This window comes from Bos mutus, chromosome 1 (assembly GCF_027580195.1).
Source record: "Bos mutus isolate GX-2022 chromosome 1, NWIPB_WYAK_1.1, whole genome shotgun sequence".
NCBI classification, from domain to species: domain Eukaryota; kingdom Metazoa; phylum Chordata; class Mammalia; order Artiodactyla; family Bovidae; genus Bos; species Bos mutus.
The window spans coordinates 155,929,606-155,998,435 of record NC_091617.1 but is presented as its reverse complement, the minus strand read 5'-3'; the positions used below and the strand labels follow the sequence as shown (position 1 = coordinate 155,998,435).

The 68,830-nt window shown below is 48.8% G+C and overlaps 2 protein-coding genes across 4 annotated transcripts; both read right to left on the bottom strand.

Annotated features, from left to right (window-relative positions):
• Window positions 1-15,477: 15,477 nt before the first annotated feature.
• UBE2G2 (ubiquitin conjugating enzyme E2 G2) lies at window positions 15,478-42,046 on the bottom strand. Of its 3 annotated transcripts, none has more exons than XM_014479196.2 (6): window positions 41,666-42,036; window positions 33,333-33,368; window positions 33,193-33,238; window positions 22,666-22,784; window positions 20,395-20,519; window positions 15,478-17,213 (listed from the first exon to the last, which is right to left on the bottom strand). In XM_014479196.2, the coding sequence occupies exons 1-6, from the start codon at window positions 41,706-41,708 to the stop codon at window positions 16,896-16,898; spliced, it is 687 nt and encodes a 228-aa protein (XP_014334682.1). In that variant the 5' UTR covers window positions 41,709-42,036; the 3' UTR covers window positions 15,478-16,895. The 3 variants fall into 3 exon arrangements, with proteins under 3 accessions (XP_014334682.1, XP_070234366.1, XP_005899032.1); XM_005898970.3 differs by having other exon boundaries at window positions 16,973-17,213; window positions 20,379-20,519; window positions 41,666-42,013; XM_070378265.1 differs by lacking the exons at window positions 33,193-33,238; window positions 33,333-33,368 and having other exon boundaries at window positions 41,666-42,046.
• A 2,482-nt stretch (window positions 42,047-44,528) lies between these two features.
• On the bottom strand, window positions 44,529-54,117 carry SUMO3 (small ubiquitin like modifier 3). The gene is made up of 4 exons (XM_070378273.1): window positions 53,960-54,117; window positions 49,320-49,448; window positions 47,145-47,216; window positions 44,529-45,839 (listed from the first exon to the last, which is right to left on the bottom strand). Exons 1-4 carry the CDS (start codon window positions 53,978-53,980, stop codon window positions 45,747-45,749), a joined length of 315 nt encoding a protein of 104 aa, XP_070234374.1. The 5' UTR covers window positions 53,981-54,117; the 3' UTR covers window positions 44,529-45,746.
• Between the last annotated feature and the right edge of the window lie 14,713 nt (window positions 54,118-68,830).

The following is a 68,830-nucleotide window of genomic DNA, read 5'->3' as shown; positions in this document are numbered from 1 at the left end:
AACTGTGACATCCAACAGGACAAACCCGAAGGGGGCCCAGGCGGACACACCCTGGTGTGAGAACCAAAGACGGTGGTCGAGCCTGGAAGCCATCAGGAGGAGGAGAGTTCGGGACAGCAATTCCAGCCTCGAGGGCTCCTCACTGGACACAGAGGCCAACAGGTAGTGGGACGATGCCTCTAGTGTGTTTCCCATGGGAGCGCAATGTCTCAGGGACACGGGCAAAACCAACAGGCTCGGACGAAAGAAAAGAGGATGCAGCGCCCACAGAAAGTTCTCAAGGCAATTGTCAACAGGGGGACGAGGCCCACAGGCAGGGGGAAGAAAACAAACAGTGAGCAACTCCACATAATATACCGCTTGCCTCCTTCAAAAGTTGGCTTAAAACTCAACATTCAGAAAACCAAGATCATGGCATCTGGTCCCATCACTTCATGGCAAATAGATGGAGAAACAATGGAAACAGTGACAGACTGTATTTTGGGGGCTTCAAAAATCACTGCAGATGGTGATTGCAGCTATGAAATTAAAAGATGCTTTTTATCATTTTAATTTTTTAAACCTATTATATTTTGCCTATATTTATTCCTTTGTTTCCCTTTCCTACTGTTCTTTTCCCCTTGCAGTTAATCTTTAATGTATATAAACCTTCTTCATCTACCTCTATTTAACTTTCCATATCTATTCTTTCTTTCTTTTTTTTTCCTCTGAACATATTTGTTAGTTTTGTTTTCATTGCTTTATTCCACAATTGGCATCTTGCTTTAGTTTTGCTTTCCAGTTTGTGCTTTAGTTAGTCTTGTTCTTAACTGGTAAATATAATTTTTGATATCTTGTTTTCCAGGTCAATCTACTGTACTTTATTTCTGTTGGACTGTTTTGACTTTGCTCATGGGTGTATATGTATATGTGAATATTCCTTTAATTATTATTTGCCTGATTTTGTAACTGTCATTTGTCTGGGGTTCATCTTTGGTTTCTCGTTTGGGGATATTTTAACCGCTTTAAACTCTGCCTCTAATGTGGGAGACGGGGGTTCGATCCCTGGGTCGGAAAGATCCCTTGGAAAAGGAAATGGCAACCCACTCCAGTATTCTTGTCTGGAGAATCTCATGGATGGAGGAGCCTGGTAGGCTACAGTCCATGGAGTCGCAAAGAGTCGAACACGACTGAGTGACTTCACTTTCACTTTGGTGATATTTGTTTTAATCTCACTTAATGCCATAACAAACCACTTATGGAATCTTTGTTCCTGACCAGAGATCAAGCCCTGAGCCCTTGGAGTGGGAGCACTGACTCCAAGACTCTAGACTACTAGAGAACTAACCCTCAGTTCAGTTCAGTTCAGTCGCTCAGTCGCGTCTGACACTTTGCGACCCCATGAATCGCAGCACGCCAGGCCTCCCTGTCCATCACCAACTCCCGGAGTTCATTCAAACTCACGTCCATCGAGTCAGTGATGCCATACAGCACGTCTCATCCTCTGTCGTCCCCTTCTCCTCCTGCCCCCAATCCCTCCCAGCATCAGAGTCTTTTCCAAAGAGTTAACTCTTCACATGAGGTGGCCAAAGTACTGGAGTTTCAGCTTTAGCATCATTCCTTCCAAAGAAATCCCAGGACTGATCTCCTTTAGAATGGACTGGCTGGATCTCCTTGCAGTCCAAGGGACTCTCAGGAGTCTTCTCCAACACCACAGTTCAAAAGCATCAATTCTTTGGTGCTCAGTTTTCTTCACAGTCCAACTCTCACATCCATACATGACCACTGGAAAAACCATAGCCTTGACTAGATGGACCTTTGTTGGCATTGTTCCATGTCAGTTCTAACTGTTTAAATAAGCTGACAATATCAGCCTTGACCTGCATCTGTTGTTCCATGTCAGTTCTAACTTTCTCAACAGATTTCTCAAGAGCAGGTCAGGTGGTCTGGTATTCCCATCTCTTTCAAATTTTCCACAGTTTCTTGTGATCCACACAGTCAAAGGCTTTGGCATAGTCAATAAATAGATGTTTTTCTGGAACTCTCTTGCTTTTTCAAATCCAGCAGATGTTTTTGATCTCTGGTTCCTCTGCCTTTTCTAAAACTCATCTGGAAGTTCACGGTTCTTTTTGCCAAGGCCTGGCTTGGAGAATTTTGAGCATACAGCAGATGAGTTGTAGTAGTTTGAGCATTCTTTGGCATTGCCTTTCTTTGGGATTGGAATGAAAACTGACCTTTTCCAGTCCTGTGGCCACTGCTGAGTTTTCCAAATTTGCTGGCATATTGAGTGCAGCACTTACACAGCATCATCTTTCAGGATTTGGAATAGCTCAACTGGAATTCCATCACCTTAAGGCCCACTTGACTTCACATTCCAGGATGTCTGGCTCTAGGTAAGTGATCACACCATCGTGATTATCTGGGTCATGAAGATCTTTTTGTACAGTTCTTCTGTGTATTCTTGCCACCTCTTCTTAATATCTTCTGCTTCTGTTAGGTCCATACCATTTCTGTCCTTTATTGAGCTCATCTTTGCATGAAATGTTTCCTTTGGTATCTCTAATTTTCTTGAAGAGATCTCTAGTCTTTCCCATTCTGTTGTTTTCCTCTATTTCTTTGCATTGATCACTGAGGAAGCCTTTCTTATCTCTTCTTGCTATTCTTTTGGAACTCTGCATTCAGATGCTTCTATCTTTCCTTTTCTCCTTTGCTTTTGGCTTCTCTCCTTTTTTTCACAGCTATTTGTAAGGCCTCCCCAGACAGCCATTTTTCTTTTTTGCATTTCTTTTCCATGGGGATGGTCTTGATCCCTGTCTCCTGTACAATGTCACGAACCTCAGTCCATAGTTCATCAGGCACTCTATCTATCAGATCTAGGCCCTTAAATCTATTTCTCACTTCCACTGTATAATCATAAGGGATTTGATTTAGATCATACCTGAATGGTCTAGTGGTTTTCCCTTCTTTCTTCAATTAAAGTCTGAATTTGGCAATAAGGAGCTCATGATCTGAGCCACAGTCAGCTCCCAGTCTTGTTTTTACTGACTGTATAGAGCCTCTCCATCTTTGGCTGCAAAGAATATAATTAATCTGATTTCGGTGTTGACCATCTGGTGATGTCCATGTATAGAGTCTTCTCTTGTGTTGTTGGAAAAGGGTGTTTGCTATGACCAGTGCGTTCTCTTGGCAAAACTCTATTAGCCTTTGCCCTGCTTCATTCTGTATTCCAAGGCCAAATTTGCCTGTTACTCCAGGTGTTTCTTGACTTCCTACTTTTTAAATTCCAGTCCCCTATAATGAAAAGGACATCTTTTTTGGGTGTTAGTTCTAAAAGGTCTTGTAGGTCTTCATAGAACCATTCAACTTCAGTTTCTTCAGCGTTACTGGTTGGGGCATAGACTTGGATTACTGTGATATTGAATGGCTTGCCTTGGAAACAAACAGAGATCATTCTGTCGTTTTTGAGATTGCATCCAAGTACTGCATTATGGACTCTTTTGTTGACCATGATGGCTACTCCATTTCTTCTAAGGGATTCCTGCCTGCAGTAGTAGATATAATGGTCATCTGAGTTAAATTCACCCATTCCAGTCCATTTTAGTTCGCTGATTCCTAGAATGTCGACGTTCACTCTTGCAATCTCCTGTTTGACCACTTCCAATTTGCCTTGATTCATGGACCTGACATTCCAGGTTCCTATGCAACATTGCTCTTTATAGCATCGGACCTTGCTTCTATCACCAGTCACATCCACAGCTGGGTATTATTTTTGCTTTGGCTCCATCTCTTCATTCTTTATGGAGTTATTTCTCTACTGATCTCCAGTAGCATATTGGGCACCTACTGACCTGGGGAGTTCCTCTTTCAGTATCCTATCATTTGTCTTATCATACTATTCATGGGGTTCTCAAGGCAAGAATACTGAAGTGGTTTGCCATTCCCTTCTCCAGTGGACCACATTCTGTCCAAGGAGTGGTGGCTGCATGGGCTCAGGAGGGCCTAGAGGAGCTACTCCACGTTCAAGGTCAGGAAGGACGGCGGTGAGGAGATACCCCTCGTCCAAGTTAAGGAGCAGCGGCTGCGCTTTACTGGAGCAGCGGTGAAGAGATACCCCACATCCAAGTTAAGAGAAACCCAAGTAAGATGGTTGGTGTTGCGAGAGGGCATCAGAGGGCAGACACACTGAAACCATACTCACAGAAAACTAGTCAATCTAATCACACTAGGACCACAGCCTTGTCTAACTCAATGAAACTAAGCCATGCCCTGTGGGGCCACCCAAAAAGGGCGGGTCATGGTGGAACTAACCCTAGAAAGTATCAAATAGTGAGAACTCACACAAAGGAAACCACCTGAATACAAGACCCAGCATCACGCAACCACCAGTAGCACCCTGTGCAGGACGCCTCATCTAAACAACAAACAAAAAAAATACAAACCCCATCATCAGCAGACAGGATCGCCACCTCACTCAGCCTTGCCCAGAGGAAAAACAAACAAAGAAACAAACAAAAACTCAGCACAGATCTCACCCTATAAGAAGCTTACACAAACCACTGGACCAACCTTAGAGGGCAGAAACCAAAAGGAAGAAAGAATTCAACCTTGAAGCCTAGGAAAAGGAGACCTCAAACACATTAAGTTTAAAAAAAAATAATGAAAAGGCAGAGAAACACTACACAAATGAAGGAACAAACTAGAAACACAGAAGTTCAAATAAATGAAGAGGAAACAGGCAAACTCCCTGAAAAAGAATTCAGCATAATGATAGTAAAGATGATCAAAATCCTTGAAAACAAAATGGAGAAAATGCAAGAATCAATTAACAAAGACATAGAAGAATTAAAGAATAAACATACAGAGACAAACACCAGAATTACTGAAATTAAAAATACTCTAGAAGGAATCAATAGCAGAATATCTGAAGCAGAAGAAGGAATCAGTGAGCTGGAAGATGAAATGGTGGAAATAACTTCTGAAGAGTAGAATAAAGTAAAAAGAATGAAAAGAACTGAGGATAGTCCCAGAAGAAACATACTAGACACACACTCATCAAACTAACAAAGACTAATCACAAAGAATATGAAAAGCAGCAAGGGAGAAGCAACAAGTAAGATACAAGGGAAACCCCATACGCTTAACAGTTGATCTTTCAGCAGAAACTCTGCAGGCCAGAAGGGAATGGCAGGATAAAAGTACTGAAAAGGAAAAATCTACAATCAAGATTACTATACTTGGCAAGGATCTCATTCAAAATTGATGGAGAAATAAAAAGCTTTTCAGACAAGCAAAAGTTAAGAGAATTCAGTACCACCAAACCAGCTTTACAACAAATGTTAAAGGGACTTATATAGTCAAGAAATACAACAGAAGAAAAAAGATCTACAAAATCAACCCCAAACAATTAAGAAAATGGCAACAGGAACATATATATCAATAATTACTTTAAATGTAAATGAATTAAATGCTCCAACCAAAAGACTGAATGGATACAAAAACAAGAGCCATATATATGCTGTCTACAAGAAACCCACTTCAGACCTAAAGATTTATATAGACTGAAAGTGAGAGGATGGAAAAATATACTCCAGGCAAATGGGAAGCAAAAGAAAGCTGGAATAGCAATCCTCATATCAGACAAAACAGACCTTAAAATAAAGAAGATTACAAGGGCTAAGGAAGGACACTACATAATGATCAAGGGATAAAGCCAAGAGGAAGACATAACAATTGTAAATATCTATGCACCCAACACAGGAGCTCCTCAATACATAAGACAAACAATAACAGACATAAAAGGAGAAATTGACAGTAACACAATAATAGTAGGAGACTTTAACACCCCACTCACACCAATGGACAGATCATCAAAACAGAAAATTAATAAGGAAACACAAGTCTTAAATGATACATTAGATAGATGGATTTCATTGATATCTTCAGGACATTCCATCCAAATGCGGAAGAATACACCTTCTTCTCAAGTGCACAAGGAACATTCTCCAGGATAGACCACATCTTGGGTCACAAATCAAACCTCAGTAAATTTAAGAAAATTGAAATCATATCAAGCATTTCTCCAACCACAAAGCTATGAGACTAGATACCAATTACAAGAAAAAAACTGTAAGAAACACAAACACATGGAGATTAAACAACACGTTTCTAAATAACCAACAGGTTATTGAAGAAATCGAAAGGGAAATCAAAACATTTCTAGAAACAAATGACAATGAAAACACAACAACTCAAAACCTATGGGATACAGCAAAAGCAGTTCTAAGAGGGAAGTTTATAGCAATACAATCCTGCCTCAAGAAACAAGAAAAGCATTGAATAGACAACCTAACTTTACACCTAAAACAATTGGAAAAAGGAGAACAAAAAAAAAAAAAACAAAATTAGTAGAAGGGATGAAATCATAAAGATCCAAGCAGAAATAAATGAAAAAGAAACAATAGTAAAGATTAATAAAACTAAAAGCTAATTCTTTCAGAAGATAAACAAAACTGACAAACCTTTAGCCAGACTCATCAAGAAAAAAAGAGAGAAGAATCGAATCAACAAAATTAGAAATGAAAAAGAGGTTACAACAGACAATGCAGAAATACAAAGGATTATAAAAGACTATTATGAGCAACTATATGGCAGTAAAATGGATAACCTGGAATAAATGGATAAATTCTTAGAAAAGTTCAATCTTCCAAGACTGAACCAGAAAGAAACAGAAATTATGAACAACCCAATTACAAGCACTGAAATTGAAGCTGTGATCAAACATCTCCCAAAAAACAAAAGCCCAGGACCAGATGGCTTCAGAAGAGAATTTTATCAAACATTTAGAGAAGAGCTAATGCCTATCCTTCTAAAACTCTTTCAAAAAAAATTGCAGAGGAAGGAACACTTCCAAACTCATTCTACAAGGCCACCATCACCCTGATACCAAAACTAGACAAAGATAACACAAAAAAAGAAAACTACAGGTTAATACCACTGATGAACACAGACGCAAAATTCCTCAACAAAATTTTAGCAAACAGAATTCAGCAACACTTCAAAAAGCTCATACACCATGATCAAGTTGGGTTTGTTCCAGGAATGCAAGGATTCTTCAATATATGCAAATCAATCAATGTGATATACCATATTAACAAATTGAAAGATAAAAACCATATCATAATCACAATAGATGCAGAAAGAGCCTTTGACAAAATTCAGCACCCATTTATGATTAAAACTCTTCAAAAAATGGGCATAGAAAGAACCTACCTCAACATAGTAAAGGTCATATATGATAAGCCTATAGCAAACATTCTCAATGGTGAAAAACTGAAAGCATTACGCCTAAGATCAGGAACAAGACAAGAGTGTCCACTTTCACCACTATTATTCAACATAGTTTTGGAAGTCCTAGCTAGAGCAATCAGAGAAGAAAAAGAAATAAAAGGAATCCAAATCAGAAAAGAAGAAGTAAAGCTCTCACTGTTTGCAGATGACATGATACTGTACATAGAAAACCCTAAAGATAGTATCAGAAAATTACTAGAGCTAATCAGTGAATTTAGCAAAGTTGCAGGATACAAAGTCAATACACAGTAATCACTTGTATTTCTATATATTAACTGAAAAATCAGAAAGAGAAATTAAGGAATCAATCCTATTCACCATTGCAACAAAAATAATTAAATATATAGGAATAAACTTACATAAGGAGACAAAAGAACTGTATACAGAAAATTATAAGACACTAATGAAAGAAATCAAAGATGACATAAACATATGGAGAGATATTCCATGTTCCAAATGACTATACTACCAAATGCAATCTGTAGATTCTAGATGATCCCTATCAAATTACTAGTGGCATTTTTCACAGATCTAGAACAAAAAATTTCACATTTCATATGGAAAGACAAAATACTCCGAATAGCCAAAGCAGTCTTGAGAAAGAAGAATGGAGCTGGAGGAATCAACCTTCCTGACTTGAGATTATACTACAAAGCTACAGTCATCAAGACAGGATGGTACTGGCACAAAAACAGAAATATAGACCAATGGAACAAGATAGATACTCAGAAATAAACCCATGCAACTATGGGTACCTTATTTTTTATAAAGGAGGCAAGAATATACAATGGGGCAAAGGCAGCCTCTTCAATAAATGGTGTTGGGAAAACTGGACAGCTACATGTAAAAGAATGAAATTAGAACACTTCCTAACACCATATACAAAGATAAACTCAAAATGGATTAAAGACCTAAATGGAAGACCAGAAACTATAAAACTCTTAGAGAAAAACATAGGCAGAACACTTGATGGCATAAATCAAAGCAAGATCCTCTATGACCCACCTCCTAGAGTAACAGAAATAAAAACACAAGTAAACAAGTGGGACTGGCTTAAACTTATAAGCTTTTGCGCATCAAATGAAACTATGAGCAAGGTGAAAAGACAACCCTCAAAATGGGAGAAAATAATAGCAAATGAAACAACTGACAAAGGATTAATTTTCAAAATATATAAGCAGCTCATACAACTCAATGCCAGAAAAACAAACAACCCAATCAAAGAGTGGGGAAAAGAGCTAAACAGACATTTCTCCAAAAAAGACACACAGATGGCTAACAAACTCATGAAAAGATGCTCAACATCGCTCATTATTAGAGAAATGCAAATCAAAACTATAATGAGATATCACCTCACACCGGTCAGAATGGTCATCATCAAAAAGTCTTCAAACAGTAAATGCTGGAGAGTGTGTGAAGAAAAGGGAATGCTGTTGCAGTGTTGATGGGAATGTAAATTGATATAGCCACTATGAAGACAGTATGGAGATTCCTTAAAAAACTAGGAATAAAACCACCATATGACCCAGCAGTCCCACTCCTAGGTATATACCCTGAGGAAACCAAAATTTAAAAAGACACATGCCGGGAGCCGGCATATTGCATATTGAGTGCATATTGCATATTGCGTATTGAGTGCAGCACTTTCCACAGCATCATCTTTCAGGATCTGGAATAGCTCAACTGGAATTCTATCACTGCCGGGAGCCAGCGTGAGGAACTCCGCCCATGACAAAGGTCGTGAGGAAGGAGGCTCGGCATACGCAAAGGCGGGATCGAGCTTCAGGAGTCCCCCTGGAAATTCTCGAGCATCTAGCCCCAAAACCAGAGTCTGCCTACTTTCTGCTTTGTGCTTTCAGCTACACCTCTGACTTTACGGGGGGCTGTCCCCCACTACCTCTCTCTGAAAAAAGAGTTAGCTTACAGCTCCAGTTAATAATTCCTGGGTGTGACAGTGTTTCAACCTACAAACTCCTTTGGAAGTCCTCTAGCCTGCCTGAATAGGTTTTTCCGGCCACGTGTAATTGTTCAGAGCCTCCCAACTGTGAGAGGCAGGAGATGTTCTAAACCGTCTAAATACAGATTCCTTTGAGCTGTTAAAAGATTGATTAGAAATTGTATTGGTGAAGGGATTTTCACTTGTTGGGCCAATGTTTGCTGCTAAGTTTCCATATCCTTACCTGCTGTGTCCCTGGCAGTGTATTGATTAATATAATTGGTGTAAGTAGTAGCTTTAATGTTTGTAACCTGGGACCCTTGAGTTAATTCTTTTTCTTGTTATAGCCCACCACACCTTTGCTCTGTAGGAATGCAACTTTATCTAATGCTTTTGGAGGGTGGCTCCTGACCAATCACCTTCAGAGAAAAATAAGTTTTCTGAAGAAAGGGTCTTAAAATGTTAACAGGCCTCCGGGCCAGAAGATGATGCAAATCACCTAAGCTTTTGCATATGATAAGTTTGCAGGAAGAAAGCCTGGCTTGCTGCAAGACTCTACCCCTTCCCCCATTATCCTCTATGCATAACTTAAGGTATAAAAACTACTTTGGAAAATAAAGTGCGGGCCTTGTTCACCGAAACTTGGTCTCACCATGTCGTTCTTTCTCTTACCTTCTGGCTGAATTATTCAGCCTCTTTTCTCCACTGAATTTCCTCACTGAGCTATCCTTATTTCAGCCTCTTTTCTCCATTGAATTTCCTCACTGAGCTATCCTCATTCTATTACTCTTTATATCCTTAATTAACGTTTAATTAAGCAATTGTTTCCTGATCTTCGCCTACGCCGTCTCTCCTTCGAATACCCTGGATCAGCCGGGGCTGGTCCCTGGGACACATGTATCCCATTGTTCATTGCAGCACTATTTACAATAGCTAGAACTTGGAAGCAACCTAGCTGTCCATCAACAGATGAATGGATAAAGAAGTTGTGGTACATACACACAATAGAAGATTACTCAGCCATAAAAAGGAATGCATTTGAGTCAGTTCTGAGGTGGATGAACCTAGAACCTATTATACAGAGTAGAGTCAGAAAGAGAAAGATAAATATCATATTCTAACATATATACAGAATCTAGAAGAATGGTACCGAAGAACTTATTTACAGGGCAGCAGTGGAGAAACAAGCCATAGAGAATAGACTTATGGACATGGGGAGAGGGTGAGATGTATGCAAAGAGTAACATGGAAATTTACATTACCATATGTAAAATAGATAACCAAAAGGAATTTGCTGTATGGCTCAGGAAACTCAAACAGGGGCTCTGTATCAACCTAGAGGGATGGGATGGGGCAGGAGACGGGAGGGAGGTTCAAAAGGGAGGGGATATATGTATACCTATGGCTGGTTCGTGTTGAAGTTTGACAGAAAACAACAAAATTCTGTAAAGCAATTATCCTTCAATTAAAAAAAAAAAAAAAAAACGCTTGCTCCTTGGAAGAAAAGCTATGACCAACCTAGACAGCATATTAAAAAGCAGAGACATTACTTTGTCAACAAAGTCTATCTAGTCAAAGCTATGGTTTTTCCAGTAGTCTTGTATGGATGTTAGAGTTGGACTATAAAGAAAGCTGAGCGCTGAAGAATTGATGCTTTTGAACTGTGGTGTTGGAGAAGACTCTTGAGAGTCCCTTGGACTGCAAGGAGATCCAACCAGTCCATCCTAAAGGAGATCAGTCCTGAATATTCATTGGAAGGACTGATGCTGAAGCTGAAACTCCAATACTTTGGCCACTTGATGCGAAGAACTGACTTCTTGGAAAAGACCCTGATGCTGGGAAAGATTGAAGGCAGGAGAAGGGGACAACAGAGGATGAGATGGTTGGATGGCATCACCAACTGGATGGAAATGAGTAAGCTCCAGGAGTTGGTGATGGACAGGGAAGCCTGGCGTACTGCAATCCATGGGGTTTGAACACAAACCCCCGTTGGACACAACTGAGCAACTGAACTGAACTACCTCCTTCAAAGCCTTTGAATAACTGACTCCTGAAAGCGAAAGCCAGAACATCATCTGGGTGATCCCCGTGGGCATGTTACTCAGTGACAAATGGGGGGTCTTGAACGGCTATAGGATTCTGGGTGTCCCTTAAATATTAACTTTTGTTGTTGTTCTGTCACCAAGTCAAGTCCAACTCTTTGCGACCCCAAGGACTTTAGCATACCAGGCTCCCCTGTCCTTCACTATCTCCCGGAGCTTGCTCAAACTCATGTCCCTTGAATCTGTGATGCCATCCAACCATCTCATCCTCTGTCATCCCTTTCTCCTCTTGTCCCCAATCTTTCCCAGCATCAGGGTCTTTTGTATCTGGTGATCAAAGTATTGACACTTCAGCTTCAGCAACAGTCCTTCCAATGAAGATTTACAAAGTCAGGTGTATCTATTATAACCCCTAGAGCAATCACTAAAAGATAACATAAATCTTTACACAAATCACACAATACACATATTTCAAAAGCTAATAAACTAAATGGAATACTGAAAAAAGTTCAAATAACCCCAAACAGGGCAGGAAAACAGAAACAAATACCCCAGCCAGAGGAGCAGACAGAAAGCAGATAAAGCTGTAGACAGATCCAAGCACCTCAGTGATTTTATTAAATGGAAATACACTAAGTATTAGAAGAGAGATCATTAGAAATAATAATTAGAAGAGAGACTGTCACATTGGATAAAGATAATAAAAACATAAAAACAAGATCCCAGGATGTGCTATCTATAAGAAATTCAGTTTTCAAAAGTCATTTTGAGTCAACTTCACTTTTATCTAAAACAATTTGGGGTGGGGGCGCTGTGCTGGGTCTTGCTGTGGCACTCAGGCTTCTCCAGTTGCCGTGCGCTGCTTCAGACCGTGTGGGCTCAGCAGTTGTAGTTTCTCTAAGGCATATGGGATCTTAGTTCCCCGACCAGGGATCAAACCTGAGTTCCCTGCACTGGAATGCAGATTCTTAACCACTGGACTGCCAGGGAAGACCAAAGAAATCCATTTTACATACAACACTATATATAGCTTACACATTAACAACAACAACAAAATCCCCAAAGAAAACAGCAGGTCCAAGTAGTTTAACAGGTGAGTTCTAACCAACTTCCCAGAAACAGGTGATCCAGTGGAGATTCTTCAAACGATCCTTGAGGCCTTGACTCTGACACTGGTGCCAAAACCAAGACACTGGGAGAAGCCCGCCCCACGGCCTCATGAGCGCTGCCAGGCTGGCGGAGCAGATAATTTCAGGAAGAACTGCACCACATGCTGACAGGATTACCCACAAACACCGGATGGTGTAATTACAGAAAATCCGGAAATGCAACTCCCTTGAGGGATTAACAGGGAAAGGGTGCTCGTGGGTGCAGGCAGGTGGCAGGGCGGGGCAGGCATCCTCAGAGTGAGTGAAGTCTAAGCAGCGTCCTGAAGATGACCCAGAGTGGAGGGGGGGCCGCGTCTCAGCATGGGGTCAAGGGGGTGATGCCAGGCTCTCCCGAGACGCCCTGTCCTCCACTGACCAGGAGCCCTTGGGCTTCACAGCACAGGAGCAGCAGGACTTGGCCTGTGCTTCAAAAGGCGAGGGATCTGGAGGCAATTACTATCTCCCGGCAATGACTGGCTGGCACCCTTCGTGTGTCCCCTCAGCCCTGGGCAGCAGTGATGAACACCCAGCCAGCACCTCACTTGGCTCGCCCACACGGATTCCGCGTCCACAGCGGACAGAGCTGATGTGATGGGGTGGCCTGGCTGAAGGCAGGAAGAGGAGACAAAGATGCAGATGTGGGTGGGAGGGCAGGCCCTCTCCCAAGTGGTTCCAAAGACCCAGGGCCCTGGCTCGAGAATGCGTCCACTCCCTCGACCACCTGTGGGCCCCAGTGCAGAAGGCTGGCCCCGAGGGCTCCCTGCGGGCCTAGCGTGCCGGGTGCTCTAAGCCTGGGGCCTGGTCTACCGCCTCCTTCCTCCAATATCCTGGCTCAGGCCCTGCTTTCGGGGGCATCTGTGCCCTCCAGTTTGCGGCCTGGTTTGGCTGAGGGAAGGCCCAGTGTTTCCCCATGATCTGGGGAAGTGTGGACAGAAGGGGATTCACCCCACCCTCCCCCGACGCGGGGCTCTGGTTGGCTGCGGCTGGTCCCGGCCGGCAGTGATCACAACCCGGTGATCTCAGCTCCATGCAGTAGGCCTGGGACGCCCTCCCTCCCTTGTCCCTGCGGCCCAGGCCCAATGGTCCTTGTCAGCCCTCTGGGCACTGGGCAGTGCCCAGGGGGTGCAGGGGGTGGGGGACGTGAAGGCCGAGGTCCATGCCCCCCTTGTCCCACAGGGCCGGACCTCAGGTGGTCTCCTCCTTCCTGGATACTGGAGGATCTGGTGGGTGGGGGCTGGCGCTCACCCTCCATGAGCCCTCCAAGGCTTCTTGCCCCGAGGAGCCCATGTGTGCACACGTGTGTGTAGGGGGGCACCAACCCCGAGCAGGCAGGGCCGGGCTGGGTGAGGTGGCGCCCGGGGTCTGCAGGTGGGACTCCCTCTCATGCCGTCACCCGGCAAAGCTGCCCCAGGAGAACCCCGCGAGAATCCCCGAGACTGCTCTGCCCCGAAGCTCCAAGTGTTTCATGTGGTTCCAACTCATCAAGTACATCACCCAGAATTTCAAAGAGCCACCAGGAAGGCAATTCTCCGTCTCTCCTTTCCCTCCAAGCTGGTTCCAACGTCAGGCCCTCTGCCAGGAGGGTAAGCCCACACCCGCACGCACATGCTCAGGCCAACTTGAAAGGAATGTGTCACCAGCACTCCCTGGAGCCAGCCCAAGCCACACGGACGTCCAGTCGCTCACACACAGCTTGGCTGAGCCCCGTGGGGTGGGGACAGGCTGTGGGCACGCACCCCTGCAGCGTGTGGGGCCCACGATCTGGTCTGGCTGCCCCAAGGCACCCCTGCCTGGCAGCTCCCAGTCTGAGGTCCCCACTCCCCAGGCCCGGGTGCCCCTGCTGTGCTGCCGCTGGGGCCCCGCGGGAGCTGCTCCAACAGGGCCTTCCCCGGCCGCAATGGCAGCAACCTGTGCAAAGGGACGGAGGTGGTCAGGTCTCACCCCTGACCTCTGCTCCCCTCCCCAAGCTGAGGGCCCCCATCCCCACCACCCCACCCACCCTGCTCCCTGCGCCCCTCTGAAGGTGGAGCTGAGCTTCCCTCATCTTGGATCCTGATCAGAGGTGCAAGCCCTGAGACCCCTGGGGACTCATGGGAGAATGTTTAAGCAGGACCAGCTGAAGCTGCTCACTTTGGAGCCCCTACAAAATCCCTCCAGCATGGGATCCACCACGACAGATGGGTGCAGGGTGCCAGCCAGGGGGGCTGCACCCCTGCTGCTCTGGGGTCTTGGTGCCAGGCAGAGGGTACCCACAGGACCAGCCCCTGATAAACTCCCTCAGCGCTTGTCTCCCAAAAGCTCCCTGCTGGTGGATCAAGTGCACCCCGTGTGACCTGGCCAGGAGCGTCCCGGGAAGCCTGTGTCTGGTGCCTCCCTGACCTTTCCCCAGGCCATGTTTGTGGAGGCGCTGGAGCCCCTGGGCTTTTCGCTGTAAAAGCTAGCAGCTGTGAGGCCTCCCGAGCACCCCCTGAACCCAGGGTGGCATCAGGGACCCCACCTCACCATCCTGTCAGAGATCAAAATAGTGCAAAGCGGGACGGAAGCCCCTTAGCAAAGGGCAGAATGAGCGCTGCTGGGAGAGGGGCCGAGCCCCAACCATACACACGTGCAGCCAGGGAGGAAGGGGCAGAAGGACGTCACAGGGCCACACGGGAACAGTATGGCGGGTCAGCAACTGGCCTCTGCACCAACACAGCCCGAGGCCAGACTCGTGTCAGCAGCTGTGATGAGACCTGCAGCCGTGACAGGTGTGAGATGTGAGGACAGAACGGTAGCACCGTCTCGGTGCCCGCTGGTCTCCCCTTACCTGATGAGGTTGGTGAAAACATCCACAGACCCTGACACAGACACCGGGAACTGAGGGGAGACCAGAAGGCGGGAGGAACAGGAAGCCAGAGGAACTCGCGGAAGCTCAGGCATCCTGGGGAGATGGGGCAGTGGGGGTCCCAGTGCCCATGCTCCGCAGGGGCCGTCCTGCTGTTCCCATACAATTACAGCACACAACAAAGAAGAACACTGATCAGAATAGGGGGAAAATAGAGCTTTATTTTTACCGTAGACTCTGTCACAGAATAAGGACACCACGGGACTCTCTCGTTTCATTTAATACAAATGAATAGAGACATTCTGCAGAGGGACCGCCTCTGCACCGCCTCCGGGCTCACTGCCCTGTGGCCACTGCGCCCCGCAGTGCCCACCCCTCACACCCAGCCCACAGCCGCTTTCTGCTCTCCATGAAAGCGCTGCAGCCCCATGCGGGCCTGTGAGCACCACCAGGTGCGACACCTCCATTCCCACCCGTTTCCCAGGACCAGTCCTCAGACTGAACTTCAACCTGTAAATGACCCCTTTCTGAGGAGGAGGACTCGGGTTCCCACAGAAGCCTCTTAGCCAGAACTGCTGAACATTAAGCATCAGTGAGCTTGCAGGAAGCAGAGCCCTGCCCACAGCACGTTGAGCAAGGCGAAGGACAGCACAATGTCAAGTGTCCTGTAAGTCTTGCAGATTGTCCCTTATTTCAAAAATAAAACTCCTATTTAAATTGAACCTGTTTGCAACAGGCCAAATGTGTGATTCTGCACGCAACAGATCTGTTATTGCTTGAAACGTAACCCCCAGGGCTGAGCTGCCCACGCCGGGGCACGCAGACCGTCTCGAAATCACGAACCACAGCTGAGCGCCCGCCCATGACAGGGACCCGGGACCCGCAGCACGCTTCTCAGGCGCCGATCAGGTCCAGGTAAGGCACGCTCTGTGCTCTGCGCTGAGGGGAGCCGTTCCCTTCCTTCCCCTCCCAAGCTGCAAAGAATGGTTTTGTCCCAACAGTCATACTTGCTGCCACAGCCACTGTGTACACACGCTCAGAACCTCCTAGCCTTCAGACTGGAAAAGAAAACCTCCTGCACACCCAAAAGGTGTCTTAGCTTCACATCCTCGCACTCCAGGAAACGTACTAGTATCCGAGACTCAAGGGTGAGCTGCAGTGAACACCAGCAGGGAAGACGCTGGGCCTGACAGCCAGCACAAGACTTTTCTATGCACCCCCTTTTCATTAATCCACATTTTTAAAAAGTATTTATTTCCTGACAGTATTTCTAAATGTGACTATTTGTAACATACAACAAATGAAAAATATGACTAGACTGCAAGAACAAAAACCTGCTTGTGAAACAAGGTACTGAAACAAAGCCGTGTGCTCCTTGCTGGGGCAAGGGGACCAAGAGGGGCCCCGGAGACAGCCGCTGTAGCCCTCCGCCTGGGCAACAAAGCCCCAGATCTTCAGGAGGAGAGTCACTGGCTCTAGTCACGGGGCTGGCACGTCCCCTCACCACTCCCACTCCAGGAAGTGCTGGGTGCACAGGCGCGTCAGCGCGAGAGGCAATGGTGACAGCGCATCCGGTCCCCAAGCCCCTCGCGGGACGCCCCAGCTGCGCCTGGCTGCCATCATCCTACGGAAGCCCGCATTTCAGAAGAAAAGCCTGCCTGGGGTGGAAAAGGTATAAAAAACACAGATGCTGTGGTTCTGCAAGCTCGCCTTTTTTGGTACCAGCACAGAGTGTCCGTCCCAGAGGAAACCCCGCGAACCGCCTGGCAGTGCGTCTGCGCGCGGCAGTGCGTCTGCGCGCAGCTGTGCATGGGCGCGGGAGGCTCAGAGCCCCAGCGACTTCTGCACAATCTGCTTGGCGACCTTGTAGAACTGCTCCCGGTCGTCCCGCCACATCTTGGAGGCGTCCACGTTGGCGCCGCTCTCGTCATTGGGCTCTGAAAGAGGGAGAATCTCCAGGTGAAAGGGGCTCGGCCAGGAAGGGCCTGGCACGACCCCCTATATCCCGTAAGGGCACTGGCATCTCCCCACGGAGGGGACCAGGCAGACCAGAAGCTGTGGGAGGCTGTCAGCTCTCTGGGGAGAAGAGCCCCTCCTGAGGGGCCAGGCTGAAGAGTGGTGTGAGCCGCCCTCGGGCTTCTCCAACCCAGAGCAACGGCTTCACCTTAACACCAGCTGGCTGGCCGAGCAGCTGCGGGGCCCAGCCTCTCCACTCCATGGAAGCACTCCCCCCACGACCAGGGTTTCAGCCCACTCCTCCCTCGGCTCCTCTGAGGCCCCCGTGTCCCGCCTACGGGAGTCCCTCCAAGCTGCGTCCCCTCCTGCCTCCTCCAGAGACAGCCCCGCACCTCACCTCCATGGCCAGGTCTTGGAGAGCACCCATCAAGGGTGGACACTCACACCCAAACTCTGCTCTTCCCCAAATCCTGCTCCCTCTGGACTCCCGTCCCAAAGACAACACCCCTCCACCCGCCATCAGGGCAGGAGCAGGAGCCCCCTCACACCACGCAGTGAGCATCCAGGGTCTTCCCAGCCTTGCCCGCCTCTCGGCTGGGACCTTCCCCACCAGCTTCAAGCACCTGGGCTGCAAGGACGATCCTTCCTGGGTGCTGCTGTATGGTCTAACAGCCCAGGAGTGCCAGGCTCTGGGACAGCACCTGTCCACAGGGCAACCTCCCCAAGCTGGGCTCCAGCCACACCCAGTCCTGCCACCAAGAGGCTCAGCACTCGCCCCAAATGCCCCACCCCCCTCACCTTTTAACTCCTCTGTGTTCTAAGCTGACCTCAGGGAGTGGCCCAAGCGCCCCATGTCCTCATCTCGGATTGACTGCTGTGGCTGCACCACTGGTGGGTGTGAAAGAGCCCTAGACTGTGGGGCCTTAAGGCTGGGGTCAGTGTCGCCTGAGCTTTACACCCAGGATACGGTGTCTGTAATACAGCAGGACTCCCAGGTCAGAGCACAGGTAACCATGGCCAATGACATGGCAGACAGACACAAGACCATCTCTACGTCCACAGTTATGAAAAGTAAGCTTATGCTTGGAGAAGAAGCTTATGCTTCTCTGCATAAAAAAGCAGAGAAGACTATACATCAACTACTCAGGGAGGAGGTTCATGACACTGTACAGGAGGCAGTGATCAAAACCACCCCCCAAAAGAAGAAAGGCAAAAAGGAGGCCTTACAAATAGCTGAGAAAAGAACAGAAGTGAAAGGCAAAGGAGAAAAGGAAAGATATACCCATCTGAATGCAGAGTTCCAAAGAGTAACAGGGAGAGATAAGAAAGCCTTTCTAAGTGAACAACGTAAAGAAGTAGAGGAAAACAACAGAATGGGAAAGACTAGAGATCTCTTCAAAGAAAATCAGATACCAAGAGAACATTTCCCACAAAGATGGGCACAATAAAGGACAAAATGGTAGGGAAGCAGAAGATATTCTGAAGAGGTGGCAAGAACACACAAAAGAACTATACAAAAAAGATCTCCATGACCCAGTTATCCACGATGGTGTGATCACTCAGCTAGAGCCGGACATCTTGGAGTGTGAAGTCAAGTGGACCTTAGGATCACTATGAACAAAGCTAGTGGAGGTACTGGAATGTTGTGCTCAATATGCCTGCAAATATGGAAAACTCAGCAGTGGCCACGGGACTGGAAAAGATTAGTTTTCATTCCAATCCCAAAGAAGGACAAAGCCAAAGAATGTTCAAACTACTGCACAACTGCACTCATTTCACATGCTAACAAAGTAATGCTCAAAATTCTCCAAGCCAGGCTTCAACAGTACATGAACCAAGAACTTCCAGATGTTCAAGCTGGATTTAGAAAGAGCAGAGGAACCAGAGATCAAATTGCCAATATCCACTGGATCATAGAAAAAGCAAGAGAATTCTAGAAAAACTTCACTGACTATGCTAAAGCCTTTAATTGTATGGATCACAACAAACTGGAAAATTTTGAAAGAGATGGGAATACCAGACCACCTTACTTGCCTCCTGAGAAACTTCTCTGCAGGTTAAGAAGCAACACTTAGAACCGGACATGAAACAACAGACTGGTTCCAAATTGGGAAAGGAGTACATCAAGGCTATATATTGTCACCCTGCTTATTTAACTTATATGCAGAATATATCATACAAAATGCCAGGCTTGATGAAGCACAAGCTGGAATCAAGACTGCCAGGAAAAATATCAATAATCTCAGATATGCAGATGACACCACCCTTATGGCAGAAAGCGAAGAAAAACTAAAGAGCCTCTTGATGAAAGTGTAAGAGGAGAATGAAAAAGCTGGCTTAAAACTGAACATTAAAAAAACTAAGATCATGGCATCTGGCCCCATCACTTCATGGCAAATAGTTGAGGAAAAATTGGAAACAGTGACAGACTTTATTTTCTTGGGCTCCAAAATCACTGCAGATGGTGACTGCATCCATGAAATTAAAAGACACCTGCTCCTTGGATGAAAAGCTATGACAAACCTAGACAGTGTATTAAAAAGTAGAGACATTACATTGCCAGCAAAGGTCCGTATAGTCAAAGCTATGGTTTTTCCAGTACTCATGTATGGATATGAGAGTTGGACCATAAAGAAGGCTGAATGCCGAAGAAATTGATGCTTTTGAGCTGTGGTGTTGGAGAAGACTCTTGAGAGTCCCCTGGACTGCAAGGAGATGAAACCAGTCAATCCTAAAGGAAATCAATCCTGAATATACATTAGAAGGATTAATGCTGAAGCTGAAGCCCCAATACTTTGGCCACCTGATGCAAAGAGTTGACACATTAGAAAAGACCCTGATGCTGGGAAAGGTTGAAGGCAGGAGAAGGGGACGACAGAGGATGAGATGGTAGGATGGCATCATAGACTCAATAAACATGAGTTTGAGCAAGCTCCGGGAGCTGGTGATGGACAGGGCAGCCTGGCGTGCTGTAGTCCATGGGGTCGGAAAGAGTCGGACAAGACTGAGCGACTGAACACCACCACTCAGGAAGGACCAGCGAGCTGCAAGACAAGGGTTAGTGAAGAAAGAGAAGCAGGCCCCAGTGTCAAGTCTCTTCTCTGGACCAGAACTGCTTCTGTCCTGGGGCGGCGGGGCGGTGTTACCTGCCAGCATGCTCACCACCGACAGGAGGATCTTCTCCACGCTCTGCACGGGGCTCCAGCGCTCGGCGCTGCTCTCGTAGCCCATGGGGTCGTCGCCAGGAGCGTGCAGGATGGAGATGCAGACTCTGCCATCTGGGTAGACTGCAGGGCAGGACACACACGGTTAGCCAAGGGAACGCTGGTGACTGGGCACCCGGTCGGACCACGGAGAAGAGGTGTGAGCAGTGGCCACTGAGGGGAGCTGTCTGCACCCCGACACAACCGTGGCCTGGATACCACACTAACATCCACACACTGCCCACAGGCCCAGCAGGCCTCCAGGGCACCGCTCAATCACGAACACGGTGCTGGGCCAGCCTGCACAGCCCTAGTCCCCGTGGGGTGGCCCCATTTTCATACGGATTTTACAGGTATTACATCCAAGGGAATAAATGAAAGGCCATTTGGTCGTCAGATATTCTGCCCACGTGTCTCATGTAGTTAGGATCTTCACAACACTCTCATTATGAGCTTCTCAGATACTCCTCATTCTGCCATTAAGCCCCTGAAGTGGACTGTGTAAAACACAGGTTCCTGTGACTAGGATAAAAGCTACAGGAATTACTTAACTATCCAGAAAAACATAGGTACTGAGATTTCTCCTGGTAACTTATTCTAACAGAAAATGACCGCCTGAATTCTCTGGAAATCAGCTGTGCTTGAATTGAAACCCATCTTCCATCAACAGCACCCCTAACCAGACCCTCGGGATGCACCTGCCACTTCCCTTTCACAGCTCTCAGGTGAATCGGTACAGGCTCAGATACCCAGGGATCACTCGTCAGCCTGTAAGGCTGCTAAGTGGTAACAGTAACAGGCAGTTTTAAATAAACTGGCTGACTTCACCTCCACCATCTTGTCACCCTCTAGCAGAGGGAGCAGCTCTAAACAGCCTTTCCTCCACACCTCGCCCCTGCACCCCAACATCCAGCTCCAGCGGCTGCTGCGCTCTCACTGAAGGGTTAGAAGACCACGTGCCATCTGTCCTGGACACTGGGATGTCCGTCTGAGGTCCACACACACAGGACCCAGGCAGCAGCCAGGACACTTTGAACAGCTCTCCCTGCCACGGACAGAGAGGACATGTCCAGTTTTCAACTTCAGCGTCACTTCCTCATGGAAGTGGTAGGACCATGTGACGGCACTGCTGCCCCAGAAGCATCAGGAAGTAGCTGTGTCCCTGCCCCACCCCACTGCAGCCATTACTGTGACCTCCTAAAACCCACCCCCCCCCACCCAGGGGCCCACCCCCACCCACAGGGCTTCGTCACCAGCACCCACCGCTGGTGCCAGGCTGACAGTCTCTCTCCTCCAGCCACGGCAAAGCCCCAGCCTGTGCACTCACTCTGCCCTCTGCACTGCACACCGTGGCCCTTCTGAGACCACGCTGGTCATGCCGGCCTCTCCACCCCCTCACACCCTCTCCCAGCCTATCAGGGACCTCCACTGCTCCTCAGACAAACATCAGAATCCTTAATGCTGACTGAGAGGCCCGCCCTGGTTTGCCCCTGCACCCCCAACACGGGGCCTCTGTACAGGCCAGATCCCCTCCCTGCCCCACACAGACCCTGGCCACCCCTGCTGCTCCTCCCACAAGAGGGGGGCTCTACACCCCCATCGCAGGTGCCCTCCTGGCCCCCATGGGGCTTCTCATCTGTACAACCCCGTGATCAGCGCCCATCGCTGCCCTCAGATGGGAGCTCCTGACCGTCAAGCCCCTACCTCTGACTATTTGCTCACTGTGGCACCCCAGCAACCCACGGCGAATCTGCCTCAGTGTTTATGGACTGACCAACCTTCATGATGCTGTCACACAGTTCTCTCAAAAACAACTAACAAAATAAAAGTGGCACACATACTCACTCCCTGTAAGGCTAAATTTTAAAACCGTACTGATTATCTGAACATCAAATATAATATTATCAGACTATTAGCACTCCCATAACTCAACAACTTTATTGGCCACATATGTCTTTAAACTACCTCACAGGTGTCATTTTAAAGAATGTATTTATCTTCAATGTAATCTTATTTTTAATTACGCACAATCGTCTTCACAGTTGCATTTTACTGTTAACCACCTTGAACTTGCTGACTTCTTCAGTTGCCGCTACTGACCACAGTGACTGTCTAACGGTGTATTATGGGAAATTCCACACACACGGCAGAACCGCAGCACGCGACGCACGCCTGCCTATGCGCACCTCCAGGCGCCCCTGGGCCAGCACACTCCTTCAGGAGCACTTACTGTTGGGGTGAAACATCTCGCAGGTAAATCTCATCTTTGGGGGACTTAACGGGTAATCAAGTGGGAAACTCAGGATGGCAGGAAACACCCCAAACTCAAAACAGGTGTCTTCTGGGCCCCTGGAAGATATAAAAGAAAAACAGAAACAGGTAGATTTTCTTCAAAGTCTATCATGTTTTAGACATAAGTACTGCTGCTATTGCTGCTAAGTCGCTTCAGTCGTGTCCGACTCTGTGTGACCCCATAGACGGCAGCCCACCAGGCTCCCCTGTCCCTGGGATTCTCCAGGCAAGAACACTGGAGTGGTTGCCATTTCCTTCTCCAATGCATGAAAGTGAAAAGTGAAAGTGAAGTCGCTCAGTCGTGTCCGACTCTTCTCGACCCCATGGATTGCAGCCTACCAGGCTCCTCCATCCATGGGATTTCCCAGGCAAGAGTACTGGAGTGGAGTGCCATAGACATAAGTACAAGATACTTCTACTGCTTTACAAATAAATGCAGGTGAAAAGATGATCTAAATAACATGATGAATTGCCTCTGGATGGGAAGCACTGTGTCGCTGTCTCCTTCCAATCCGGCTTAAACCATGAAGGGCGGGCCAGGCAGAGTTTCACATTAGCAAGGGTGAGAGTGAGGCCGCAGCGCCTGCCAGAGGAACGGGATCAGAGAAGAGAGCCGGAGCCGGCATGCGGGCGCCCAGGATCCCGTACACGCACCAAGGCACGTGTTAGAGCAGGCTCCACTGTACTGAACGAACAAGCGGCCACCAGCTGGTATCTCGAAGGCTAGTTGTAGCTTTTGAAAGTGCCTGAGAAGTGACTCTGTAACCTCCAAGGGGCAGACCCAGAGCACACAGGGATGGCTGACTGATGAGGCTCGAGCGCACGTGTGTGAGCCGCGAGCCCTGACCTGCAGGCCTGGGCTCGCTCCACATTCTGGGCCGAAAGTCACCCGAGTCCTCGCTGTCACCAGGCACGCGCCTGCCTGCCTGGGTTCACGTCCTCCTCGTGCGGAAAATGGCAGAAACGGGCCAAACCACTTTCAAAGTCCTGTCAAATTTTAAAAACACTATTCTGAACAATAGACAAGATGCAAGGCCAGCAGAGAGAGCGGCGAGCCACCCTGCTCACAGTGTGACGGGGGGAACCTCCTCCCCTCACAGATACAAATGTCTCATAAAACAGGCCCGACACTTAGACCAGCTTTCCTAAGCAAACGTTTATAAGGAGGCAGAACTGACGAATAACAGCTACACACGTTGACACAGGGCAACACTTTGGGAAGAGCAGTCAGTCCAACAAGGAGAAGGGATCCTGTTCTCTTCACAGGAGCGGAGAGGGCCTGAGGCCAATGTAACCCCCGAGCCCCGAAGACAGCAGGGGACAGAGAGCCTGTGCCACAGCAGAGGTTCCCTGTGCAGACACCTGACTTCTCCCTGGTGAAGGCGCCCAGCGCAGCAGAGCTGGCACTGTGCCACTGTTGGGGGTGCAGGTGGAAATGGTCAAAACGAGATCAAGGCAACAAGGGTTTGGTGGAGCCATTTTTTCTCAACGGAAGACACACACGTGGATTCTGAAAACTGTGTCCCTGCTACTCTGGGGGAGACCAGAGGGAAAAGCTGGTCAGTGTGGTGCATGAGTGTCCAAGACAGCGGTACCAGAGTCTGGGACAGGACGGCCACACAGGGGGCGAGTGTGGGGGGCTCCCCGACAGCTGTCCCAAGCCTTCCCCTCTGAAGGGGTCTGCACCCTGCCCACTTCTCCAGCAGAGGATGAACACCACTGCGGGGCTCCCCACGCATCCTCCCAGGGGAGGTGCCAAGAAGGCTAGGGTCCCCCCACCTCGGGCCGGGTCCCAGATCAGGTGGCTGACGGGGTGCGGCGCAGAGCACAGCCCAGGCTGCTGACCCAGGAGCCTGCAGAGCAGGCCACGGGCATGCCAGGAAGGCTCGCAGCGCCTCACTGTCCCTGGCAGCTCTGAGCCAGAACAGAAAAGAATGTCTAGGTAGGTCGTGTTTTTGGACTGAGCCAACTAGTATTTGCTCAAGACTTTGATAACAGGTCTTTGTTTCTCATAACAGGGCTTTCTTTAAAATAAAACAAAACCCACTGTGTCGTCCACAGCTTCAGAAGCAAGATCAAACATTTCCTAAAGTGCTCCCACATCTGAAATATCAAAGCTACTTTCAAATACTCTGGCTCGCTACTGGTTGAAATGGGGGCTTCCTCTCTTCCAGGACACCCAGTGCCTTGGCCCAGCACGCGGGTGTGCCCACATGAGTGGTGGCACGCCAGCTGACTTCACGGAAAATGCTATCGAGTAAATTCCTGAACTTAGATGGGAGACATAATTAGTGTTGTTTTTGGACAGCTTTCTCGCCACACTTTAGGACAGCCTTGCTCCTCTTCCACTAAAGAGGGCCTCACCTCAAAACCATATTTATCTGAGGCAAACAAACTCTTCAAAGCCTATGAGTTATTTTCTACTGTAATTGACTAAAATGATGGCCTCAATTACTGCAGAGCTCTGAGAGATGTATTTTATTTCCTTTCTGAGACCAGCATTCAGAGCAGAGCAGAATGGCCTTGGTCTCCTCTGAAAAAGCAGCAGTCCACTCTGCTCTCCCGGCTATAGGGGAGCGAGAGGCTGGGGCCGGCACCGTGAGCACAGCACCTACGTCCCCGCCCAACCAGGCCCAGCAAGGCTCGGTCCTCTTGTAGGACAGTGGTTGCGGTCACTTGTAGAGCCAATAAACACTGGAGACACCCGGGGTTAATCTTCCAACATCACCCTTAAGTGAAGAACTGTGCTTTGCTTCTCATCTCTAAAACTGTAACACAAGAGATAACGCACGAAGCCCACGGCTGCATTCCGAAGGCGATGGGGAGGCCAGGGCACTCCACTGTGGAACCTGGGTGTGTCTGGGCTCGGTGAGCCATCTGCCCGCCAGGCATGTTCCAGGACCGCAGCCTGCCCGTCACTCCAGCTGCAGCAGGTGTGGAAGAAGCTGTGTTCATGCTGTTCTCTTTTTCAAGTTTGTCACAGCACACAGACAAGATGTCTCAAATGTACACACAAGGCTTGAAGTAATGGACAGACTGTAAACCCATTCACTAGCACGCCCTTGAACTGGATCACCTAGGAACAATTACTCTCCAAAGCCAGGACCATAAAAAGCATAAAAAAAGCATATGAAAGCATAAAAAAGAAGGGCACACGGCTTCACTGACACTCTCAGTCAGGGGAGCACACCGCCCTTGCCCACACACTGCAGAACCACAGGGAGCACCCAGCTGGCGGGCAGGCGGGCAGCTGCAAGGGGTGCCAGATCAGGGGCTCTGCTCTCAGTCAAAGCTTCATGCCAAAGCCCCTGCCTCCCCTGCCCACATGGGCTGCATACACAGCCCCCAGGAGCCAGGACTCCAGCTCTGGGGTGCCCTGCTGTGCTTCAAGACCCCCAAGTCACTGAAGGCACGCTTGCTGCATGAGGGCCACCTAGCCAGCAACGGGGCTGCAGAAGCTGCCAGGAAGGTCCTGCTGACAGGACTTACATCTGTGGGACAGACAGGACAGGCCACAGGGAGCTGTTGTCCTGGGGGCCAGTGGGAGCCTGGTGGTCTTAGCTGGACTGAGTGTCTACAGCCACCTGGGACCAGCCCTCCTCAGCACTGTCTCTGGGACGGGCCCAGACAGCCGCGAGCCTCTGTCATGTTCTCAGCACCCCAGGTCCTGACGTAGAGAACCAGTGCTGGTCACTCTGAGAAAGAAAAGCACCAGGCTTCCATTTCAGGAAAGCACGGCAGTAACAAATACAGTTTCCTTCCACAGAATTATTTTCATGATTAAATCTCTCTAAAGGTAGCCTACAGTTATCCCCTAACTTTTGCCTGTAACAGAAATTTCTGAAAACTTTACATCAAATAGATTTGAACTATATTTAAAGCTCACAAAATAAGTCCATCAATTACAAGAACGTCATAGCGAATGATGACATGGACAACAGCATCGACAATGTAAACTCTGACTCTAGAGAAAACAGGTATGTTAGAAAACACGCAAACACAGCAGCATAGAGAATAAATGCAAATGCTCCCCTTCCTGACCCACCTGAGGCGGCCACTGCCGAGTCTGCTTACCCTCCGGGATTCCCTCCACACGCATCCACTCGCACCTTCACCCACAAAACGGGGTCACTTCGTTAACAAGTATCATGGCACCACCGAGAGGAGTTTTTTAAGACCTGAATAAGTGGAGAGACATTCCACGTGCGTGGACTGGAGCACTCAAGATGGTTAAACAGTCAACACGCCTCCAACTGATCTAAAGACTGAGCACGATCCCGATCAAATCCCAACGGCTTCTTCACAGTAGCTGACAAGCGGATCCCCAGCTTCCAGTGGAAACACAAGGGGCCCAGAACAGGTAAAACACCTTGAAAAGGGAGAACAGAACACTGCCCAAGTTCCAAACATACTATCAAACTGCAGTGACGGAGAATGTGCGGCACTCACGGAGGGTTAGACACAGGTCAACAGGACAGAATTCAGAACCTTCACACCAAGGGTCAACTCATTCTGACAAAGGTCCAAAGTGATTCAATACAGGAAAGATTTTCTTTTCAACAAATGGTGCAAGACAAAGGGACTGCTGCTGCTGCTAAGTCGCGTCAGTCGTGTCCGACTCTGTGCGACCCCATAGACAGGAGCCCACCAGGCTCCCCCGTCCTGGGATTCTCCAGGCAAGAACACTGGAGTGGGTTGCCATTTCCTTCTCCAATGCAGGAAAGTGAAACGTGAAAGTGAAGTCGCTCAGTCGTGTCCGACCCTCAGCGACCCCATGGATTGCAGCCCACCAGGCTCCTCCGTCTATGGGATTTTCCAGGCAAGAGTACTGGAGTGGGGTGCCATCACCTTTTCTGACAAAGGGACAGTCACATGCAAAAGATATGAAGCTGCCCCCTACCCAATGCTATACCCCCAAATTATCCAAAACAGGCCCCAAAATCTAAATTTAAATACTTTAAATATAAAACTTCTAAAGGAAAACATGAGAGAAAATCTTTGTTATCTTGGATATATGACACCAAAAGCATAATTTATACACAGAAAAACTGCTAAACTGCACTTTCAGTTCAGATCAGCCCCTCAGTCGTGTGCGACCCCATGAAACTGCACTTTATCAGCAATAAAAACCTTTGAGTTTCAAAAGACTCTCTTAAGAAATTGAAAAGAAGGGACTTCCCTGGTGGTCCAGTGGTTAAGACTCCCAATGCAGGGGGCACAGGTTTGACCCTTGGTTGGGGAGCTAAGATCCCAAATCCCATATGCCACACAGCATGGCCTAAAAAATTAAAAAATGGAAAGAAAATATGCAGACTAGGAAAAATATCTGAAAATTACACATCTGATAAAGGACTTGCATCCAAAATATATAAAGAATTCTTAGGACTAAATAAAAGACAACCCAATTAAAACTGGGCAAAACTTTCTAAGTTCACCAAGAAAGACATCTGAATGGCTCTTTAGTCCATGTAAAGATGCTCAACAGCCTCGGTCACCAGGGCAACGCAGACCAAACCCACACTGAGACCCACCTCACATACACCAGGACAGCTGGCATCAGACAGCACAGAGAGGGTGAGGAAGTGAAGAAGTGAACACTCAGCACTCAGGTGGGAACGTGAAACCGTGGCTCCGCAAGTCTACTCCTGGGCACTCAGCCCAGGGGACGGGACACCTGTCTGCACACTTAGACCCGAAGTTCACAGCTGCACCGTCACAACGGCCCAAGAGGGAAACAGCCAAACAGCTGCCGGGGGGTGGGCAGATCCTTGCAGGAGATAAAGCACACAGGCAGGAGCCGCTGCCCCAGGCCGCACCGAGGAACCTCGAAGGCACCACGCCCAGAGAAGGAGCCAGAGGCCCTATCCTGACTCCACCTGTGGAAAAGTCCAGAAAAGGCCAGTCAACAGTCAGAGAGCAGATCGATGGTGCCAGCGGCTGAGGGTGGTAGTGGGGACTGAGTGCACACAGGCATGAGCACTTTTCTGGAAATGCTCTAAAAATGACTGCAAAACTCTCCTTATTTAATGTACTAAAAAATCACTGACTTGGCACACTCGATCCAAGTAAAACTCTGCATGTAGATCCTTTCTCAATAAAGCTGCTCAATGTACCCAGCCACACCAGGGTCTCTCAACCTCAACACCACTGCCACCTCGGGCATCCTGGGCACTGTGGGGCACTCAGCACTCTCCCACCCAGGACAGGGCAAGAGCTTCCCCTGCCACCTGGGGGTGTCAGCCACAGTGTCTCCAGACATGGCCCAACATCCCACAGGAGAGGCCCTACTCAGGGACAACACTGGTCTAGACCTGCCTTCCAACATCTGCATGAACCGTGGCCGTGCCGTCGGCATCCTGCTGACTGGACGTCCGTAACTTGGGCGGGACAATGACGTTTCCACATTTTTTTTTATGACTGCAGTGAATGTTGCAATGAACGTCCTCACACACAGGTCTTTATAACACCTCTTTTTTTTGTTTGTTTGTTTTTCAGGTTTTGTTTTTGGCTACGCTGGGTCTTTGTCACTGTGTGGGCTTTCTCTAGCTGCAGAGAGGGGGGCTCCTCTCTAGATGCAGTGCACGAGCTTCTCATCGTGGTGGCTTCTCTTGTTGAGGAGCACGGGCGCTAGGCCCGCAGGCTTCAGCAGTTGTGGCTCGAGGGCCCTACAGCACGCGGGCTCCGATAGGTGTGGCGCAAGGGCTTAGCTGTCCTGCAGCCTATGGGATCCTTCCGGATCAGGGATGGAGCCCATGTCCTCTGCACTGGCAGGCAGGTTCTCATCCACTGGACCACCATAAGTCCTTTATAACACTTCGATGAAGGACCCCCAGGCAGCAAACTGCTGGGCCAGAGGACACGCAGTACAAATTATTCACATGTGCTGTAACAGCTCAGGTTCATCTGAGCAGCCACAGCACTAACGGGAGCCAGCTTCCGTACTCGTCATGAAAGCCTGGTACAGAGGGCGGCACCATGCCAGTGGCCTTGGCACTCAGCATGGGCCAAGCACAGCCTAGGAAGGGCCTCAATCAGGGAAGTCTAGCCACAGCGGGTGTGAACCAGCTGGGACCCAAGTGTGCCGGCAGACACGGGGATGGAGTCAGCCAAGGGCCCAGCCATTCAGGAAGGGGGGCAGGTCTGCTCGTTTCACCACAGCCTCAGGGCCCTGACCTGGAGATGGGACAGCAGCTCGACCATGGCAGCTGCTTTAAGAAGCCTGAGGTAGGACAGAAACCGGGCAGCGAGACTCCAAGGACTCCACGCCTTGTCCTGACATGGAAGATAAACTACCACCCTGAATGGCAGGGCTCCTCCTATCCTGCAAAAGCGCGTGTCCACCGCCCCCGACCACTGCCACACCGCAGCAAGGGCCACTGAGGTTGCACAGGCCAGAGACCCTGGAGCTGGACAAGGTGGAGGTGAAGCCATTTGTCGACAAAGCTTTTGATCCAGAGAGGCAGAGTGACTGCCCAAAACCATAAAGCCACTCAGACACACACAGCCCAGGGACCCACAGCCCTCAGCAGGACTGACCGAAAGCCCCAGTCCTTTCCCCCTGGGCCATGGGCTCAAAATCTACCTTAAGCTGGGCTGAGAGTCACTGGAGTTCCTGTCTCCTTTAGTCCAAGAACAGGCTGTGGCGACTTCATTACTGTTCCTTAATTTGCTGCGTTTCCCATCCTAGGCCCTTAACCTTGCTTTTTCAGGGCAGAGCTGTGGGGTTACCCGGGACACATCTGTATTCTCAGACGAGGCCCCCATATGACTGGCTCTCGGTATTTGCTGCTGGGACATCTGAACAGACGTTTTCCTCGCTGCACAGCTGAGGCCTCGTAGGTAAGCACTACAGCAAAGCCAACAGCACCGGGCTCCCAGAAATAGGCACAGCGCTTTTTAGAAGCACAAGGGAATGGAGGGAACTCAGGAAACAATCAAAGAATAAAAAGAGGAAAGAGAAAACCTATCACACCAAGGAGCAAAACTCAGTCAGCCGTCTGCCAGAACAGCGGAGTGAGACAAATCAATGGGAGGACAGTTAATTCCTTAATAGATGTTTTCAGCACATTTGTAAACGGCCTCTTGTTTGTGGAAGGATCTGGAACGGGACCAAAACCCACAATCTCAGCAGATCCCAGGGCCGGGGAATTCCACACTAACGCAAAAGCCTATTCAAACACAAAAGTGCTCTACCTAAAAGCAGTTCTAATCACTTTTTAAGATAAGTTTTCAAAATATTGGTTTAATTTTATACTATTTACCTATAATTAGTAATATTTACTCTAACAGATTCATAACAGTAAATCCTTTAAAAAACACCACACACACTGGAAGGCTCGAGTGTCCCAGAAGGGCTTCTCATGTCCTGTTAAATGCGCCTCGGCCACGGCTTGGGAAGGCTGAAGGGCCATCAGGGGTTCGCTGACCCCTGTGCACCCACAGACCGGCTACCCTGGGCAGGACAGAAAGAATGCACGTGACCTGACAGATGGAAAGGACGTATTACAGACCAAGCTCACGGGATTCAATCTCTTGTTTCCCCAAAGATAAAAAGCTACCACTGACCTGAGTGCCTCAAACGCAGACAAGCTGACCAGGAGACGTACCCTCCAGTTTGGACCTGCTTTAGGGGGTGAAGGACAGTACCTGCTAGATACAAACGCAGACTGTGAAGTCATCCTCCTGCCAAAAGCACTTCCACACAGGAAAGAAATGGGCATCATAGGCCCAAGCCACTGGCTGTAACAAACGATGAGGCAATGCTAGGTGTGACATATTTTCTTTGGATAGTGTTTACTGGTGATTTTTAAAACAATTTGCTTACCAAAAAACCTCACTTTCACACCAATTTTCACGTATTAATCTAAGCTCCACAGACAACATTCAGCAGCAGTTTGTCTCAGACTAAACCTGATATGCTGCTGCTGCTAAGTCGCTTCAGTCGTGTCCGACTCTGTGCGACCGCATAGACGGGAGCCCACTAGGCTCCTGTCCCTGGGATTCTCCAGGCAAGAATAATGGAGAGCGTTGCCATTTCCTTCTCCAATGCATGAAACTGAAAAGTGAAAGAGAAGTCGCTCAGTTGTGCCTGACTCTTAGCAACCCCATGGACTGCAGCCCACCAGGCTCCTCCATCCATGGGATTTTCCAGGCAAGAGTACTGGAGTGGGCTGCCATTGCCTTCTCCGAAACCTGATATGAGCACTGAGCAAATGCAGAGCATCTGCTGATGCTAACAGTACACTGCATGCCCAGGTGCACACCTGCTCCAGCAAACCTCACACACCTCCCAGGCCTGCCCCGCCAGAGCATGCCTCGACCCAACAAAATCCCACCTGAAGAAAACTTGCTAGCTAACCGAAAGGCCTCATTTTACTAACAAGAACACTGAAACTGAGTTTAATTTCAACTTCCTTAAATTCTACCTAACCACATTTTGTTTAAAATACCACCTAAGAACGGTCAAGAATCACACACCTAAGGTCGAAAGAAAACAAGGGCCTGGGTCACAGGGCCAAAGAACACTCTGGAGTCAAAAGTCCACTGCTCTTTCCAAGAAGCGACACTTAACAGTGAAATATGACATCCAGGCAGGACCTTTCTAGAATGAAGTCAGGAACCACATTGCTCACCTTGGAACTAAGCCATGTCTCTAAGCCAGGGACAAGGGAAGGCCAGACACGGTACACAGCAGAGCAGCAGCAGGGGACCGGAAGGACTGGGAAGGCGAGGAGAAGGGGACGGGAGAAGTGGGGGACGAGGAGCGGGGAGACGAATCCAGGCTGCACCCACAGGCCTGGGGCCGCGCCGCACCGAGGAGCCCTCCCCACCGCCAGGGCCCCAGGCTCTCAAGGACTCTTCAAAGCCGGAGCCCATTCTGTTTGAGGCTAACCCAGAGTCCAAACTTCATCATTCTGAAACTCTACAAATACTTAACTAAGCCTTTCACTGGCTTTAAGGAAACACTCGTTCCCTTTGGATGAATGTTCCTGCTGTTTGTATTTTTTTCTTTTCAAACTTTTTATTTTATATTTGGGTACAACTGATTAACAATATGACAGTTTCAAGTGGACAGCAAGGGGACTCAGTCATACATACACAGGTATCCATTCTCTCCCAAACTCCCCTCCCGTCCAGGTTGCCACATACCACTGAGCAGAGTTCCAGTGCTACAGAGCAGGCCCCCGTTGGTTAACTATTTTAAATACAGCACTGTGTACACAACCATCCCAAACTCCCTAACTATCCCTTCCCCCATCCATCCCCCCAGGCAATCACAAATTTCTTCCCTTCTGTTTTGTAAATTAGTTCAAATGTTCAGACAGAGAAAAACTCAACAGAAGAGGTGCACTTGGCCTTTCTCTCTCTCCGTTGACGCCTCCAAGCAGTCACACTGCTGAACGTGACTCACAGTTCTGATTTCCAGTAAAGGCTTAAAACCAAACAACACATATGATGAACTCACATGATCAATGCCTCCCATTCAAAAAAATTCTCTTCATTCATGGGGCCTGCAGGCAAAGAAGAAATTCCACAACTTTAATTCTGTAGGAAACTTTGGCAGTTAGGAGTAAATGATAAAGACTGAACTTCACAGAACCTTACCTGCCACAATTCCTTCTGGAGGATTCAGCGTTAATTCTGTAAGATAAAAGGTAAAGCCATTATGAAAAAGAATGCATATTACCCTGCATTTTAACAAAAAACTGTAAAACATATAAAGCTATTCATACATGACATGGCATACATACTAGCAAATGGAAATTTTGCTTGTCCCAAGTGAATGCCGGCTGCACTGACACTTCAGATCAAGACTGTGTGAACAGTTCTTTCTGCCAGCAAAAAGGAAACTTTCAGAACTGCCAACACTTTCACTTTACAATGAAAAAACAAACAAACAAACTGGCTTAACTTTCCAAAATACTCCTGCTGGTTATTCTGACTTAAGCTCATAAATCAAACATGATATATTAAATCCCAACTGAATGGGAATTCCTGTCATGTTGACAGTGGTCATCAAAATGATAATGCTGACTAAGGACCTGCAGTCTCCTGAGTCTTCCCTGGGAGAGGACCCCGCGGGGCCCCATCGAGCTCAGCACCTGCTGGGGTGGTGACCCAACCACTCTGCTCCTACAGAGGAGCCCGTGAGCATGAAGCCCCAAGAAACCCTGGCACCTTGCTGAACTCTGTGGGCCACTGAAGCCGGGGAGAGTCAGGGTGCAACTGCACGGCAGACTTGAACCACAGGGAGGATGCATGCTGCTGAGCTGGAAAATCCCGCCAGAGAAAAAGGTTTCAGAAGGATGTAAATAGTCTAGTTCTGAAACATCAAGTTAAAGATGCTTACAAGTCATCTAAATGCAGTCTGTCAAGGGGGAAACTGGACCTGTGACTAGAGCCCTAAAGAGCAGTCCAGGCTGGACACATAAATCAGGGGTCGTGAACACAGGATGGCGCCTGAAAACAGGAATGGAGTAAAATTAAATAAAACGTAAAATGCATGTGCCCACAGACTCGTACGGGAATGTTCCCGGCATAGGAATATCATAACAGCCTCACATAGGAAACAACCCAAATGTCTATCTATGGTAAATGAACAAGGTACGATCCATCTACACCAGGGACACTGCTCAGCCACAGACACATATTCTTGCCTGGGAAATCCCATGGACAGAGGAGCCTGGTGGGCTACAGTCCATGGGGTGGCAAAAGAGTTAGACATGACTTAGCAACTAAACAACAATAAACATAAACTCAGGTATGTGTGCACACGGGCACCCAGAGACACGCTGCAGAATTTTTTTTTAATTGTTGATGTCATGACTTCAAGACTAGCGTTAGAATCTAGGTAGCAACCAAGATGCTTCTGTGCAGAGGAACTTGTAACAAATTATAACAACACCCAACTATGAATCCACTTCTAGAAAAATCTGAGGAAGTAGCAGGTGAGAAGTCACTGGATGTGACTAAGCAGTTTTAGACAGTAACACATAGCTTGCCACCGGAAGGGACAGAGAATGGACCCTGATGAAGCATAGTAACTAAGAGTAGTAAGACCTCTCTGGAATCATTCCTTCCAATGAATATCCAGGGTTGATTTGCTTTAGGATTGACTGGTTTAATCTCTGTGCTGTCCCAGGGACTCTCAAGAGTCTTCTCTAGCATGACAATTTGAAAGCATCAATTCTTGAGTGCTCAGCCTTCTTTATGGTCCAACTCTCACATTCGTACATGACTACTGGGAAAACCATAGCTTTGACTAGATGGATCTTTGCCGGCAAAGTGATGTCTCTGCTTTTTAATATGCTAAGTTTCTCAAAGCTTTCCTTCCAAGGAGCAAGTGTCTTTTACTTTCATGGCTGCAGTCACTGTCCACAGTGATTTTGGAGCTCAAGAAAATAAAATCCGTCACTGCCTCAACTGATTAGGATAGATGAACTACAAAGAGCTAAAGAGGGGTGGCGGATATAGTCAATAGGAAAGGGAGTGAGGTGCCTGGGCCTGGAGGAGGAACTTGCACCCAAAAGAGCTGGCCTTTTTCCTCCTGCATGGAGTTCCTTGGGAACTACCCCCCAACCCCCTCAATGACACCCTCCCTTCAGGGAAGGGCAAGGTCTAAACTCTGCAGCTGGAGAACAGCTACCTCCAGCAGCCTGACCCCATCCTTGGTCAACAGCGGCACCTACTGGTCAGCAAAGAATTACAGCAACCCCAAGAACCCACCTGCCAAAGCAGGAGACGCAGGTTCAATTCCTAGGTTGGGAAGATCCCCCGGAGGAGGAAATGGCTACCCACTCCAGTGTTCTCTTGCCTGGGAAATCCCAGGGACAGAGGAGCCTGGCAGGCTACAGTCCACGGGGTCGCAAAGAGTTGGACACGACTTAGCGACTGAACAACAAACAACGCTCTGTTTACTTGTTCTGCTGTTTTGTTTTTAAAACACACACACAACCATATTGCTTCATGTTTAATGATAAAAACAACTTCAAAAAGAGAAACAAAATCTTAATATCAGAGAAATTTGCAATGCCCATTCTTTGCCACTGATTCCTTGAGAATGATAATTGGTTGATAAAAACATTAAGTAGTGACTTAAAAAATAGATACCGCACAAAATAAAATATAAACTTTGACCAACAGTCCTATTTCTTGGAATTTACCCCTTGACACAAGGGTAAAAATAAGAAAAGGCGTGTGGGTAAAGTTAGTTATTTCAAGGCTTTTTGTAATAGCAAACAAACAAACAAAAGAGCTGGCAACGCCCCAAATGTCTACCAACAGGGGATCAGTCACATTATGACGCCCCTACTGACGGGACACCTCTGTGTCCTCATACAGGATGAACTCCAGGATGCAGCAAGTGGCACAAAATGGAGAAAAGTGCATAACTGGGATCTTTAAAAAAGAATTAAAATTAAATGAGGTCGGGGGGGCGGGCCCTAATCCACTCTAACAGGCGTCCTTTTAAGGAGATTAGGGCACAGCACGCAGAGTGATGGACACGTGAGGACAAGGAGGAGACGGCTGTTTACATGCCCAGGAGAGAGGCCTCGGGGGGCCAGTGCTGCCACACTGGATCTCTGATTAAGGAAGCGATTTCCGTGGCTTAAGCTCCTCAACCTGTGGCACTCTGTTACAGAGGCCCAGGCAAGCTAATACAGCACTCAAAAACTCAGACAGCCATTTGGAAATCATCTACAAATAAACCTTGATCTTTATCCCATACCACACACAAATCTTGACATGAATCACAGATTGAAATATAAGAGGTTAACAGTATAAAGAAATCACAGGAGAAAACCTTAGTGAGCTTATGTTAGGCAATGATTTTTTAAACATAACACAGGAGGCAAGAAATGGTTTAAAAGTCAATCAACTGGACGTCACTGAAAATTTTAAAACCTTTGCTCTTTTAAAGGCACTGTTATGAAAATTACAAGGCAAGCTGCAGGTGCTGTCACTCAAGGGACAGAGGGAAGCCAAGTGAAGGAGCAAGAGTCCTGCCAAACAGCCAGTGCACACAGCTCACACCGCACAGCGCACTCCAGATGCTAACCGGGCAGCAGCACCTGCTTCTTACCGCAGGCTTAAAAAGGCAAGCCACAGTCTAACCGAAAACATTTTCAAAATGTCGAACAGAAGACCTGCACCAGCATTATATAAAGAACTCTTAGGATGTAATAAGGAAACAATAAACTCAATTAAAAACTGAGCAAAAGACTCAAGACATATTATCAATAAAGATATAAGGATAGCACATAAAAACAGGAACTAAAACCATAATAAGATACCACTACACACCCAGCAAGCAGAGTGACTAAAACTTTAAACCTGCTCACACCAAGTGTCAGCAAGTCAGTGGGCCTCCTGATACCCTGCTGCTGGGGAGGTAAAATGGTATAGCTGCTTGGAAACAGTTTGGCTATTTCTTTAAAAATCAAACACACATCTCACATGTGACCCAGGAACTTACTCATAAGAAAGACAGGGAGCCACATGTTCACAGCAGGTTTACCTGTAACAGCCAAGAAAACTAGAAACAACCCAAAGGTCCACTGACAGGCGAATGCAGTGACAAGCTGTGGCGGGTCTGCCCACACAGAGGAACGTCCCTCTGCAAGGACAGGGAGCGACAACTGGCCAAAGCAGCAACCTTGAAGAATCGCAACATGATTGCAGAGTGAAAGATCTCTGACAAAGAAAATACAAACAACTAGGAGAGTGATAAACGTGACCGAAGGTGGATTAGTCATTGCCTGGGCACTGGGGGTGCAGGAAAGATAGGGCCCAGAGGATTACAAAGAGGCAGGAGGCGGCTCGGGAGGTGGGATGGCTGCACGAACACCAAAGTCATCAATGAACCCTTTATAGACCAGCTTACTGCAGGTCAATTATACCTCAATAAAACTGTTTACAAAAGGGTGGCTAGGAAAATAGACACCACAAAGGTTGAAAGACAAAGCACAAACAGGGATAAAACACTTGTAACACATAACCACTACTCAGCAGTGAAAATGGACACAGCTCTAATAAATGAATCTCAGAAACAGTGCTGAGCAAAAACTCAATTTGCAGAATACATACTGTGCAATCCCAGCCCCACTAAGTATAAAACCAGGCAGAAGTCAGTAAAATGTGTAGGAGGATATCACATGCTTCCCAGGCGGCACTAGTGTAAAGAACCTGCCTGCCAATGCAGAAGACAGAAGAGACGCTGGTTCAATCCCTGGGAGGGGAAGATCCCCTGGAGGAGGAAATGGCAACCCACTCCAGTATTCTCACCTGGAGAATCCCATGGACAGAGGAGCCTGGTGGGCTACTGTCCATTGGGTCATAAAGAGTAAGAAACGACTGAAGCGACTTGGCATGCATGCATGCAGGAGGATATTAAGTGACAGAACTATAAAGAAAAGAACAAGGAACACAAATTCGGTGGTCGTCACTCCTGGTGGGGGTGGGAAGGAACACACACCAGACTGCTCAGTTCCTGCTAACATTCTCCTTAAGCTCGTGTCATTTTACCATACCATCTGAATGTACACCTCCTATATTGTTTAAAATACAACACCTTTCACAATGAAACCCTTAAAAAGCTAAAAAGAGTTAAAGACAGGGAAGGACGACAGTAATGGGAAGGCCAGGGTGTCTGGTGTTCAGAGACGGCATTTCCAGGGGAGTAGGGCAGGGAAGGGCTGCCCACGGGGCTGAAGAGTCGTACTGGGCAGAGGGGTCGATGAGATCAGAGGCAGAAGGGCTGCGGCACACAGAGGCTAAGAGGTCAGAGGCTAAGAGGGCTTCTGGGCAGAGTGACCCAACCTGAATTTCTCCTGTGCTGGCAACAGAGCCTGGGCCAGCGTGGAACCCCAGATAGAGGAGAAAGTCTGAAAGTGGGCCAACAGACTACACGTGGATACAGAATAACATGAATCAGCAAAGACAATCGAAGGCCTGCAGCCCAAACAACTGGAAGAACCAGGCTGAGAGGCGTCACAGATGGACTTCGGGCTCCCGCAGCGACGCATCACGGTCGAGTGGGCTTAACACAAAAGAAACTTGTCGTCACAGTCTGGAGGCTAGAAATCCCAGCAAAGTGTTGGCGGGCCTCGTTCCTCTGAAGGCTCTGGGAAGGATCCTTCCTTGCCTCTCCCAGCTTCTACGGGTTGCTTCCAGCTGAGACAGAGAAGGCTGTGGGGCCACAAGGTGCAGAAGCACAGGGGCTTGGCTCTACACACCTAAGTCTGGGGTTCCTACTATGCCGTACTGGCTTTAACAGTGCCCCCAGGAGTCTGGGAATGTAACCTTATTTGGAAACGGGCGCTGTGCAGATGTAATCGAGTTAAAACAAGGACACGCCGGATTAGGATGGGTCCTAACCAATGACTGGCATCCTTATTAGAGGGAAGCCGGCCGTGGGAAGCAACCCGTAGAAGCTGGGAGAGGCAAGGAAGGATCTTCCTAGAGCCTTCAGAGGAACGAGGCCCGCCAACACTTTGCTGGGATTTCTAGCCTTCAGACTGTGACATAATAAATTTCTTTTGTGTTAAGCCCACTCGATTGTGATGTGTTGCTACGGGAGCTCTAAGTCCATCTATGATACCCCTAGAAAATCCCAGATGCATGAAGATAAAACATCAAGAAAAGAGGTCGGTTTAAGACACTTTGGTTCTTTCCCTGTCTCTCCTTTTTTCTGGCTGTAAGAACCTGGGCAAATCATTTTGTCTGTTACTCAATTCCCTACAAAATCTGTAAAATCAGGAGCCTGAACAGACTCACACCCAAGGTCCTACCACCTCAGAGTTTCTGCAGTTCTATGACTATTCAAGTACAAGACAGTGGGCCTAAACCCCATCCAAATCTATCCAATCCCTGGCACACAGAAACTGCTTCTGGGGGGATACCTTCCCAAAGGATGCACCACCCTAAAATACAGGAGGACAGCAAGCCGGGATGCTAAGGCACAAAAGACAAGAATCACTAAGTGGAACTTTGTCATGTTCCTGAGATACAGCATCAAGAACAAACCCCCCATAATACACTGTAGTCATTTTTTACAGCTGATGTGACAATGACCACAAACTCAGTGGCTGAAAACAATATCCACTGATGACCTCACAATTTTTGTGTTAGAGGCTGGGCACCCACAGGCCAGTTGGTTCTCTGCTGATACTCTCACAAGGCTGCCACCCAAGTTCATTCAGGGGCCTGGCAGGATCCCACTCCCAGCGGCTGCAGGACTGAGGCTCCAGGTCCTCACCGCTGCCAGCCAGGGGTCATCCTCAGGTTCCAGAGACCACCATGTTCCTCTGGTCCTGGCCCAGCCCTGTCAGAGGGGTCCTTCTCCTGCTCTGGGTCCCTGACCTCCCCTCCTGCCTCCTCGTCTGTTTGGGGGCCTCGTGTGATGACTGGGTTCCACCCGATAACCCAGGACACTCTCCCCACCTTAGTGTCAGCTCCTTAGTTACCAACATCTCCAAAGTCCCTCACAGTGGTGCCCAGGTCAGTGTCTGGTGGGTAACCGGGGACTGGCGTCTTTGGGAGACACTTGTAGAGCTCTGTGCTACATACACTCCAAAATGTTGTGCATTTACACATTAAAACACACAAGATACATTTCTGTGATACAGCTTTGAAAATCAACTGCTATTTACATTTTATTACTACAAACTGACAATATTATTACTACAAACTGACAATATGGTTGAAATAGTTAATGAGACTTTTTTAAGTTCGGTAAAGGGACAACATGAGAAAATACAAGCGCGATGATGCAAAGACTGGACTGAAGCAGCCACCTAAATTCCCTGTGCAGGGGTTTTATAGTGTCTTCTACAAAAATAACACCCACTGGCAGTCTAGAAACAGGGCCAAACACACAAACAGATACAGCAACACACACTGGGATGGCAGGAGATGGCATGTGTCCCCAGACACCTGACCCCAGCCAGGTGTCCCATGAGGAGACAGAGGCAGTGGCCCCCACCCCAAATCTGTTCAGGGGGAACCGTATCTCCCCACTCTGCCCCCAGAAGGCTTTCCTAAATATACATTCTTACCTTAGAGAACACTGGATGGTGAGCACTATTTAAACGTTTATTTTAATAAGCCTGCACTTGCAACACGGGTTCCCTCCAGCCAAACACCAATACTCTCTGTGCAGAGCCACCAAGACGATTTAGGGTGCGCGCATGTTTACCAGTTCGCTTTATGACATTCATTACTGTAGTTTATCTTCAAGTTTCTTCTGAAAGTGTTCTCAGTATAACGACAACTGTCACAGCGCACGCTCTAGACAGCCAGCTGTCAGGCACCTGCCTAAGGTCCATCCTCACAGATGGGGATGGGGGAAGGTGCGGGGCGAGGGCCAGGCCAAGGTCGGACAGCTGACCGGCAGGTGTGAAGCGCACGCAGGCTGCAACCGTGTCCCGGCAAACACAAGAGCATTCGTCCCCCACTCATCACCGAGACTCCAAGGGCGCCTCCGCGGTAGAAGGCAGAGAACGGTTCTCGTTTTCCCCTTTGCCTTCAGCAAACATCAGAAAATCCTGCGGGCACTAAGCACTAAGGACGCTGTGTCAACACCACCCAGAAGAAAGGTAGGTGGCACCGCTCAAAAACCCTTCGTTAAAGCGGAGACCCGAGTCTGACCTTTCACCTCCGGCCCATCACAATGCGCTCCCCACTATCCCCAGGACGCTTCCTGGACTTCCCAGGAGGCCGGCGAGGTGCCCCTCCCCGACCCGCGGGCGTCCGCGAGGCTGGGGCAGCGGGCCCTCCTGTTACCGCAGAGCCGGCGTCTCCAGATCAGCGCCACGCCGGCCTCTCCCAGCCGGACGTCGCGGGCTGTTCCGGGCGGTCGCACGAACCCGTCCCGACGGCGCACCGACGGAGTCCACGCCCCGCACCGGACTGCGGGCAAGGTGCAGTCTCGAACTCACGTTTGTACTCGGCCATCAGCCTCTTGAGCGCCGTCCCCGCCATCGTCCAGGCAACAGCTGCGCCTTCAGCCTCGCCTCCTCTACTCTCTTCCCTCCCGCCCGAGGCCGGGGCCACTTCCGGGTCGCCGCGAGGGCACAGGAGCGCTTCCGGGGCGCGGGGCGCGTGCGCGGTGTCCGGGCCCCGAGCCACTTTGTGCGGTCAGCTCCGCCTCCCTGCATCCAGGTTCCAATAGGAAAGATAGCAGATTTCGGAACCTCGGGCTCCAGCAGAATGTGTGTGAAGCGTCTGTTCCGTCCTCGAGGCCTCCGGGGTTTCGGCGGCGGGGACGCGGACGGAGGGTGGAGACGCCGAGGAGGGCGGATGGAAGGCCGGGTGGGCAGGGAGGGCGGATGGAAGGGCGGCTGGGTAGGGCGGCCTCTCGCGTCCCGAGTGAGCGGATGTCGTTCAGATTGTTCTTGGGTTGCACGTGGTACCGTGTTAGGGCTCCTGCGCCGTCACCCGCGCAGTTCAGAGGCGGTGACTTTCAGGCGCAACTGCAGTTAAAGCGAGAACGTCCACGCGGAGAGCGGTTGGTGCTCGGTGGCGACTCTCACGCGGTTTGAGGTTTGAAAAAGTTAGATTGGCGATTGTGGCCGTTTTATGCTCTCAGTCTGGGTTCAGCTTGGCCTGGAGAGGAGCTTTGGAGACCGAGGAGGGAGCAGAGCAGCAGCCAGACACCCCCGCACGCCCCAGGCAGCAGCCCCCTCGGTCTTCCCCTAGACATCTGCCTCAAGCCAGCATCCACCCTCGCTGCTCTGACTTCTCCACTGACTAATGTGTATCAGGTCACTAGATGAGTCCTTTTAAAATTAATATTAATGGTGGTTCTACAGCTGATTGGCCCATTTATTTATCTACTCCTCTATTGTGTTTCTTAGAACCCCATTCCTAAAAGTTTTTATCTTCACAACACTTATTCCAACATACTGTTGGGTAGAATTTACTACATTATGCCCTGTGTATTTTTCTAGTATAATATATATATACAACTTATTATGTGTCTCCTTTAACCAGAAACATGTCCCATGAGGGCAGGGAGTTTTTGTCTCCTGTGTTCCTGGATGTGCTGAGAAGCATCTGTTGAGTTGAATAAAACCGCGCAAATAAACCTCACAATGATGCATGTTTGGCAGTAGAGGAATCAACAAAAATTCAGCCTGACATTGTCTTCTCAAATGACCATGGTGATTTATATAAAAACACTGTACTTTAAAACAGTTCCAAAAAGTAATGGGTTTGCAAATACTCCTAAGGTTTCCACCTCCCATTCAAGTAGTTACCTTCTCTGTGATCCAGCTACACCCATCCCCCCATACAGGTCAGGGGTCAGAGGGCGACTAAACAATTCTACTTGGAACAGGGCATTAGTGCAGGTGATGAAAAGTACTATGATCAACATGAAGCTCAGACAACAGCACCCATTAGATGCTGGGTGTTGTCTGAACTGCATCCATGTCTGTCACTTGCCGTCTTTCTGAGGTCATTCTGTTGTAGCAGTGTGTGTTCACCGTTTGTGTTCAGCAGTGTGTACCAGGATTAGTTTCAAGTGACAAAAACCCAAAATATGAGGTGCTAACATAATGGAAGTCTCACCTCGCTGTGGCTGGTGGGACAGGCTCACCTTCAAGGATACTTACACTCCCCTCCGTGCATCCTCGCTGAGATTCAAGTTGAGACTAGGCATCCTGTGTTTTATTTGCTAAATCTGGCAATGCTCAGCTCAGGTCAGCTGGTCCTGGTGTCCCAAGGGTTCCAAGCACCCGGTGTGTGATACTTACAGGCTTTCTTTCACCCACTGGACAGGCCGGCAAGTTCAGAATCAACTAGTTTCTTTGGGAATTGAAGTTCTGAGGTATAAAAAGGGTCTGCTTTTTGCAGATTCTTTCCATAAAAGCTGTGTCATGGAGCAGATGAGATTAATGGGTGCGCTCCCACCTGCGCAGTGCAGTGCAGCCAGGCCGGCACCACCCGTGTGCCTGGGGCCAGGGAGTCCTGGGGTATGGGGTTTTGGTACTGAAACTGGGAAAGTGCCAGCTCGGTCCCAGGGCACCCATAATAGAATCAGTAAAGACGAGCCTCTCTCCTACTGAAACATCGGTTTAACCCAGTGATTCTAGGAGCTGGTTTTACATAACTATTTTAATATATCAGCAGATCTGTTATTCCAAATGCACCATCTGCACACATTTCTAAGATAAAAAGACAACCTCCAGGACACTGCCTGCTTGTCCGTCAGATGCTGGGGGTAGGGCTCAGGCAGCACTGCACTAGGGCTCCCCAGAAACCGCAATGCTCCTGACCTCAGGCACCCTGACATGTCACCCTCCCCACAAGTGCATGGCCTGTCCTCCTGGGCTCCACACCCCCCCACACCTTCTCTGGGCCACACCTCTGCCCACTGCTGCTGTAAGCAAGTCACGTGCTCGCCGCCCCTGAGCTTTCAGCCTGTGCTCACCTCCCAACCACCCCGATACAGTATCACAGTGCAACACAGAAGTTTCCAAATCAGTGTCAACTCACTTCCATTTCTAAACAGATGAGGGAATAAGTTGTCGGCTGCACTGCACAAAGGAAAACAGTCTCACATTCAAACACGAAAAATATCAACAAGCCCAGAGTCACGGTAACCCCCCAGGAGCCCAGGAGAGGGAGGAGGGCTCTGCAGGGGAGGGGGCGGCCTTGGCAGGGATGTCACAGCCTGCAGGAGTGCAGGTGAGCCAGCCTTCAGATGGAAGTCGGAGTGGTCTTGCTGAAGGGTCACTGCAAATACTGAACGTGACACGATGTCCAATCTCCAAACGCAGTATAGAGTGTGAGCCAAGAGACAGAATACCAAACTATATTTACTGTTGACAGTAGTAAAGGACAACAAATAATGTACAAATTGGGGAATAAACACAACAGAGCCGCAGACCCCCCGCCTGTGCCCGAACAGCAAGGTACAAAGGAAGTGCAGACTTCTCCAGCAAGGTCTCAGGCGAGCAGGAGATGATGGTGGTTATCCTGCCCAGGTGACCAAAGCAGGCAGCCAGGGGCCATCAGACAGGAGTGAGTCCACACGGAAGGGCAACAGGACAACCATTGGAGGTTAACCAAAACAGACCCCAAAATGCACAGAACTGAAATCACATGTAACGTGTAAGCTCCATACCAACTTGGGGAGCAGAGCACGGTCCTCGGGGAGAAGCCGGGGGCATCTCTCACATATAGCCACACTCTGAAGCAGCTCTTTTACACAAAAACATACCAGCAAAATCAGCAATATTCTATCTTCCTTGTTTACATACAGACCATTGTTACTCATCAGAAGCAAATACTGGAGGAAATCTGAGGCCCTGGCACTGTGACCACAGCAGACGTGTGGGACTTACTTTCTTCTCTGTTAAGAAAAGGGGAAAAGCCCATGTTTGTTGAGTCAGAGCAGCGTCGCCGGCAGTTGGTGGCAATGGGTCCAGGGCCCCAGATCCTGCCCAGGGCTGTGTTACTGAAGAACTTCTTACCTTTTAAGAAACATTCCAGTATTTTCCCTTCAACTTTACTATGTTCTGGCAAAGCTTACATTTCTAATATTTAGCATTAAAAAAACCTGTGCCCGCAAGAAACAGTAAGTGAAAGTGTATCTCCCATACCAACCATGACCCCAAAACTCGCCCCACAGAAGCACCCCCAGAGTAGTGACAGTTCTCTCCATGGTTGGAATGAGGGGGGTCAACACCTGGAGTGAGATCCCCGTCTAGACAGAAAGCAGGCATTCAGGCCACAAGCTTGGAGAAAATGTCATAGGAAAATGTCATAGGAGGGAGAAAAATGAAAAAGTAAAAACAAAGCCCAAGTCCCTCACCACGCATTTTACCCAAACACAGGTACCAGGTGATGGGCCTCGGGAGGCTGGGGACCATCACCACGGTGGCACTCAAGTGCATCAGAGCGAAGTCCTTCTGGGGAATGTCCTCGGTGTCCGAGCCTCCCTGCTGATGGGCTTGGCCACACGTCCACTGTTCAATAGCAAACACAGCACGGTGCCACGAGGGGATGGGGGCTCTAGAGGCCGCTCCCCAAGAGGCAGCTGGCCACCCTGGAGCCCCCCGTCTGCTGCTGGAACACGTCGATGGTGTCCTCGTCTTCCATCTCCAGCTGCAGGCACAGAAGGTGTGTCAGTGTCTTCTCGTGCTGGGGGGGACCCGCCCCCACGCACCTGAGCCCACCCTCAAGTCGGCACACGAGGACAGAGGCTCAGCTATGGCTTTCCAGTTAGCCCGCTTCTTCCCCAAGTTCTCCTAACAGAATCCACAATGCTAGCGCCTTGACTGACAGAGAAACTAAGTCCCGTTAAAAGCAAAGTGTCTCAAGTTTTACCAAGAAGTATACAAAAATCAGATTTCAGCTAGGAGTGAGTGACCAGAAGCGCTGAATCCTGGGGACCTCAGAGGTGGGGGGTGGAGTCCATATGGGTGCTGTCAAAGCCAACTCTGTCCCAAAGGAAGGGCTCCCTGCTGGCCTCCCCATCCCGTCGAGTAGCATCCTGCTCAGAAATCAAGAGCAGTACCCCTGAGGGGTGGGAGGGCACGGGGAGGACTGTTGCAGACACGACCCAGCACGCACATCAGCACAGAGGCTGGGGGAGCCCATGGCTGCCCCTTCCCTCTGTGTAAGGGGCATGCAGCTCCCCACAGGAGCAGAGATGAAACCTCCACAGAGCAGCCCTTTCACACTGAAGGCTGGCTGATTCTCCCCACGTTCGACCCTGCAGCTGTCTGGCTGACAGGTGACAGGGCTGCAGCCTGGATCCCAGGCTCTCCCTCCATGAGGAGGGATGCGCAGACCTGACAGAGCCGCACGTGGTGGCTGATGCTGGAGGAAATGGAGCACGCCGCACCCCTCTCCACTCACGCCCCTTGGCATCAGTGCTCAGAGCGCAGGAGATGGAGGCAGGAATGTAGCTGCAGACTAACGCTGCAGGTCCAGTGTCCCGACAACACGAGGTGGCGATCACATCTGCCCAGCTCGCCTGGAGCAGGGATGGGGGTGGGGTCGGGGGGTGAGGGCGCTGGGCCTCGGCCATGACCCTGGACCACCTCAGCTGAGAACCCAGCCCTCCTGCTCCTTCTCCCAACACAGAGGAGGCTGACAAAGTACATTTTTCTCATTTGAAAATTAAACCTCAAAATTACAAAATCTAATCATCTAAGCCGTTAAGAAAATGTAAGGGGAATTCACTGGCCATCCAGTGGCTAGGGCTGCTCTTCCACTGCAGGGGCATCAGTTCAATCCCTCGTCAGGAACTACAAGCCATGCAGCACACTTCAAAAAAAAGGGAAAGAAATGTACGGTGTTCCGTATGAACAGCAATCAGTAACTCTCAAATGTGAGCGCTCCTGCTGGCAGCTGCCACACACAGGTCGGAAGTAGCCCTTGAGTGCAGACCTGCTGGGTTCCTACCTGTGCTGGGGTGTCTGTTTCATTAATTGGTTGTCCATCAAACCTGAATCGAATCTGTCTCATTGACAAGCCCTGAAAACAAAAGCAGTTATCATTGTGTCAGTATTTCCTGCTAACACATTAGTTCAAAAAGAATCACACATTCATCAAAACACCAGACTTGTGAATACACAGATTTATGACCCAGTTGACTACAAAGTCTCACCAATGGGCCTGAAGCTCTGAGGCAGCTAGAAAACAACAGAGAGTTCCCCCAGGAAAAGGGAGCCACAGAAAACAGTAAAGAACAAGGACTTTTGAAAATCAGAAATCATGACAGACACAAGACCACCCATAAAAAGCGGGAACACAAAGTCGAGAAAACTTCCCAGAAAAGAGATCAACAGCAACAAGCCCCATGCACAGTTGGAGGAAATGATCCAGATGCACACACCTGGCACAGGTGACTAAATCGGATGGAATCCCACTGGGGAGGGACACAAACTGTCACTGAACTGACAGAAGGTCCAGTTCCTGAACTGAACTGAGTTTCTAGACCAAAAGGCTGAGAACATGCCCAGAAGAGTCTAAGACAAAACTCCCTACCTAAAAGCCCAGGAATAAAGTCCTGAAAGCTAGCAGAGATAAACCACATTACAACAAAGGACCGAGAATCAGAGCATCACTGAACTTTTCACACAAATGGGGGAAACTAGAAGAATATGATGCAGGAACTCCAAAAGAGGAAAATGAATTTCAACTTAGAAATTTATGTGCAGTCAAATTACTCAAGTGTGAAGGTTTATAAAGCAAATCACGTTCAGAGAAGCAGTATTCTTCATATGCTTTCTGAGCAAGATACTGGAAGATATGCTTTATCAAGACAGGGGAAGAAGATTAGTCCAGAAAGATTAGTCCAGGAGGGGGGCCGAATACATGGGCAGAAGGATTCCTGGGAGGCTCTGTGGGAGGACCACAGAGCGGCAGCCCAGGCGGGGCAAGAGGGAGGGGGCCCGGGTGGGAGATAGTGAAGCATGGCAGGAAATGCAGGGCATAAATTCATGATGGGACACCCTGAAATCGACACACACAGCCACCACCAGACCAAGAACAACAGGACTCAGACAAGAGCCAGCAATAAGCACAGGTTGCTATGTGGCTGGGGTGGCTGCCTGGTCACAAAAGCAGCAGAGTCCAGAGCAGGCTGGGTGCAGGGAGAGGGCTGTGTGCGGGGGCAGGGTCTGGCTGTGTGGACCACGGGTCAGAGCAGAAGTCCCACCTTTCACAGGTGAAAATAGTCTCCAAAATCCAAAATTTCTCCACGAAACAATATTTACCAAGAAAAAGTGGAAAAAAGAAAAAGCTGGAATTGATAGTGACCCTCTGAAGAGCAAAGCCTGAAAAGAGCGGAGAAAAAGAGGAAGGCATGGAGCTTTTTCAGGTGTTTTTAATAGTAACAACAAACAGGCCAAGGCAAGGGTTATCAAAGTCAAGAGTAGAAACTAAGGTCAAGGATTTCCGAATCCCCCACAGAGGACTGGCTCCTGTGGAGACCACCAGGGGCCCCAGGGCACAGTCTGACACACACAAGAGGCGGCCCTTTGTCTTGTAAAGCAGTAAATAAAGGGAAGTGATGCTTTTGAAGTGTGGTGTTGGAGAAGATGCTTGAGAGTCCCTTGGACTGCAAGAAGATCCAACCAGTCCATCCTAAAGGAAATCAGTCCTGGGTGTTCATTGGAAGGACTGATGTTGAATCTGAAGCTCCAATATTTTGGCCACCTGATGTGAAGAGCTGACTCATTTGAAAAGACCCTGATGCTGGGAAAGATTGAAGGCAGGAGGAGAAGGGGACAACAGAGGATAAGATGGCTGGATGGCATCACCGACTCAATGGACATGGGTTTGGGTGGACTCCAGGAGTTGGTGATAGACAGGGAGGCCTGGTGTGCTGCGGTTCATGGGGTCGCAAAGAGTCAGACACGACTGAACTGAACTGATTAAGTGTGTCTGGAGCAAACTGTGCCAGGGCAGTGTCTCCACAGACACGGAGGAGGAGGGATAGAATCCGTGAGAACCCACTGTTCAGATTCCAACAGCACCAGACACCTGCCCCGCCCAGAGAAGCCCGGCCAGCCTGGACACACATAAGCACACGCACAGGCCCCTGCACGCACATCCCACCGCCCCTCCCCACACCTGGCGCTCGCAGTAGGCCTTCATCAACTTGCTGAGCGGTGTATGTCTCTTGATCTTGAACTGGACCACGGAGCCATCCTGCCCGGCCACCTTCAGGTTGATGTGGTCATTCTCCGTCTTCACTCCCTCCTGCAAAGATACATGCATCTGGGCCTCCACCTGTTGCCCCACAACCACCACTGCTTCTTAAACGTCCCCAGCAATTCAGTCACTGGTGTGTCTGTCGTATTCTTATACCAAACTGACTTGTAACTTCTATCTGCTGAGTCAGGCAAACGTCCTGCCAACCTAGCGTTTGTCGCAAACGTCAGCTTAAGGGGGAAAAAAATCTGTGTAACACCAGAAAACAACAGAGAGAAGATCCGCCTTTGTTGTAAGGTTGCTCTTAGAGTGGAGCACAAGTGACTTATACTTAAGTGTCAGGATGAATAAGACACCAGAGACGATTCTGGCCAGAACGCAGGCTGCGCAGTGGCTCAGGGTCCAGACTGCCCTCGGCTTCCCCGCTTGCCTCCCAGGGAGGGCCACCCTCAAGTGCATTCTGGGTTGCCAGTCCCACTTGAACGGGGTCACCGCCCTATCCTATCCATGGGACATGGACCCATGGGACACTCCAAGCTGCTGAGCAATCAACAAGGTCTCTGGTCCTTGGAAACTACTGGAAGTTGGTGCAAGAAGCTGGTGTTCCAAGAAGAGCTCAGCCCGAGAGCACGCTGCTGGGGAAAAGCGGAGTGTCTGCTTTTTCACAAATGACAAAGCTGACCTAAGTCAATCTGCATAGTCTGGATGAAGACCAAAGCGGTTTTGTGTGCTGTCCTGGCCAAGTTCTCCTCTTCCTGGGGCTCTCCTTCCCCACCGCTCCCTGTTCCAAGCTCTGGGACCTGCTTCCCGCCACATGGAGGAGAGAGGAAAGGAGGCCCCTGGAGACCAGAGTAGGGGATCTCAGAGTGGCTCTGAGAAGTGGTCCCAGCAGGCAAGACTCTAGCAATGAGCCCCCGTCTGATGAAGCTGGGGGTCCCACGATCAGCACCTCACCACTCACCAGAGACCAAGGATGCTTTTGCTTTTTCATCTTTTCAAATAAAGGTTTAATTTTGAAATAATCCTACATTTCCAAAAAAGCTGCCATACAGAGGCAGAGCGCTCCTACATGCCCCACTGGGTCTCCTTGGTGTTAACATCTTGCGTCCTGCCCAAGAACACAACACTAGCACACCGCCAACAACAAAACTGCAAGCTTTTTTGTATTTCACCAGTTTTTCCACTAATACCCTTTCTCTGTTTTGTATTTCACAATTTTTCTCCACTAATACCATTTTTCTGTTCCAGAATCTAATCCAGGGTACCTCCTTGCATTTACAGATAAGATTTCCTATCCACTTATTCTTTTATTTCTTTGCTGTTTATTCATTGTGTTAAAATACACATAAAATTTACCATCTCAGCCATTTTTAAGTGTACAGTTTGTAGTATAAAATACAGCCACCGCCACCATCCATCTCTACAATTCTTTTCATCTTATAAAACTGAAACTCTGTCCCCATGAAACCCTCACTCGTCCTCCACCAGCCACTGACAACCACCATTCTTCAGCCTCCATCAATCTGACTCCTCTAGGGACCTCCTGTAAGTGGAATTACAGTATATGTCCTCTTGTGACTGGCTTACATCAATCAGCATAATGTCTTCCAGGTTCATCCCTGATGTAGCAAACCTGAATAATACCCTGCTGTACACACAGACCAGGCCTGCCTGGTGGCTCAGGTGGTAAAGAGTCTGCCTGCAATGCAGGAGACCTGGGTTCGATTCCTTGGTCAGGGAGATCCCCTGGAGACGGAAATGGCTCCCACTCCAGTTATTCTTGCCTGGAGAATTCCATGGACAAGGAGCCTGGAGGGCTATAGTCCGTGGGATCGCAGAGTTGGACATCATTGAGCCACTAACACTTTCACCCAGCAGTAGAGCTGCTGGATCATATGGAAATTCTGCTTTTAATTCTTTGAGGAACTTCCATTCTCTCTTCCATGGCAGCTGCATCATTTGACATTCCCACCAACAATTCCAACTTCTCCACATCCTCTCCAGCACTTGCTGCTTTCTGTTTTGATTTTTTAAAGTAGCCATCCTAATGAGTGTCAGGCAGTATCTCACTGTAGCTCTATTTGCATTCCCCTGATGATCAGTGATATCAAGCATCATTCCATAAGCTTCTTGGCTATTCATATGTCTTCTCTGGAGAAATGTCTATTCAGGTTTTTTTGCTCATTATTTAATCAGGTCACTTATTTTCTTGTTGAGTTTTAGGAGTTCTCTATATAGTCTAAATATTGATCCTTTATCAGATATGCAATGTAGAAGGAAAATCAAAAGGGAGTTGGTGTTGCTCAGAGAGCCCCTCAGACAGAACCCAGAGACCACTGAGGACGGGACTCACGCTCATCTCAACCCAGATGGAATCTGACCTGTGACCACGTCCTGTCCTGACGAAGCATCCAGGACACCTGCCCAAAACTCGAGACGCCTGTGGGACCCTGACCCTGAACCAACGCGTGACAGCCACCCCTTCGGGACACACATTTCTTTCTGTGTCAGGGTTCAGCCTCGTGGCTCTTGCCTTTTTAAGCCCCTGATTCTTTCTTACCCAGAAAGCTCTTTGTTTTACCCAAATCTGTGTCTCCCAAATCACAATTCTTAACACCCCAAATTACTTTCTTATTTGCAGCCTTCTGTGGCTTTTTTTGGGTTGATAGTGATTTGAAAATATCATCTCCCCTTTCTGTGGCTGCATTTTTACCCTGTTCTTTTATCAGTGTCTTTTGATGTACAAAATTTTTTAATTTTCATAAGTCGTTTTTTTTTTTTTCATGACACCTGTGTCTTTGGTGTCGCAATCAAGAAATCACCACCAAGTCCAATGTCGTGGAGTTTTTGTCCTATGCTTTCTCCTAAAAGTTCTATTGTCTTAATTCTCACATTTAGGTCTTTGATCCATCTTGACTTAACTTCCCAATTTAGTGTTGAGAAGGGGCGAACTGCATTCTTTTGCACATAGACAGATGATGCATTCACTTTCTTAATGAAAAAATATGGGTGTGTTTAAAACAGAGAGATGCAGGGACCAGAACGCAAACAGAAAGAGGGCGGCGGCTACAGACCAGGAAGAGGAAGGCCAGACCCGCCGCGAATCCCTAATAATCAAAACTTGGAAAAAAGGAAAGAGAAGGAAGAAACCCTAAAAACCACAGCAGGGTTCACCCGGTCAGTCCCCTACCTGGACTCTCCAGGGGAGGCAAACTGTCTTCCCAACTGGTCCACAAGGTTTTCTTTGCACCAAGATGGCCTGGGGGTATGCCTCCTACCCCCTCCCCTCCAGGCCCGAAGGAGAGAGCATCTCTGAGCCAGAGCAGCCCGGAAGGAACCGAGGCCTCCGAAGACAAGGGTGGGGCGTGAGGCACAACCAGCTCGCTGTCTTGGAAGTAGTTAAAACAAGTTAATTCTACTGAACTAGGCCTTGGACATTGAACACGTGGGAGTGTTAAGCTTAAGCGCACCCAAAGGATGAGTATTGAGCATATTTCACTGTATCTCACTGCATTTAAACTCTGGAAGAGGAGACCACCTAGAGGTCATAAAGGCAGGCAGTTACATCTCCCACCCCCACTGGAAAAGCAAAGGCAGCTCCGAGGAGGCTCCAGGGCAGAAAGGGCCGCGTCCACCGGGGCCCCACCGTGGGATCCCGTCTAGGGGCTCCGTGCAGGCGCACCCAGCCTGCCTCTGCCTCCCGTGTGCACTGGGGCGCGATCTCCAAGCAGCAGCAGCGGGGTTCAAGAGAGAGGCTGCGCGCAGAGCCAGAGTGCTGACGAAAAGCTCCAGAAACCCGTTTCCAAGACTAGTTTTCAAGACCGCGGACCTTCGCGAGGACTGCCGGCCAGGGCAGCAGCAGACTGCGGAGCGGGATGAGCACACACCCAAGGGGCCGCAGTGGATCCAGACAAGTCAGGCCTCTCGGAGCCCCCGCCCGGCCTGCGCCCTCGGCGTTCCGCAGCGAGGACTGAGGAGGGGACCACGCGCACGCGGGCAGTAGAGCCCAGGCCGGCCGGTTCCCGTGAGGTGCACAGTTAGGGAGGGTCCCGGCGAAGGAAGAGGTCCTGGGGAGGGGGGGTCCCAGAGAGGGTTTGGGGACGCGGGCGATGTCGGCGGATGGAGAAGGTCCAAACTAGAAGCGCCGGCTCTTCCAGACTCGGGCCAACGGGGCGGGTCTCCCCGCACAGCGAACTGGGTTGGAGCCGGAGGGGTGGAGCTCGAACAGTGGACGCGGGACTTGGGCGGAGTCGGAGCGCGAGGGCGGAGTCTGGGTAGGGGCGGGGCCTTTAGGGGCGGGGCCCGAGGGAGGGGTCTGGGTAGGGGCGGGGCCTGGAAGGAGGGCGGGGCGCGAAACGGGCGGGGGGAGGGGAACCGAGCGGGGCAGGGCGGCGTGGGGGAGGGGTGGAGGGAGAAGGGGGGAGGGGAGGCCCAGCGGCGCGGCTCGACACGGGTCCCAGCGGCCGGCGGCGGAGGGCGGCGGGGCCCGGGGAGCGGGCGCGGGGGCGGCGCGGGCGTGGGGGTTGAGTCCGGCCCGGCCCACACCCGCCGGCCCTTACCTTGGGCTTCTCCTCGGACATGGCTGCGCTCGGAGGGCAGCGGGACTGCAGGCAGCCCCGGGCGAGCGACTCACGCTCTCGGCCCGCCGCTCTCCCGCCGCAACTGCTCGCGGGGCCGCGCTTTGCCCCCAAATCCCTGCGCGCAGGTTGGCCGGCGCGGGTCACGTGGTAGTCGCGCGTGCACGAGGCGCGCTCCCGGACGTCGGGCGCGTGCCCGGTCGGCCAGGGTTCCTGGCTGTTGGAAATGCGTCACCGGGCGGGCCCTGCGCGGTCAGGCGTCTGGCCTTCGGGGGTGCTCCGGGCAGCTAGGCCTGGGGCCGCTGGAGGAGTGGGGTCGCGCTGCGACTCGGGGAGCGCACAGAGCAGCTAGGGTCGAGGTCAGGGGCGGTGCATAGGGCAGCTGGCGTGGCAAGGCGTAAGCTGTGGGGCAGGGGGCGCTGGGACCCAGAGGTGCCCGGGGCCAGCGAAGGTCCGGGAGCGCGCTGGAAGGCGCGCGGACACCCCGAGGGGGCGCACTGGGACCCCCAAGGGTGCACAGAGATCCAAGCCATGAGGCCTGACACCTGATCTTGTAGCCTGAGAATGGCCTGTTCACCTCTTCAGTCCCCTTCTCCCGAAGTGGCCACTCATCTACCGCAGCTCCACCAGCCAAGCCCCATTGCACTCACTGACTCCCGTGTAGTGCGTTCCTTTCTCAGAGGGAAACAAGGAAAATAAAGCAGGCCAGGCGAACCACCGCTACTGTTGCCCCAGGAGACCTGAGTGAAAGAGCTGTTCTGGAGGGGACCCCCGCACTACTAGGAAAGGCCAGCAGGAGCCGAACGAAGGTCAGGTCATGAGGAAGTGGAAGTGAGGAAGAATGCCTACCAGGCCGACCCACCTGGCAGCTCCGTCTGCAAAGGACATATGGTGCGTTCGTTCAGCAAGGCCAACGCAGGCTCCAGAGTCCGCTGCCTCCACCCTGAGCTCCGGGTGAACAGAGGCATCAAGGGGCCTTTCTAAGAGGGCCTCGGGGTGGTGGAAAGTCTCTAGTTCCATCTACTTTGCGATCTGTGCTCCCTGACTGTGTGTGGCTCCTTCCTCTGCCCTTGTCCAGCGCCCTTCAGGGACCTTCTGAGCCTGGCCAGTGGAAGCTGAGCACCTGGGGAGACAGTGATCTAGTCAGTTGGGTTCAGCGCATTTCCTGTCAATATCGAAAGGCCATAAAGCCAAGTTTTCATGGACCTTAATTTAACAGTTTTTGACTCTTAAAAATTCACTTCTTGGGACTTACTTGGTGGTCCAGTGGTTAAGAATCTGCCTTGCAATGCAGGCAATGCTGATTCCCTGGTGGGGGAAACTTAAGATCCTATTGGACGTGAGCCCACATGAGCTGCCATGAAAGCTCCTGAGTGATGCAAAGAAGATGTGCCGCAACTAAGACCTGATGCAGCCAAAATAATATTTTCTAATTATTTAAGAAAAGAGAACACTGACAAAACATTGTCAAAATCAACTTTAAAAAAAAAAAATTTACTTTTGTGGCTGCTGCTGCTGCTAAGTCACATCAGTCGTATCCAACTCTGTGCGACCCCATAGACGGCAGCCCACCAGGCTCCCCCGTCCCTGGGATTCTCCAGGCAAGAACACTGGAGTGGGTTGCCATTTCCTTCTCCAATGCAGGAAAGTGAAAAGTGAAAGTGTGTAGAGGCACCATTTAGGAGAGGGGGAAAGAGCCCCAGAATGGAGCTGCCACATCCCAGACTAAGTCTCTCAGTTGAAAGGTGTGGTCAGACCTGAACTCCCATCTCAGCCAGGTCCAAAAGTTTGGTCCCTGTCATCCTGGAATGTGACCGGTGGTGTCTGTTCCAGAGGATCTTGGCACAGTGGCCAGCTCAAGGGGTGCTTCCTGGAAAAGGGAGTCTCTGGAGCCTGCCCCTTCCAGGACAGAGGTGGACAACTGGGACCAGAATCACCCCCTGCCCCCAGACGACTGGCCGTGGTGTAGTTTCAGAGAGGCAGTGTTCAGACCCATCAGCGACTCTAAGACACCAGCAGCTATAAAATATGACATTGTTTTCTTTAACACAGATACATTAAACCATGCAGGTTACAGGTTAGAATTGATGAAATACAGTATCTAAATGTGTTACAAAAGGAATTAAACTACGGTTCATTCATATAATGAACAGCTATGCCACTATTAAATGTGTAAAAAAAATGTTGATAACAGGAAAAATATGTTCATATGTTGAGTTTTTTATGAAGCAAATTATAAAACTATTATGGTTTTGAACAACCGAAAATTTGTATAAAATATTTTGAAAATCTGAAGATACCAGATAGATGCCAAAACAGAAAAGACTTTTTCTGAGGGGCGAAGATCACCGAAAGATAGGAAGTGGTTTTCCTTTTCAGGTATTTGATGATTGGTATGATGGGGTTGCAGACAGACAGGACTGAAGCAACTTAGCTCGCATGCACACATTATGTATCCGCTTCCCAGGTGACACCAGTGGTAAAGAAACACCCTGCCCATGCAGGAAACAAGTGATGGGTTGGGAAAGATGCCCTGGATTAGGAAATAGCAAACCACTCCAGTACTCTTACCTGGAAAATTCTGTGGACAGAGGAGCCCGATGGGCTCAAGTCCATGAAGTTGCAAAGGGTCGGACATGACTGAGTGACTGAGCACCATTTATATATTCTTAGTACTATTACATATTCTATTCTAGTTTCTCATTTTAGAGCTAGTATAATTTCCTTTGCTTTAATCCTTGCTCTGCTGCTTTTACTAACCAGTTAACCTTGGATGCAAAACTTGTGCCTCAACTTCCCTGTGAAATGGCTCAATAATGGTACCCAACCCACTCCAGTATCCTTGCCTAGAAAATCTTATGGACAGAGGACTTTGGTGGGCTGCAGTCCATGGGGTTGCAAAGAGTCGGACATGACTGAACGACTAACACTTACTTACTTACCTCATTCCATTAATCTGTATGAAGGTAGGAGAGTGCAAGCCATGTAAGTGCTACGTAAATACCTTCTGTTATTTTCTACTGTTTCCTTTTACCTGTTTTTATGACTATGTTAATTGGTTACGTTTTGTTGATGCGTTGTTCTTGCAGTGGTTTGAAAGTTATTTCTCATTTTCTTGGGAAAATCCACTCCCTCTGCTTCTATTTTCTTCTAACCTGACTTCCAGTTCAGAATCATCTCTTCCATTGTGTCTAATCTGTTGTTAAATTCATCTAGTTTCAACAATTGCATTTTTGTTTACAAATTTCTGTTTTTGTATAGATTTCACTTATCGGCTGAAGATTTCCATCTCATAAACTATTTCCTTGAACATATTATTTAAAGTTATTTTTAAATCTATCTAATAATGTCAGTGGATTTATTATTAATATATACATATTTCTTTCCCCTTGGTTTTGATCATTTGATTTCTGGTTTTCTCCATGAACTTTCTATTCTGAATATTGTATATGAAGATATTTTAGTGAACTTGAGGCCCCAAGTAATGGTGTTTGGTTAATGGCTACTGAGCTGCTACATCATGTGCTGTGTGTGCTTGGATGCTCAGACATGTCTGACTCTTTGTGGCTCCTTGGACTGTAGCCCACCAGGCTCCTCTGTCCATGGGGATTCTCCAGGCAAGAATACTGGAGTGGGTTGCCATTTCCTACTCTAGGGATCTTCCCCAACCCAAGGATCGAACTCGCATCTCATGTCTCCTGCACTGACATACAGATTCTTTACCACTAGCATTACCTGAGAAGCCCAAGAAAAAGTAAATACCAGTAATCATACTAGATATTAGTGGATTAAGTTGTTCCATTTAAAGACAGTTGCTTCCTAAATGTGTCAAAAAAGTACAACTAAGTTTGTAAGACATACAACTGAAGAGTAGAAGAAAGGGTAAAAATAAAAGGCAAATTCGCTATAGCTTATAACAACCTTTATATCAGATAAAATACATTTCAAACCACAAAGCATTAAATGGACAATGAGATACATTAAGTTCAGTTCAGTTGCTCAGTTGTGTCCAACTCTTTGCAACCCCATGGACTGCAGCATGCCAGGCTTCCCTGTCCATCACCATCTCCTAGAGCTTGCTCAAACTCATGTCCATTGAGTCAGTGGTGCCATCCAACCATCTTGTCCTCTGTTATCCGCTTCTCCTCCTGCCTTCAGTCTTTCCCAGCATCAGGGTCTTTTCCAATGAGTCAGTTCTTTGCATCAGGTGGCAAAAGTATTGGAGCTTCAACCTCAGCATCAGAGAGACACATTATCAATACATTAGTAATGGGTCCATTCCACCAAGAAGCAGGTAGGAAAATGCAAACAGGAGTCTGACTCTGTTTTTTGTTTTTTGTTTGCTTTATTCACTTTATTGACCAGAAGATCATCACAAAGAAAAAATTGGCATCCCTTTTTATCCATTAATATATTTAATTTTTATTTTATATTGGAGTGTAGTTGATTTACAGTGTTGTATTAGTTTCAGGTATAAAGCAACTTGATTCAGTTTTACATACCCATATATCCATTCTTTTTCAATTCTTTCCCCATATAGGTTATTACAGAGTGCTGAGTAGAGTTCCCTGTGCGCTGCAGTAGGCTGTTGTTGATTATCTATTTTATTATTTTTAAATTTTTATTTATTATTGAAGTGTAATTCAGTTCAGTTAATTCGCTCAGTCATGTCCGACTCTTTGCAACCCCATGGACTAAAGCACGCCAGGCCTCCCTGTCAATCACCAACTCCTGGAGTTTACCCAAACTCATGTCCATTGAGTCAGTGATGCCATCCAACCATCTCGTCCTCTGTCATCCCCTTCTCCTCCTGCCCTCAGTCCTTCCCAGCATCAGGGTCTTTTCCAGTGAGTCAGCCCTTCACATCAGATGGCCAAAGTATTGGAGTTTCAGCTTCAACATCAGTCATTCCAGTGAACACCCAGGACTGATCTCCTTTAGGATGGACTGGTTGGATCTCCTTGCAGTCCAAGGGACTCTCAAGAGTCTTCTCCAACACCACAGTTCAAAGCATCAATTCTTCGGCGCTCAGCTTTCTTTATAGTCCAACTCTCACATCCATACATGACTACTGGAAAAACCATAGCCTTGACTAGATGGACCTTTGTTGACAAAGTAATGTCTCTGCTTTTTAATATGCTGTCTAGGTTAGTCATAACTTTCCTTCCAAGGAGCAAGCATCTTTTAATTTCATGGCTGCAATCACCATCTGCAGTGATTTTGGAGCCCCCCAAAATAAAATCAGCCACTGTTTCCCCATCTATTTGCCATGAAGTGATGGAACCAGATGCTATGATCTTAGTTTTCTGAATGTTGAGCTTTAACCCAACCTTTTCACTCTCCTCTTTCACTTTCATCAAGAGGCTCTTTCGTTCTTCACTTTATGCCAACTGAGGTTATTGATATTTTTCTGTATTAATTTCTGCTGTATGATGAGGGGAATCAGCTATATGTATAAATATATCCCCTCCCTCTAGGACCTCCCTCCCTCCTCCCTACATCCCACCCCTCTAGGTAACTGCTGACATCTTTGAAGCCTCATCCCTGAGTCTTTTCTTTCTCCCCACATCTTAGCAGACAGAAAAGAAAGCCTGGACGCTGCCTCCCTTGGTACCAGTAGGAAATTGAAACCATACAGGAGGCACCTGCCCATGCTGGAACCCTCACCAAGGCCCCACCCCTAACACAACAGAAGCCCAAGTATGTCTCCCTTCCTGGCTCTCAAGTCATTTTTAGACCAGCTTGAGGGGCCTGCACTGCTCACCTCAAAAAGCCGCCTTGTGTAAGGGATAAATATTTCCATACTTTCTTAGTGTGTGTGTGTGTGTGTGTGTTGTTATCAGTCTTGACAGCTGGACCAAAGTTTGGGTGAGAGTCCATCTTCTTTCTGAAAGATGTCACAGTGACAAAAACTAAGTAAGCATTTTGAATATCTGAGTAACATAATAATCTTGCGATAATAAGCTTGCACCTTGTATTATAAGATGGTGGAGTAGAAGGACATTCGCTTATCTTCTCCTGTGAGAACTCCAAAACTGCAACTAACCGCTGAACAACCATCGACAGGAGAATGTTAGATCCCACCAAAAAAAAGATACCTCACGACTCAGTGTAAAGGAGAAGACCCAACAAGACACTGGGAGGGGTGAAGTCACATTTAGAATCAAACTTCATACCAGCCAGAGATGCTTGGAGGGTTCAAACAAAATGTTGTGCACACCAGGACTCAGGGACCCCACAAGAGACTGAGCCAGACCTCCCTTTGAGTCTTTGGGCATCTCCTGAGGAAGCATGGGTCAGCAGTAGCCTGCTGCAGGGGCGGGGGCTCTGGCTGCAGCAGACCTGAGAGACGTGTGAGCCCCACCATAGAGCCACCAAGCTGACAACCTATGAATTGGAGAACAATTATACCAAAGATGTTCTCACACTGTTGCGAAAGTGCTGGGGCCCATGACAGATTTCTTAATCTGGGGATTCGGCAAAGGGACTTAGAACCCCCAGGGAAATTGACTTTGAAGGCCAGTGGGATTTGATTACTGAACTTCCACAGGACTGGGCAAACAGACTCTTGGAGGGCACAAACAAAACCTTGTGTACACCAGGACCCAGGAAAAAGGATCAGTGACTCCACAAGAGATTGAGCCATACTTGGCCTGTGAGTGTCCAGGAGTCTCCGGCAGAGGCATGAGTCGACAGTGGCCTGCTGTGGGGTCAGGGGCTCTGAATACAACAGTCTTGGCATAAGTCCTTTTGAAGGAGGTCTCCATTACCCTTACCATAGTTTGGCCTCAGGCCAAACTATAGGGCACCCCAACCACTAATGCCTCAGGCCAACCAGTCCATCCTAAAGGAAATCAGTCCTGAATATTCATTGGAAAAACTGATGGTGAAGCTGAAACTCCAATACTATGGGCACCAGATGTGAAGAACTGACTCACTGGAAAAGACCCTGATGCTGGGAAAGATTTAAGGCAGGGGAAGAAGGGGACGAAAAAGGATCAGATGGTTGGATGGTATCACCGACTTGATGGATGTGAATTTAAGTTCCGGGGGTTGGTGATAGACAGGAAGCCTGGTGTGCTGCAGTCCATGGGGTGGCAAAGAGTCAGACACCACTGAGTGACTGAACTGAACTGAAACTACAGGGAGGGAACACAACCCCACCTGTCAACAGAAAATTGGATTAAAGATTTACTGAGCATGGCCCCACACATCAGAGCAAGACCCAGATTCTCCCACAGCCAGTATCTCCCATCCAGGAAGCTTCCATAAGCCTCTTACCCTTATCCATCAGAGGGCAGACAAACAGGACGGAAACCACAATTACAGAAAACTAACCAAACTGATCACTTGGATCACAGCCTTGTCTAACTCAGTGAAACTATGCCATGTAGGGCCACCCAAGATGGACAGGTCATGGTGGCGAGTTCTGACAAAACATGGTGCACTGGAGAAGGGAGTGGCAAACCACTTCAGTATACTTGCCTTGAGAGCCCCATGAACAGTATGAAAAGGCAACAAGATATGACACTGAAAAATGAACTCCCCAGGTCAGTAGGTGCCCAATATGCTACTGGAGAAGAGTGGAGAAGTAGCTCAGAGAAGAATGAAGAGGCTGAGCCAAAGTGAAAACAGTGCCCAGTTTTGGATGTGACTGGTGATGGGAGTAAAGTCCGATGCTATAAATGACAATATTGCATAGGAACCTGGAATGTTAGGTCCATGAATCAAGGTAAATTGGAAATAGTCACACAGGAGATGGCAAGAACAAACATTGACCGTTTAGGAATCAGTGAACTAAAATGGACTGGAATGAGTAAATTTAATTCAGATGACCATTATATCTACTACCGTGGGCAAGAATCCCTTAGAAAAAATGGAGTAGCCTTCATAGTCAACAAAAGAGTCCAAAATGCAGTACTTGTGTGCAATCTCAAAAACGACAGAATGATCTCTGTTTGTTTCCAAGGCAAACCATTCAATATCACAGTAAATCCAAGTCTAGGCCTCAACCACTAATGCTGAAGAAGCTGAATGGTTCTATGAAGACCTACAAGACTTTCCAGAACTAACACCAAAAAAAAAAAAAAAAAAAAGATGTCCTTTTCATCATAGGGGACTGGAATGCAAAAGTAGGAAGTCAAGAGAAAACTGGAGTAACAGGCAAGTTTTGCCTCAGAGTACAAAATGAAGCAGGGCAAAGGCTAACAGACTTTTGCCAAGAGAATGCACTGGTCATAGCAAACACCCTCTTCCAACAACACAAGAGACAACTCTACACATGGACATCACCAGATGGTCAATGCTGAAATCAGATTGATTATATTCTTTGGAGCCAAGGATGGAGAAACTATATAGTCAGCTAGATTCAAGGGATTAGATCTGATAGAGTGCCTGAAGAACTATGTAGAGAGGTTTGTAACACTGTATAGGAGGTGGTGATCAAAACCATCCCCAAGAAGAAGAAATGCAAAGAGGCAAAATGATTGCCTAAGGAGGCCTTACAAATAGCTGAGAAAAGAAGAGAAGTGAAAGGCAAAGGAGAGAAGGAAAGATATACCCATCTGAATGCAGAGTTCCAAAGAATAGCAAGGAGAGATGAGAAAGCCTTCCTCAGTGATCAATGCAAAGAAACAGAGGAAAACAACAGAATGGAAAGACTAGTGATCACATCAAGAAAATTAGAGATACCAAGGGAACATTTCATACAAAGATAGGCACAATAAAGAACAGAAATGGTATGGACCTAACAGAAGCAGAAGATATTAAGAGGTGGCAAGAATACACAAAATAATGGTACAAAAAAGATCTTAATGACCCAGACACTCACGATGGTATGATCACTCACCTAGGGCCAAGCATCCTAGAATGCGAAGTGGGCCTTAGGAAGCATCACTACAACAAAGCTACTGGAGGTGATGGAATTCCAGTTGAGCTATTTCAAATCCTGAAAGATGATGCTGTGAAAGTGCTGCACTCAATATGCCAGCAAATTCAGAAAACTCAGTAGTGGCCACAGGACTGGAAAAGGTCAGTTTTCATTCCAGTCCCCCCCAAAAGGCAATGCCAAAGAATGCTCAAACTACCACATAATTACACTCATCTCACATGCTAGCAAAGTAATGCTCAAAATTCTCCAAGCTAGGCTTCAATAGTATATGAACTGAGAACTTCCGGATGTTCAAGCTGGATTTAGAAAAGGCAGAGGAACCAGAGATCAAATTGCCAGCATCCACTGGATCATAGAAAAAGCAAGAGAATTCCAGAAAAAACATCTATTTCTGCTTCATTGATTACACTAAAGCCTTTGACTGTGTGGATCATAACAAATGTAAAAAATTCTTAAAGATATCGGAATACCAGACCACCTTACCTGCCTCCTGAGAAATCTATATACAGGTCAAGAAGCAACAGTTAGAACTGGACATGGAACAACAGACTGGTTCAAAACTGGGAAAGGAGTTCATGAAGGCTGTATATTGTCACCATGCTTATTTAACTTACATGCAGAATACATCATGCAAAATGCCAGGCTGGATGAATCACAAGTTGGAATCAAGACTGTTGAGAGAAATATCCATAACCTCAGATATGCAGATGACACCACCCTTATGGCAGAAAGCAGAGGAATTAAAGAGTCTCTTGATGAAGGTGAAAGAGGAGAGTGAAAAAGCTGGCTTAAAACTCAACATTCAAGATCATGGCATCCAGTCCCATCACTTCATGGCAAATTGATGGGGAAACAATGGAAACAGTGACAGACTTTATTTTCTTGGGCTCCAAAATCACTGCAGATGGTGACTGTAGCCATGAAATGACACTTGCTCCTAGGAAAAAAAAGCTATGACCAATCTAGACAGCATATTAAAAAGCACAGACATTACTTTGCCGACAAAGGTCTGTCTAGTTAAAGCTATGGTTTTTTGAACAGTCAGGTATGGATGTGAGAGCTGGACCATAAAGAAGGCTGAGCGCTGAAGAATTGATGCTTTTGAACTGTGGTGTTGGATGAGACTCTTGTGAATCCCTTGGACTGCAAAGAGATCAAACCAGTCAATCCCAAAGGAAATCAGTCCTGAATATTCATTGGAAGGACTGATGCTGAAGCTTAAGCACCAATACTTTGGCCACATGATGCAAAGAACTGACTCACTGGAAAAGACCCTGATGCTGGGAAAGATTGAAGGCTGGAGAAGAAGGGGACTACAGAGGATGAGATGGTTGTATGGCATCACTGACTCAATGGACATGAGTCTGAGCAAGCTCCAGGAGTTGGTGATGGACAGGGAAGCCTGGCGTGCTTTAGTCCATGGGGTTGCAAAGAGCTGGACACGACTGAGTGGCTGAACTGAACTGAATGCATATAGAGAGAACTTGGAAGCCAAAGAAAGCTGTAAGTAATATTTTTAATCACCTTGGAATATTTACAAAGTTTGAGCACATATTAGGTCTCTAAGAAAACTCAAGAAGCAAAATCCTTTGGAGGGTGAGTTCTGCCTAGGATGTGGAAAGCTGGGATGATCATTATCCCAGTCTACAAATGAGAAAAGTTGGACAACCTCAAAATTACAACTTTGCTTAAACCCATCAGAAAGCTGGGATTTTGACGTTCCAGTGTTTAAGTTTAGGGTCCTCTCCCTAATCGGTCTGCTCTTACTTTCAGACTGAAGCCTTCAGGCTCCTCAGATAGATGCTCACTTTGTCTTGTCCGCATCAGAAGTCTCTCAGTATTAGAAGGACGGCTTTCTGGGTATAGATATCTAAGCCTAAAGCCTTTAAAGGTGTCACCTCACTGTTGTTATTGTCAGAGTACATCCAGGCCCAGCCCCTTGGTGGTCTTCCCTCTCTGGAGAGGAAACAGGGTCACTAAGTCCCACCCCAAAGTGCAAGGACATGAGATCTGCGTCCGTGTGAACCTGCATCAGGGCAACAGTGAGCCCGCCTGCCACTCCCCATTCCAGCGCAGTCAGTGTCCAGAAGCAAGCTGGAGGGTCCATCACACAGGGGAGTGAGCCTGGAGAGAGCCCCTCCCCGTGCTGCAGGTGCGCAGGGCAGGCCTCGAGTTCCAGGCGGAGTGGGGACACTGAGAAAAACCTTCCAGCAGACCATCCTCCACCCTCAGCACGGGTGATGCTGAGCAATGTGAGGTCAGTGGACACTAAAGGTAACCATGACAACCACAAAACCCAGAGCCAGTCAGCCCCGGTAGCTGCCTGCCCCCTGCAATAGCAGCCAAACAGAAGAAGAAAAATGTCCATTTCCAGATATAAATACTGTTAACCGCAGTCTCTATTGCCCTCCAGACAGTATCTTGCTCTCAGTAATTACAAGACACACAAAAAAGAAGGAAAAACTCCCACAATCAAGACACAAAAATCACCAGAACCAGATTCAGATGTGACTCAAATGCTGGGGTGGTCAGACCGAATTGATATTAAGGCTCTAGAGGAAAAGATAACATGAAGAAAAGAGTGGAGACTTTGAGCACAGAGATGGAGACAGAAGGGGCCCATGGAAACTCTGGAAATAAAAACAGGGAAACAGAGATGAAGGATCTTCAACAGTCTCACAAGGAGACTCAGTACAGACAAGGGGAAGAACCATGAGCTTTGGGATAAGACCATGGAAATAACCCAGACTAAACAGAGAGGAAAGACGGGCCCCACCCCCAACAGAACAGAGCAAACAAAGCCTGCAATGATTTCAAACGGCCTAACATGGCAAGCCACTCCAGTATTCTTGCCTGGAGAATTCCATGGACAGAGGAGCCTGGCGAGCTACAGTCCACGGGGTCGCAAAGGGTTGGACACGACTGAGCCACTCACACATATACAACATACAATTGGCAACAACTGGCGTCACAGAAGGAGAAGCAAGAATGGGCAGGAGATATATTTGAAAAAAATAATGGTTGGGAATTTTCTATAAGTAAAGACACCATGGCACAGATTCAAATTCAGAAGGATTTAAATGTATACAGAGAAATAAATAAATAAATAAATAAATGTATACAGAGAAGATTAGCAGGCTGCAGTCCACAGGGTCGCACAGAGTCGAAAACGACCGAAGTGAGTAAGCAGCCGCAGCATAATAAACATACAAGAGTCACACCAAGACACGTCATGTTCAAAGTGATGAAAGCCAAAGATAAGGAAGTCACCTTGAAGGCAGACAGAGGGAAAAAAAGACCCATGACATGCAGAAAAACAAGGACCAGAAGACCACACACCTGATGCAGAGACCACGCAAGCCGCAGAGCAGGAAGAGGAAGGGCAGATGCCTTTACACACATGGAGCTCAGATCTCTACACCCGGCAAACCAGCCTTCCGAGGAGTAGGAGAGACTTCCGGTTAGAGCACCCTGCGAAGACTCTGAAAGGCTAGAAGGAGGCAGGTTAGGGAGCAGACCCAAGAGACTCGATGCGGTGACTTTCCAGGTGTTCTTCCTCTTTCACTTCCCAGCTCCGACCAGAGGGCGCCCCCAGTGTGGGGGTGACAGGCCAGTGCGGGTGGCAAAACCCCATCCTGTCTCTCTAGCCAGAGAAAAGGAGACCGTGCGAACCGAAGGCCGTGGTGAATCCAGGTTTTGTGCTCTTTTACTTCTGGACAGATCCCGATCCTGGAGCAGCACGGTGCGGGCAGCGCACCCGCCCAAACCTCCGCAGAAAACTTCCCCTGGCCACAGAAACCGGAAAACGGCCCCCGTGGTCCAGAAAAATCGTCAGCGATCCTTCGTTTTATCCCTCTTCCCTCCCCGCTGGATCCCTGGGCAGCCTCTGGTCGCCTGACTCCACCTGGTCCCTCCTGCGGAGGTGGGGCCCCTCTGCCGACCACCTCCCGACCCTAAACGAGGGTCTGGGTCCTCCCCAGCTGTCCTGGCGGGGTCTGGGGAACATCCTAGAAACAGGCCTCGCACCCGTCAGACCTGGGAGGTGCTGCACAAGCCTGGGGCTAGCGGTGCAGCCGTGAGAGCAGGCCGGGGACGCAGGGCTAACAGGACGTCGGGCTTCACCGGGGTCATCCTCTTGCATCCCTGGAAGGGCAGCACCCTTGCCTTCTGGGAACAGGCTGCAAGTGCACAGGCTAGATTAGAGACTCTGGGGCGGGGCCCAGCCATCCGGGTTTTAAGGGCCTTCCGGGGGATGCCGGGATTCCGACGCAGCTCCAGTTTGAGAGCTCTGGTGGGCGGTGCTCAGCCAGGACACTCCAGACAAACTGTAAGGGCATCTCGGAGGAACACAGGCTCTGGTTTATCAGGCCCTGCGTGGGCAGTGAAGCTCTGCAAGCCAATCGAGCTCCCAGGTGACGCCAGGCTACTTAACCCGGGCCACATCACACGGAGCAAGCCTTTGGGGCAGTCGTTCTAAGCCTTGCTCTGCATTACCATCACCTGGAGACCCTGGGGGAAAACCACCTCCTGCGTCCCTCCCTCCCCAAACCCTGGAGACCAGTGCGCCTGGAGGTGGGGCCAGCCACGGGAGAGGGTAGTGGAAGTGCTGGAGGCGGGGCCTGGCACAGGGGAGGGCAGTGGGCTGTCAAGGTAGGTTAGCTGCTGTGGAGCAAAGGTCTGGGCTCCTGGAAATGAGGCTGTTAGTGGGCCTAGTACGTGAGCCTGCACCCTGCCCTTCCAGCCAAATTCAGGGCACTTCCTGCACCGAGTTATGGAGAAATGCACAGGCAAAGCACCCTCAGCGGCTGACCTCTGCAGATTGGAGAGTCTGCCATGGATCACCAAGGGGTCCTGGTGGGGTGGATGCCAGCGGTCAGCACCAGAAGCTAGGGATAGACCAGGAGCAAATAATATGTCACCTGGAAGGAAGGAGAGGAATCGGAGTTTTTTGAGCCCCAGGACCTGTCAGGGGAGGGGCCCTGAGAATGAAACTGATGCTTAGCTGCTAAGGAAAATTCTAGGTCTTTTGGTCAAACACTTCCCGAAGTCTGGCAAAGGCTTCCCCTGTGGCTCAGCTGGTGAAGAACCCGCCTACCAATGCAGGAGATGCAAGAGAAGCAAGTTTGATTCCTGGGTCTAGAAGATCCCCTGGAGAAGGAAATGGCAACCTGGTCCGGTATTCTTGCCTGGGAAATTCCATGGACAAGGGAGCCTGGTAGGCTACAGTCCATGGGGTCACAGAGTCAGACAGGACTGAGTGTGCATATACATTTGGGCAAAACCCAGCTGTGACGGTAATGGAGACACCTGGCTTTTCCCCAGTGGTCTCCAGGCTGGTGAGAAAGGACCCTGTCATTCAACCACAGGTGAGACCATGGAGTGCTTCTCAGGACTTCCCCAGATGGACCTGTAGCCATTTTCAAGGGCCACTGTCCTGGAGCAAAGGAAATCCCTGACCCTCGGGAGTTATTACCAGCTCTGCGGCGGCTTCCCCAGTGGCTCAGATGATAAACAAGTCACCTCCCAGTGCAGGAGACTGGGATTCAATCCCTGAGTCAGGAAGATCCCCTGGAGGAGAGAATGGCAACCCACTCCAGTAATTTTGCCTGAAGAATGGCAAGGACAGAGGAGCCAGGCGGGCTACAGCCCGGGGGTCGCAGAGTCAGATATGACTGAATGGCTAACATTTTCTTTGGGGACCTGGTCAGCCACCGAGGTCTGCTGGCCAGAGTGGGGCCTGTGGAGGCCAGATGAGGATGGGTCCCACTCGAGTCTGTGGGCCCATGGGAACCAGAGGCCCAGACGTGTCAGGGATGAGCTCACTTGGTGCCTCCCCACCGGTGCCTGGGACTGAAGGCAAGACTGCCCTATAGATAGGCCTGGGAACCTGTGGAACCCACCCCTGCCGCTGAGACGGTGAGCAGAGCCCTGCATCCCAGAGCGGGTGTAAAGGGTCAAATGTA

Coding starts and splice junctions, on each gene's coding strand:
- UBE2G2 (XM_014479196.2), bottom strand. CDS start 41,708: ATGGCGGGGACGGCGCTCAAGAGGCTGATGGCCGAGTACAAAC. Junction 20,520..22,665: donor CGAGATGTTTCACCCCAACA/GTAAGTGCTCCT, acceptor CCTGCCCTGCAG/TCTACCCAGATGGCAGAGTC. Junction 17,214..20,394: donor AGAAGATCCTCCTGTCGGTG/GTGAGCATGCTG, acceptor TCCCTCTTTCAG/AGCCCAATGACGAGAGCGGC.
- SUMO3 (XM_070378273.1), bottom strand. CDS start 53,980: ATGTCCGAGGAGAAGCCCAAG. Junction 47,217..49,319: donor AGGCCTACTGCGAGCGCCAG/GTGTGGGGAGGG, acceptor TTTTGTTTTCAG/GGCTTGTCAATGAGACAGAT. Junction 45,840..47,144: donor AAACAGACACCCCAGCACAG/GTAGGAACCCAG, acceptor CTGTGCCTGCAG/CTGGAGATGGAAGACGAGGA.